This window comes from Cupressus sempervirens, chromosome 1, assembly GCF_028749045.1.
Source record: "Cupressus sempervirens isolate cs-2001-9-10 chromosome 1, ASM2874904v1, whole genome shotgun sequence".
In the NCBI taxonomy this organism is placed as follows: domain Eukaryota; kingdom Viridiplantae; phylum Streptophyta; class Pinopsida; order Cupressales; family Cupressaceae; genus Cupressus; species Cupressus sempervirens.
The window spans coordinates 882277836-882349924 of NC_143118.1; the positions used below are offsets into that span (position 1 = coordinate 882277836).

General features: G+C 34.0%; 2 protein-coding genes and 1 pseudogene across 2 annotated transcripts in view; 2 read left to right on the top strand and 1 right to left on the bottom strand.

The window, feature by feature from the left end:
- Positions 1-25881: 25881 nt before the first annotated feature.
- On the top strand, positions 25882-37499 carry LOC149580649 (3-dehydrosphinganine reductase TSC10A-like; annotated as a pseudogene).
- Positions 37500-60280: 22781 nt separating this feature from the next.
- LOC149580650 (uncharacterized) lies at positions 60281-63074 on the top strand. Its single transcript, XM_089805319.1, has 3 exons — positions 60281-60337; positions 60856-61003; positions 62737-63074. Exons 1-3 carry the CDS (start codon positions 60281-60283, stop codon positions 63072-63074), a joined length of 543 nt encoding a protein of 180 aa, XP_089661445.1.
- Positions 63075-65407: 2333 nt separating this feature from the next.
- Positions 65408-72089, bottom strand: part of LOC149580651 (uncharacterized) — a 25609-nt gene continuing 18927 nt past the window's right edge. The window contains exon 3 of the mRNA XM_089805328.1: positions 65408-65550. Coding sequence (XP_089661454.1) covers positions 65408-65550 — 143 coding nt within the window. The remainder of the gene's footprint in view (positions 65551-72089) is intronic.

Below are 72089 nucleotides of genomic sequence, written 5' to 3' on the forward strand. Positions count from 1 at the left end.
TTCAATAACCTCTCTCACTTTTTGAAGATCATACTCTGTTTTGATTTTGCAACGCCATCTCGGGTGATGCTAATGTAGACACCTAAATTTGATTACACTATTTTAGTAATCCTATTTAGTTATCTAAAAAGGCATTATTAATTAAATTTCTATTTAATTAATCCTTTGTCATCCCCTATTTGATTAATTTAATTAATCATCTATAGTCCTAATTGATAAATCAAATAATCTATTATTTATCAATTAAATCCTATTCTTCTATCTAATTCCAAAAATCCCCATTTATTAAATAAATCTATTTGATAAATGAAATCCTCAAATTCAAAAACCCCTAACCTATTTCTAATTCTCCATTTAGTCTAATCCACCCCATCCACCCATACTAACCAAGCTTAGCCACTAACTCACCCACCCTTATTAATGCCATCCACTTGCACATCTCTAACATCCCTAATCTAATCCTAAACCCAAGCCTAATCCACCCCCTAATGTTGTCACATTCCTTAAATAAGTTTAAGACTTTCCTAATCCAAACCAAAGTCTCCCCTCAAAAAAACCCAACCACTAAGTCATGAGTGCTCTTACAAAACATAAAGACTCTTACAAGCCCACTCATGACTCTTACATCCATCTTACACACTCTTCCCTCTTCCACACTCATTCCTCTTACATCCCTCTTACATACTCAACCCCACTCATCATGACTTTAACCAACCCTTAACCCTACCCTCTCACACTCATCCTCCTTGTGACAAGTGTCACCTTCCCATTGGTGCTAAACAAGCACAATCCATGTGCTCCCCTTTGAGTGCATCTTAGCCCTCCTTAAGCCTTCATCCATCCTTGCATCTAAGCCCTCCATCCCTCTACCCCTTAGCCTATAAATTGAATCCCATCCCAAGCCATTTCATCAACAATATTTGAGCTAAAGTTACCATTCTATTTTGAGAACCAAAGCCATCAACCATACCCTTATAATGCCAAATTGAGAGCTCACAAAGCTACCAATTTGCCATTACCCATCTCCATTGAAGCAGCTTTTGAGCATCTTGAGCATAAATCCACAGCAAAAGGACACATCTACAGAATCAAGAAAGCATGGAGTGTTTTCTCTTGTGAGGTTTGCACTTCTTATTTTCTTTCTTAGTCTAAGCATATATGTGAATTTAGTTTTTGGTTTGTGAATGTTTACTTCATTTGTTAATGTTCTTTGCATACTGATTCTGGTTCTACAGCTAAAACTTGTAGTGTTGGCCAGTACAAAGTTGTCAACTGCCAAATCTCTGTCACCTTTCATTGTGGGATCTAACTATCTACTCTATTAGCTCCAAGTGGCTGAGTAAACCCTATCCCCAACCTTGTCTCATCCCGTTCAATGCTCAAACATTCTCAGGAACGCTAAACTGGAACATCCCTAAGGGTCACTAAATGCCATAGAGCTATGATCTTTGATAGGGCATATCTCAGAGCTCGTACAAGGTATGGATGCAATTATAATTCCTATAGGACTATGTTGTAGATACCTACAATAACCTCTCTCATTTTTTAGAGATCATGCTCCATTTTGATTTTGTGATGCCATCTCGAGTGATGCTAAAACTTGTAGTGTTGGCTAGTACAAATTTGCCAATTGCCAAATCTCTCTCACCTTTCATCATGGGATCAAATTGTCTACTCCATTAGCTCCAAGTGGCAAAGTAAACCCTATCCCCCACCTTTTCCCATCCCATTTAGTGCTTGAAAATTTTGAGGCACGGCGAACTGAAATGTCCCTAAGGGTCACTAAATGTCATAGGGCTGCAATCTTTGATGGGGCATATCTTGGAGCTCTTGTTAGGTATGGATGCGACTCTAGTTCCTATAAGACTATGTTGTGGAGATCTACAATAACCTCTCTCACTTTTTAGAGATCATTCTCTATTTTGATTTTGCAATGCCATCTCAGGTGATGCTGAAACTTTTAGTGTTGGCTAGTACAAAGTTGCCTATTGCTAAATCTCTCTCACCTTTTGTCATGGGATCGAACTATCTACTCCATTAGCTCTAGGTGGTCAGGTAAACCCTATCCCCAACCTTGTATCATCTTGTTCAACACTCAAAAATTCTCAGGCATGCCAAACTAGAACGTCCCTAAGGTTCACTAAATGCCATAGAGTTACGATCTTTGATGGGGCATATCTCAAAGCTCATGTGAGGTATGGATGCGATTCTAGTTCCTATAGGACTGTGTTGTAGAGACCTACACTAACCTCTCTCATTTTTTGGAGATCAAACTCCATTTTGATTTTGTGACACCACCTCGGGTGATGCTAAAACTTGTAGTGTTGGCCAGTACAAAGTTGCCAACTACTAAATCTCTCCCACCTTTCATTGTGGGATCAAACTTTCTACTCCGTTACCTCTGAGTGGCTGGGTAAACCCTATCAAAATTAATAGTTTTAAGGTCAATGATTAATACAAATAGTGTACAACATTCATGGATATGTGAGCTTGGATATGTGTTGCAAGATGAGTATAGACCCTATGTCTACAATTGCAACACTTTATGTAATGATTTGAGTAAGTTACATATGTTTTAGTAAAGACTAGTTGTAGGCTAGTGATAGAGAAATATGTTAGGTATTGTTACTATATTTTGGTTATAACTTGTTGGTGACCTAGAATTAAGGTTTGGGAGCATAAATCATGGTAGAAGACTTGGAATAGTGCATGATTTGGGATTTGCAATTCATTTGGTTTGTGTTGTGATGATCACTAGCATGTGGCATATAGATTACTACTTCTAGGAGCTAAGGGGATGGTGTAGTGTATTGTTTGGATTGACAAGTGTTAATTGATAAGTAGGAATCCAATGAGTCCTGAGTGTTCTATTCATTCTCATGAGATATGGGTTCATGTGAACCGCTACTCATGTAACATGGGTCAATGAATTTGACTCAGAAACAACATAGTTGAATCTTGGTAGAAATATCACAATTTGACATGTTGTGGAATATATATGTTACTTATCAATTAACAAGCTTAAGGGGATTACTAATGAATGGTTCATAAGGCACAACACTTGATGAAGCTTCTACAAATGGAGTTGCAAGAAGAGTGGTTTTAACCATGGGGGAAACTTTTTAGTTAACCAAACTTGAGTTGGAGTAGTACTAGGATGGGTGACCTCCTAAGAAGTATTCATACTTCACCTCTCTAAGAATCAATTAGATTCAATGAGTGCTAAGTGTTCTATTCATTACCATGAGAGATTAGTTCGTGTAAACCACTACTCATGAAACATGGGTCAATGAATTTGTCTCAAATACTACACAGTTGAATTTTGATAGCAATATCACAATTTGACTTCTTGTAGAAATGTCTCCTACTTATCAATCAATGAGCTTAAGGGGAATTCTAATGAATGGTTCATAAGGCACAACACTTGGTGAAGGTTTTGCAAATTGTGTTGCAAGAAGAGTGGGTTTAACCATAGAGGAAACTTTATAGTTAAGTGTGCTCAAGTGAGAGTAGTACTGGGGTGGGTGACATCTTAGGAAGTCCATGTACGTCAACTCTATGAGAATAACCTAGATCCAATGAGTGCTAAGTGTTCTATTTACTCTCATGAGAGATGTGGGTTTTTGTGTCCCACTACTTGTGAAACATGGGATAATGAGATTGACTAAAAAATTACACACTTGAATTCCATTAGTAATATCACAATTTGACTTGTGAAAAAATATCTAAGCCTACTTATCAATAACACAATTTGCTAGACCATTTGACCTATCCTGGCATATACATAGATATCTAGTCTCCATGGTGATAGATTGATTGATTTATGAGGTGCACACATACATAAATAGGAAAATCTATGAGAAGAAGAAAATTATTTTTTAATAGGATTGACTAGCATGCCAAACAAACCTCCTAAACCATTCAATTATATCCTTTGTCTAGTTCATATTGAAACACACAAATATTACTAAGGAAATAATACCCCTTTTTGTTTTGTTTTGTTAATGGTGTTCCTCTTGTCATGATTTTGGATTGATAAGGGCTCAAGTCTATAGGGGGTTTGATTATTTCCTTGTCTCTTAAGTTTTGACAAGATTATCTTATGCATTTGATCTACTTTACGGAATTTGCACAAATGAGTTGGCATTACCATGTGACAACTCTACTGCATTATGGAATTTGTTAATTTGCATGCCTCAGGGTTTGAACCAGTAAGTGAAACTTTGGAATCTTCCTTCCTTTTTCCTAACCTTATCATTGGATGCATTGATTTGGTCTTTCTCACTAGATTTTTGGTACTTCCTTTGTTAAGGTGACCTAATTCGGGCACTTAGGCCTGTATAACAATCCAGTTTTGGAAGGCTTGTAAATGGATTTAGCACTTGCCCTTTTGGGGATATAAAAAAATCAATAAAGGGTACTTGTAATGCTAATTAGTTTCTGAGGTCTTTTGGAAGATATGGTACTTGTTTCCTAATTTGTCTTTGGAAGGGCTAGTAGCCTAGATGTTGGATTATGAGGACAGAGTTATGAAATTCATGTTTGGGTTGCTTTTTGGCCATGGTTCCTTGGTTCTAGTGTTGGGATGAACCCCTTAACATGCCGATCAACCTTATTTGTGAGAATCCACCATTCATGGGTGTGAAGCCAAATTTTCTAGTGTAAAGTTGTATGGATTAATGATGATCCCTTAGTGTTATTGTTGTGTCAAGGTGTATAAGTTTGGGTGTATAATCTATCTTGTTGGATTGACATCAGCATTGTGCTTATTGTACCCTAACCTCTGCATCATTCTACCTATAAAATTCTATCTTCTATAAGGTACAACATTGACCAATTGTGCATATAAGGAAATATATGCATTGGAATACATGTGAGTGCCCATTACAATTGGTATTCTATGATGGCAGATCTAACATATGGAATTAATGAAACCTTGAGAATCCTGTTAGGCTCTACATCATAACTAAACCTTGGAATTAATGTAATGTATTGTTTTCAGTTTTAGATTTGTTATATGTTTGTAATAATAATTTATGATAAATGTTTAGATGCATAACATAGAAGGCATGCTTTAAACATGAACAAGAAGATCATAAATCAATATGACAATGACATAAATTGCAAATGATAAATTTTTGGCTATATATAATAATTTATGTTTTAAATTGAAATTTTTTTTGACTCTTGAAGTATGATTATTTCTTATATATATATATATATATATATATATATATATATAATATTTAAAAAGTAAAATAGACTAGTAGTAAATTTAACTTGCTTGTAAGTTTTGTGGCCTATCTACACCTGAAGAATCAAAGGCATCACAAGTCTCAATTTCAATAACCATAATATTACAAGAAATGCATCCAGTAATCTAAGAAATCTAGAGAGTAATTCTTCCTTGTATCCCCCTGGCAGGGAACTTAAGAGATCACATAACTAATAAGGGTAAAAGTGGAATAAATGTTATTCTATTTTTAACACAAAATTGAAGCACATACATTTCATTTTCAATTCTTCTAACATTAAATATTTTGATATATCTCATTGATTAAATATATGAATATTCTATATTAACTCAACAACCAAAATCTTATAGGTTCCCAAACATCACTACTAGAAATGCATACATAAGTTCCCATAAGTAAAAACCATCATAAATATATGAAGAAGATTTCATTATAAATAATTGAATCCATTATTACAATTAGATAGCATAAAAATCACATAAGCATACCAAGGACAATCATCTTGATATACACATTCTTCTTTATTGCAACTAAGCATGTGTACATATACATATTACAAGGAGCAAGTAATCATTATATATCATGTTTTCATATGCTTTTAACATTTTTCTCCTCCAACATGATCTCTATACGAAATGGATACATAAGTATTATATCATAGTCATGATACAAAAATATGATGTTGCAACATCTAATCACACACAAAAAGGGATGCAAAATTGGAATGTGTGAAGAAAGATCATCCAAGGCTCTTGAAAAAATCTGGAAAAATACTCAATGGATAAAAGACTTTCCACCCAACCATGGAACCTTACTACTCCACTCCCCTAAGCTAGAAGATAACACAAGGCCCCACACCAAGTTCAAACATAAGCAAGGGGATAAAATAGCTATTTTAACACTGATAAAGTTTATTGCTGATCAATATTGTATCAAAAATTCAAACTGATTAGGTATTGAATTAAACTTGATAAACAAATGACAGAGAAGAAAAACTTTAAACATGAACAAGATCATAAATCATATGACAATGACATGTTGGAAATGATAAATTTATGCTTAAATAGTGATAAAGTTTATTGTTAATCAATATTCTCTCAAAGTTTCAAATTGATTAGGTATTGAATTTAATGTCATACATGAACAAACATATCATATATTAACCAATAATTTCATAAGTCTAATAATGTCATGCATCAAATAAATGTCATACATCAAATATAAAATGTCATATATACATCAAATGTATATTGAATAAGTTCACTGACATAAAATCCAACATATATGTCCACTGATGCCTATACATGTACATGTCTATCAACTATATCTTCTCCTTCCCACAAGAGGAAAGAAACAAATTAGTAGAGGCCTTTGGTCATCATGTGGAGGAAGACAATGATGATGATGGGGTCCTCCTCACATGCTTTCTTGTACTTTTATTGAGGCTCTTCTCTAACTCGAGCTGATACAAACAAAGTAGAAATGAATGAATAATTATTATACATTGAAATCAAATATATGCACACACAAAATTAATTATTTTCTTACTGCCATCATATAGTCGCTCTACAAGTCCACCTCAAACACTTGTGGATGATCAGGTGTGACAAGACCCTACAACAATTGAATCAATATAATCACTTATAAATAACATTAGAAATTTCAATACTAACTATTATAAACAACAACTAGAACCAAGAAAATTATTTCATACCTCAGTCAATGGTTGTGAACTAGCCATAGTTGTAGCCACTCCATGATCGATAGACTGCCAGAGATGAGGAAGAGTGTCTAATGTCATACAATACATGTTACATGTAACATGAAACATGAAACAAATATAATCAAATGAATTAAATTAACCTAAAAAAATGTACCTCTATGAAGCTCGTATGATGTCTATGCTTTGAGTCCATAGTAAATGTCGACGGTCTTGTAGAGAACTGATGCACATGCATAATTTTTTTGTCAATCCTTAATATAATTAATTAATAAATATATGTATTAATTTAAATGACTAAATCTATACATACCTTTGGACTCATGGATGGGGCAAAAAATGGGGTCAGGGGATCACCACTAGGCTTGCCAACACTCTGACCCTAAATTTTGAACAATGTCAATAGATGCTAATTAATTAATCATTCACTATACATATGAAATGTGATCAAATTAGTAAGTTATAATTGTAATTTAATTGTGTGTCAATGCCAAATGTGCCATTCAGGAACTGATCAGTGATGAGCCCATCATCTGCACCATCTCCAACATGAATGCCAAAGTGCATAAGGATCCGCATGATGTGCACATGTGATTGTGATGCACTGAAGGCTCCCTCTCAACTAATGGACTCATGCAATGGATGAGGATCTGTGACAAAGTATTAATGGTCCCTACAACACTGACCTCTAAATGTTCCTTCACAACTGAAGGAATAGTCACATGCTCACCCTATGGCTTGACCATAGGTGACCTAACTACATTACGGTCACGACATGCCCCCAGCCTCTCAAATAATGACCCACCACCTCTACCCTAGGAGTCTAATATATCAAAATATTGGGGATCCCCTCAAGGACAAACTCACAATACAATTTCTGTAAAAAATACACGGGGACCTCATGATTGTTGCAAGGAGGGGCATAAAAAACTATCTACCATCTATCTGAAAAATTATTTCTAATAGAGTCATGTATGCACCAATGGATGGGGAACTGTTTAGTACCCTCTCTAACAGTATTTTGTTCATTGAGTTTTCTAAATAATGCATATATTGTACCTTTTGGTATTTTTTTTTTTTTTAACATCTTGATATGACATTTTATTTTCATAAAATCTTTTTTGTTCATCCCTCTTAACCTACCAAACATCTAACTGACCACTAACAGAAGCTATCTAGGTCTTGATGGATTCAAGGGACGATGCCAATTGAGCTCTCATTGGATTGGTTTGTCCACATTCTTTCAACCGACCAATGAGTCCTTCTAATTTAGTTTTGGCTCTTTCTATTTCATTTATTATATTTTCTTGTGTGCCAAGTGGAGATCTTGCAATTGGTTCAAGCTACGAAATTTGTTGTTCTTCTTGTGGAGGGCTTGGGTTTTGATTTTCTTGAGGGTTTTGAGCTTCTTGGGGATTTTCCATTTCATTATAGATATTTCCTGATAAGAAATCAATTGAAATCTAAATAAATAAACAAATCTAAAGAAAAATTATAAAAACCCTAAAAAAAAATATAAAAAACCTACAAAACAATATAAAAAAACATATCAAACAATGCAAAAAGAAATTTAGATAACATACGGTGTGCTTGTGATCTCTAACTTCACCGGCTAGGAGGCATATTGGCAAGGTGGGTGGCAAAAAGTTTGATTTCTTGCTATTCACATACGTGCTGCTATGAGGAAAGGTAAGAAAAAGAAGTGAAAATGAATGGGTTGTGGGTATGCAGCCCATTTATAATATTTTTCTTTTTTAAAAGTGTGTACGAACTATTGAAAATTGAAAAAAAAAAAGAAAAGGGTGTCACCTTTTTGGCACCACAACTTGGTGCACATGCTCATATATGAGTAGTTTATTGTAGATCTGAGGGTTTTGGGTTTGTTGTTATTATGGGATGTTGGTAGATTTTAGGCATGTGAAATTGTTGGACAAAAGGGTTTTTTAGATGTTTCATTTAAATGAGTGTTTTTAGGGGGAGCTTGCAGAAATGACCTCTTAGGTAAAAACAAAACTCACCATTAGATCTAGGTTGATATTTTCATAAATTTTGATATATAATATGCCTTAGTTTGGCCATGTTCAGAGGAAATAAGAGTTTTTGAGTTTTAGCTTGTGATGGCCATCAAAATTAATCCTGTTGGAATTTTTGTCATAAAAAAATTGAAAAATTGTAGTGAAAATGGTAAAAAGACTATCTTAGTAAAATGGCCATAACTTTCTCTCAGGATATCAGATTTCAAAGTTCTTATAGGTGTTGGAAAGATAATTCAAAAAACTATACCTTAGTGTAGGTTTGGTTCTATGATTTTGATATTTTGTCAAGTTTTAAGAGCCTAAATGTCAATTTTTATCGAGAGCACAAATTAGGGCATAACTTGGGCATATAGAGTCAGATTTTAGACTTCAAGTAGTCAACAGAAAGCTCTTGGAGAGCTCTACACATTGGTTTAGATTTGGTATAGGTTTTCCATGATTTATTTGGTAATATATTAATCTGAACAATTTATGGTATGTATTTTAACTATGGCAAAATTGTGAGTTTATGGCATTGGAGATTTAAGATTTGATGTCATTGTATACTCTATTTATATTTTAGATTGGTCTCATGATGATATGGTTATCAATGTTTTATTTTGGATATGTATGATGATTTTTTGGGTCTCATGACGTTGGACCCGATGAAAGAGCTCAACAGGATGACTCTAGATTGGGTTAGACTCTTGGATCTCCCCCTTGAGTTTTGGGATGAGAGGATCCTAAAATCTATTGGGAACTCCTTTGAACATTTTGTTGTGGTAGACATGGTTACCCTACAAAAGTCTAGGATGGTGTTCACAAGATTCAGTGTGAATGTTATTGTGGGCACTTCCTTACCCACATCTATTATTCTTAGCTTGAAATGGGGTAAGAAAGTGCAACCCATTATCTATGAAAATGCAGGGTTGTTTTTCCAGAAATGCTCATCATTTGGACACTTGGTTATGGATTACAATAAGAATAATAAGTTGGTTGAGGGGGAGTTAGCAGGGGAGAAGGAAGTTGTGCTTGTTCCTTTGGTAATGAGAGAAGAGGGAGTTGGGTCCTTGGATAAAGAGGAAGGAGAGTTGGAAGGGAAGGAAAACATAGTTACTTCACCTAGAAAGGAGTTAGATGTGAAGGTAGCTAGCCAACAAGGAGAGGTGGAGAGTAATAGGATAGAAGAGAAGACAACCCAACAAGGTGAAGAGGAGATTTTTATGGCAAAGGCCTTGGAGAAGACCCATGCACTGGATGGGCTTTTGGGGGGGTGGGTAGAGGAAGGAGAGATTGAAGAGGATACTTTCCCCTTCCTATAGAGAATTGAGGATCTCCTTAGCACCCTTTCAAAAAACATGGTGATTGAGGAGGTATTTGGGGATGGGGTGGATAAAGTGGATATAGGTAAAACTTTGGAGAGAGGAAAAGAAAGTGCTTGGAAGAGGTGGAGGTAGCTAGCATACTTTGTTGGAGTGAAGATGTTCCCTTAATATCTAAGAAGGTGGAACCGCTAGCCATATTAGAAAATAAGAAAGGGAAATGTCAAACCCAAAGAAGGAAAATAAGAGTATCAAAGAAATTTGAGGTGGAAATAGAGTAAAAAATGGATGTGGGGAAACTTGGGAAACAGAGAAGAAGAACAAAGAAGATGGTAAAGGAGGTGGCTAGTGGCAGGAAACCTACCTTGGAGTCCTTGAAAAAATGTAGAAAATGATTGTTCTATCCTAGAATATGAGGGGGTTGAATAGCTCGGAAAAATAGTTTTCCCTCAAGCAATGGTTGTCTAACCTAAAAATTGATATCCTTCTAATCTAGGAAGTTAAAATGACTAAGTCTAATTTGGATGGTATTGCTAGTTATATTTGGCATGTTGTTAATTTTTGTTATAGTGAAGCAAAGGGTGTGTTAGGAGGTGTGGCTACTTTCTGGAACCCATGTGCTAGTAAAGGTAGTTTAATACATTGCTCTAGAAACTATCTAATTACTAAACATAAGAATGATGATAGGATATAGAATATTGTTAATGTGTATGCTCCTAATTCTAGACAAAGAAGGTGCTACCTATGGAAGGAGTTGTTTTTCTTTCTCTATTGCAACAGAAATACCTTTTGTATGGGAGATTTCAAATATCCTTTGTAATCGTCGGAGAAGGTTGGAGGAACGGTGAATTTTAATGATAGTGTGAAGGATTTGGCTGAATTCATTAATAAAAATGACTTAATGGATATGGAAATGAATGGAGTGAAGTTCACCTAGTTGAATAATAGGAAGGGATTTGACCCAAACTCGATAGACTTTTGGTTTTAGCTGGTTGGGAGGGTTTGACTTCCTCCTCTCTCATGAGATTACCCAAGATAGTCTCAGATCATGGTCACATCCATTTTAATTGGAAAGAAGTTTCCCAAGGGGGAAAAAGAAAATTTAGATATGAAATAATGTGGCAATCCTATCTTGATTTTAGTACTAGGGTGGCAGAGTGATGGGGGATTTGTGTGGAAGGAACTGTGATGTAAAGACTTTTTGCTAAACTGGAAAATGTTAAAAGGAATGTGAGACCTTAGTAGAATTTTTTTTTTGGGGATATATTCAAAAGTAAAGTGGAGGTGGAAGAGAAGTTATAAGAGCTCCAAAAAGCTATGGGAAAAGGCTTAGCCTTGGAAAATATGATTCTAGAAGAGGACAATTGTAGAAATGTTTGGAAGGATACAATGATTAGAGAGGAGACCTTCTGGAAGCAAAGATCTAGGGTGTTATGTCTCAAGGTGGGGGATAGGAATACTACTTTTTTCATAGATTGAATTCAATACATGAAAAGAGAAATATGATTAACATTGTCAAAGATGATAATAATGTGAAACTCACTAAAATTGAAGAAATAGGTAACTGGGCTACTACTTACTTTAAGAACTCTTATATGGAGGAACAAAGAAATATCAAGGAGGAGGACAAAATATGGTTGATTAATTCCATGCCCACTATAATCTAAACCAAGGAGAATGAGGAACTAACTTAATTGGTCATTGAGGAAGAAGTCTATAGAGCTGTATTCTTTATGAAAGCCTACAAATCCCTGGGCCTTGATGGTTTCCCTCTATCTTTCTTCCAACATTTTTTGGATGTGGTTAAATTGGATCTACTTTGAGCTGCTCATGACTTTTTTAGAACCGAGAAGCTTCTCAAGCAAATCAATAAAATATTTATTGCCTTGATCCTGAAGGTCAAAGATCTTGAGACCCTCTCTGACTTCAGGCCGGTTAGCCTTTGTAACACTACTTATAAGATCTTTTCTAAAATTTTGGTTAACAAGTTAAAACCAATGCTACATAAATTCATAGGGAAAACCCATAATGGGTTTACTTTGGGGTACCAAATCCTTGATGCGACCATAACCATTTGTGATGTACTTCACTCTATGGAGAAGAGTGGTAATCTAGGTATAGCTTTGAAACTTAACATCTCTAAAGCTTATGATAGGATCAATTGGACCTTCTTGTATGAAGTTATGGTTAAAATTAGATTTAGTCAAAAGGTTATAAGGATGGTTAAATCTATGATTGAAACTATTAATGCTGGTGAATGGTTCACCTTGGGGAAACTTTGGTGGGGAAAGGGGTCCAAGATAGGGTGACCCTATCTCTCCCTACTTTTTTATAATGGTTGATGAAGCAATGGGAAGGGAATTCCTGAGAAAGATGGAAGGGGGGGGGGGGTGATCAAAGGTATTAATCCTACATTCATGCTTCCGCTGAAGGTGATTCAACAGTTTGTGGATGACACCTTCCTAAGTGGGGAATCCTTTGTGGGAAAAGCTAGAGCATGGAAATTTGTCCTGGAGGTTTATGTAGTCAATGAGGAATATAAAATTAATTTGGATAAAAGTAAGGTGTTCTTCTTCAACACTCTTGATATTCAGTGGAGAATATTAAATATTTTGGGTTGTAATACTACTGTGTTACCTAACATGTATTTGTGTCTTCCTTTGATAGTGAAATATGTAAGCAACAACTTTTGGAATACTATCTTGGAAAAAATGGAAAAGAAGTTGATTGGTGGAAAGGTAAAACTCTGAGTAGTGTGGGTAAGCTACAAGTTCTAATTTCATCCCTCCAAGGATTACCTATGTATTTCATGTCGTTGTTCAAAATTACTTAGTGTATGGGGGACAAATTGGAGAAAATGCAACGTAACTTTCTTTGGTCAACAGGAAGTGAGAAGAATAGATTAATCTTGGTTAGCTATGAAACAATATGCAAACTTAAGAGTAGAGGTGGCTTGGGCATTAGAAGGATTTCAAATTTGAATAATGTGCTTTTCACTAAGGTGGGGTGGAACCTAATGAAGGAGGAGGAAAATTGGTGTAAAATTCTAAAATCCAAGTATCTAGGGAATTTGAAATTCTCTCACTGCACCTAGAGAAATGATCTTCCTATGGGATCTAAGATTTGGGGAAATGTTGTGAGAAATAGAACTCTCTTGAAAGAAGTGTGAAGTGGTTGGTGGGTAAAAGTAATCAGATTAATTTTTGGGAGGATCTGTGGTTTATTGATAAGCCTCTAGTGAGAACGAAGTATGGGCCCCTTCGGGATCACCTTTAGGAACAGATGGGAAATAGGGTGGTTGAGTTTATTGGCCCAAGGAGGAAGTGGAAAAAGGTTGAATTGCAACAAAATGATTCAGATGGTGGGGAGTTTCTTCAAGAGTTAAATAGCCTACTTGAAGGGTACAGAATCCCAAGAGTGGACCAGAATGATGTGTTCATTTGGGAGGCTACTTTGATAAGAGAATTCTCTATTAAATTTACTTACAATTTAATGTTTGATAAAACCTTAGAGCCTAATTACTGGGGGTATATATGGTTTAATCATTTAATCCCAAAGATTAATATTTTTTGTTGGACAACCACTCATGGTAAAATACTCACTATTGATAACCTAATGAAAAGGGGATTTCAGTTATCCAATAGATTCTATTTATGCAAGAAAATGGAGGAGAAAATTATCCATTTGTTCCTTCATTGTAATTATGCTTTGAATGTTTGGTGTAGCCTATTACAAAAGCTAGAGGTGAATTGGGTCTTTAATAAGGAATTTGAGCAATTTGTTGAGAGTTGGCATGGTACTTTTGCCCACCCCCTCCTTGTTAGTATGTGGAAGATTATTCCCCCCAATATTTGCTAGGGTATTTTGAAGGAGAGAAATAATAGGGCATTTAGGAACAAAGAAAGAAGTGAGGAGGTGGTTGTGGACAAGGTTTTCAAACTCTTGGTTGAGAACATGAAGTGCGGCAGGTGGAGGAAATTGACGTTCCCTCCTAATCAACTAGATATCAGAATTACCAGGGATGGAGTTTGGAGGAGGGGGTAATGCAGACTGATAATTCCAATTTGATGGCTAGGAGATGGACATGATGGAAACCCCTGATGGAGAACTAGGTAAAGCTCAACTTTGATGGTGCTGCTAGAAAGGAGGGATTGACAAGGGGAGGTATAGTAAGATATAATAGGGGTAGAATACTATTGGCTTATACAGGATAATTGGCATTAGTGTCCAGCAATATTGAGAAAGTGATGGCTCTTTATTGGGGGCTAAAACTGGTGATTAGTGTGGGATGGGAAAACATGGTAATTGAAGGTGACACCAAAATCATTATAGAGACTATTAAAGGTATCATGGAGGAAGGGTGGGCTATTAAACATGTTGTTCAAGATATCAGACGCTTATTAGTTATCTTAAAAAGATTTGAATTGAATCATATTTTTTCGAAGGGAAATAGGGTAGTAGATGGAATGGTGGCTTTAGGCCTAAATGTGAAGGGACTAAGATGTTGGAGGGAATTTAATGCCTTGCAAAATTTGGTAAGATATTTATTGGAAAAAGAAATTAAGCATGATGAAATCTAGCTAGAGGATAATTTTTGTCAGATTGTGGTGACTGATCAGGAAAGTACTATACATACTTCATAAATAGTGGGGGCCGTGGCCGACATGTTATAACCTTAAAGCGGTTTAATACTTGTATAAAAGGGCTTAGGGTTGGGTATTTTTTTATTATGTTGTGGGGTAAAAGCACAAACCTGTGTCACCTTTTATAAAGAAATGTGATATCAGAATGTGACAGTTCAACATTAATGACAAAAAAAATGGTATTTGTGTTTAAAATATGAAGATGATGTAAATTAATGAAATGTGTAGAATTGTATGAATTTTATGCCTATAATTTTTATAATTTTTTTGACTAAGAATTTATTCATTTTATTTTATTTTGAAGTCCCTTTTTTAACTGTAAAAAATATAGGATGTAGTTCCCGTCAAACAAGTATGTGCAAATCACCTTTTTTTGTTCTAAATTGAAAATATTTTATAGATGACATGTATAGCTAGTGCACAAAAAAAGAAATAATTATTTTTGATGTATATTTTCTTTGTTATAAGTACTCAAGTTTGACCTTGTCAGAATCCAACTGTTTTTTCCTCCCGTCAAAACTTCCCTATCAAATCTATACCTTCTTGAAAATAAATTACATATTCGTGAAGAGGACTCTCTCCTCTAGTGATAAATATATATATTTTTTTATTTTTTTGATATGATTTACTATTTTTTATCATTTTTTAAGAGAGCATCTTTTGAAATGTTGAAATATGGACTTATAATATTTTGATATTATAACATATTATAACTAATCAAAACACTCAAAAATTTATATAATGATGATATTGAATCTGAAATCTATAAAAGGGTATTTTTAGTTTTTTTTTAAATTGAGTTTTGATAGAGAAATGAGATTTGACCAAAATAGGTTTTTGTATCACAAATGGTGACACAGATCTACGCTTTTACCCTGTGATGCAAAATTGGTTCTTGCGGCGGTATTGAGCTGTAAGGGATTACAGATTGTAATCAGGTTATAATCACTGGATTGTAATAAGATCAGACTTGCTATTTGGTGGACGTAGCCCAGGGATTGGGTGAACCACGTTAAATCTTTGTGCCGTGTGTTCATTTTTGTGTGATCTATTATTTTTCATTTATTGGTTATATTTGAATGTAGTTTTTATTTATGTCCGTGGTTTATCCTAACAAGTGGTATCAAAGCGAGGTTGTCTTTCAGTTATCCTTTGTAAGAAATTCTCACGGTAAAGTGGGAGTCTCACGATTGAGTGGGAGTGATGGCAGATGAGGGTAAGCTGAGGGTTGACAGGTTTAATGGGCAGAACTTCTAGTTAGGCCCCGTTTGGTTGCTGGAAGATGAGGGCCAAAACCGGGTTATCAAAGGCAAAACCAGGTTTTGCAAAAAAACTTTGGTGTTTGGTTGGTTAAAATTATAACCTGGTTTTCAATTTCATCTTCCAATTTTGGTCAAAAATTGGAAGAAGTTTCTTCCAACAAAAAGGTGGAATTCGAAATTAAAACCAGGTTTTGAATTTTATGACAGTTTTTTTAATAATATTGTGGGGTCCATAGTATATTCATCTTCCATGTCAACCAAATAGACTATTGGCTTTCCAAACCACAAAACCAGGTTTTCAAAAACCTGGTTATAAGATAACCTGGTTATGTCAAAAAATCATCTTCCCCAACCAAACGGGGCCTTATGGAAGATGCAAATGGAAAAATATCAATATCAGAAGGATTTATGGAAGCCATTGGAAGGCAAAGCCAAGAATCAGGGAACTATGTCAAAGGCTGAATGGGATCTCTTGGACAGAAAGGCACTCGAAAGCATTCGGTTATGCTTGGCACCATCGGTGGCATTTAATATTACAAAAGCAAAGACGATAGAAGATTTGATGAAAACCCTAGCGACACTATATGAAAAGCCCTCTACTTCAAACAATGTATTTCTAATGAAGTGTTTATTTAATATGAAAATGGCAGAAGGTGGATCTGTTGCAGATCATTTAAATGAGTTTAATACTATTACTAGTCAATTATCTTCTGTGGGTATCAATTTTGATGAAGAAATTAGGGCTCTCTTGATTTTGTGTTCTTTGCCTGAAAGCTGGAATGGCTTGGTAATGGCGGTGAGTAATTCTGTTCTTGGATCTAGTACCCTAAAATATGATGATGTGATCGGTGTTATTTTAAGTGAGGAAACTCGTAGAAAATCCTTAGGTGGATCTACATCAGGAAGTTCTTTAAATGCGCAAAGCAAGGGCAAAATGACTAAAAGAGGAAGTAACTCTGGAAATCATGGGAAATCAAAAGGAAAGTCAAAGGGGAGGAGGTCTCAATCGAGAGGACCAAATGATTGCTGGTACTGTGGGAAACCAGGGCACAAAAAGAAAGATTTCTGGAATCAAAAGAAAAATGAAGGAGATAAACTAGATGGAGACAAGGAGGCAAATGTGGTAAGTAACAATCCGAAGAGGATGCTTTGCTTCTATCTTTAGAGAGTGTTGATGATTCAAGGGTTCTAGATTCTGGTGCTTCATTTCATGCTACACCTCATAGAGGTTATTTCATTGATTATGTCCAAGGGGATTTTGGGCTTGTTTATTTGGGGGACAATGAACCCTGTCAGATTGTTGGAAAGGGAAAAATTAAGATTAAGTTGTAGAATGGGAATCATTGGCTACTACATGAGGTAAGACATGTTCCAAAACTAAGTAGGAATTTAATTTCAGCAGGGCAACTCGGTGATGAGGGTTGTGTAGTTACTTTTAATGATAAAAATTGGAAGGTTTCAAAAGGTTCCCTTGTAGTAGCAAAAGGTGTGAAAGTAGGCACCTTATATCTTTGTACAGGTCATATTGTTCCTTCTACTTTGATTGTTTCAGAGAAAAATGAATGTTCAGGAACAATTGCTGCACTTGAGCAGGGAGAACAAATAGCTGTTGTAGATTTTGATACAACATTGTGGCACAATAGACTTGGGCACATAAGTGAGAAAGGTATGAAAGTACTTCATTCAAAGAAAGTTTTACCAAGTCTGAAATGTGTGAATATGGATTTCTATGAAAGTTGTGTGTATGGAAAATAAAAGAGAGTGAGTTTTGTAAAGATTGGGAAGGAAAACAAAAAGGAGAAATTAGAGCTTGTGCATATAGATGTATGGGGACCAGCTCAAGTATCTTCCCTTGGTGGCTCTCATTATTATGTTACATTTATTGATGACACAACTAGAAAAGTATGGGTTTATTTCCTTAGACAGTTATCTGATGTATTCCAAACTTTTAAGAAATGGAAATGCTTGGTTGAAAATGAGACTGGTAAGAAATTAAAATGTCTCAGATCTGATAATGGTGGTGAGTATTGCAGTCATGAATTTGAAGATTATTGCTCCACTAATGGTATTTTTAGACAAAAAACTATTCCAAGGACTCCAGAAGAAAATGGAGTGGCTGAACGCATGAATAGGACTATAATGGAGCGTGCAAGGAGCATGAGGTTGCATGCTGGGTTGCCCTTACACATATGGGCGGAGGCTATCAATACTATAGTATATTTGATTAATAGAGGTCCCTCTACTCCTTTGGGCTCTGGTATTCCAGAGGAAGCATGGATTGGTAAGAAGGTGAGTTATTCTTTTCTCAAGACCTTCGGTTGTGAAGCTTTTGCTCATATAGACTCTGAAAATAGAACCAAGCTAGAAGCTAAATCAAAGAAATGTGTCTTTGTTGGATATGGCATTAATGAATTTGGTTATAGGCTTTGGGATTTTGAAAATTTAACAATTGTTAGAAGTCAAAATGTCATATTCAATGAGAAAGTTTTGTACAAAGATCTGTTACAGAAACATGAGAAGAAAGAAGATGATTATGTAGTGCTGGATGATACTCCAAAAGCTGATGTTCCAGCCATTCCTCATGATGTGCAACAACTGCAAAAACAAATACCACACACACCAGTGAATGTTAGGTGGTCAACAAGGAAAATTAGACCTCCACAAAGTTTTTCTCCCTCTTTGTATTCTATTTTACTTTCTGATGCTGGTGAACCTAAAAGTTATGATGAAGTTGTGTAGGTGGATACTAAGATTCAGTGGGAGTCTTCAATGAAAGATGAAATGGACTCTTTGCTAAAAAATAAGACATGGGATTTGTGCAAGTTGCCTGTAGGTTAAATGGCTTTACAAAATAAGTGGGTTTATAGGTTGAAAGAAGAGGAAGGAGGTAAGAAAATATTTAAGGCCAGGTTAGTTGTAAAAGGATTTGCATAGAAAAAAGGAATTGATTTTGATGAGATATTTTCTCCTGTTGTTAAAATGTCTTCTATTCATATTGTTTTAAGTCTTGTGGCTACTGAAGATTTGCATTTAGAGCAGATGGATGTTAAAACAACATTTCTTCATGGTGATTTGGATGAAGAAATATATATGGCTCAGCCACAGGGTTTTGAGGTCAAAGGTAAGGAGAACTTAGTGTGCAAATTGAAGAAAAGTTTATATGGCTTGAAGCAAGCACCTCAGATTACTGTGTTTATGCATGAGCATGGATATAACAAGTGTCATTCAGATTACTGTGTTTATTTTAAGAGGTTGGATGATGATAGCTACATTATTTTATGTTTATATGTTGATGATATGCTTGTAGCTAGGTCTAACATGGATCATATTAAGGGGCTGAAACCTCAGTTTTATGCATGAGCATGGATATAACAAGTGTCATTCAGATTACTGTGTTTATTTTAAGAGGTTGGATGATGATAGCTACATTATTTTATGTTTATATGTTGATGATATGCTTGTAGCTAGGTCTAACATGGATCATATTAAGGGGCTGAAATGCCAATTAGCACATGCATTTGCTATGAAGGATTTGGGGGCAGCAAAAAAAATCCTTGGTATGAAGATTTGCAGAGATAGGAAGAACAAAACATTGATGCTATCTCAAGCTGATTATATTGAGAAGGTGTTGCAACTCTTCTCTATGGAGAATGCTAAAGCTGTCAGCACACCTTTACCTAGTCATTTGAAATTGACTAAGGAAATGTGTCCCAAGACATAGGAAGAGAAGGATAAGATGTCCAAGGTACCCTATGCTTCAGCTATAGGAAGCTTGATGTATGCTATGGTATGCACTAGGCCAGATATTGCACATGCAGTGGGAGTCATTAGCAGGTATATGAGTCATCCAGGATTTGAGCATTGGAATGCTGTCAAGTGGATTCTCAGATATTTGAGAGGAACATCCAATAAGTGTTTACACTTTGGGGGCTCTACTACTGATTTACAGGGTTATGTTGACTCAGATTTGGCTAGGGATATTGATACCAGGTAGAGTACTACAAGTTATGTCTTTACTATTGGTCGGGCAGTCGTGAGCTAGGTTTCTAGGTTACAGAAGATTAATGCTCTATCCACTACAGTGACAGAGTATGTTGCTACTACAGAGGTAGCCAAGGAGATGACATGGCTTCAGTTCTTCTTGGAAGAATTGGGACATCCTCAGAAGGATAATTATTTTTTCACAGATAGTCAGAGTGCCATTCATCTTGCTAAGAATTTAGCTCTGCATTCTAAGACCAAACACATATAGTTGCAGTACCATTTCATTCAGTCAGTTTTGGAGGATGGACAATTAAAGCTGGAGAAGATACATACCAATGAAAATCCAGTAGATATGTTGACAAAGGTTGTAACAAGGGAGAATCTGAACTCCTCTTTAGCTTCGGTTGGTCTTTTAGACTGAACATGAATAAAAGAACAATAGAGTCCAGGGTGGTTTGATCTAGTGGGAGACCCATGTGGTAGTGGTATTGCTATAGGATTAGTCTCCAAGTGGGAGATTGTTGTTTAGTGTGGAGCCTGATCAATCCCCAAGTGGGAGATTGTTAGATTGTGGTGACTGATCAGGAAAGTACTGTACATACTTCATAAATAGTAGGGTTCAGGGCATTGCCCCAAAAAAAAATTTTTGGGCCGTGGCCGACATGGTAGCCGACATATTATGGCCGACATATGGCTGACATGTTATAACCTTAAAGCGGTTTAATACTTGTATAAAAGGGCTTAGGGTTGGGTATTTTTTTATTATGTTGTGATGTGAAATTGGTTCTTGTGGTGGTATTGAGCTGTAAGGGATTACGGATTGTAATCAGGTTGTAATCACTGGATTGTAATAAGATCAGACTTGCTATTTGGTGAATGTAGCCTAGGGATTGGGTGAACCACATTAAAACTTGGTGCCTTGTGTTCATTTCTGTGTGATCTATTATTTTTTAGTTATTGGTTATATTTGCATGTAGTTTTTATTTCTGTCTGTGGTTTATCCTAACAATTTTAAATTTTTGTGACGTGTTGCTAAGTAAGTGGATAGGACAAAATCATTATGGATAGATGACAAGGGGTGGTGGAAAAGGTACTTGTGGCAATAAATTCACATGGCCCAAAAAAGAAAAAAAATTCAAGTTTGAAATGAAAGGTTTTTTAATGATTTTTTTGTGTGTCCTTGTACACTAGGATGAGTAAAAGTTCAAATTTTAAATGGTTTGAGAGTATTGGGAATGATGGAAAAGATTGGAGAAGAGATAGAGGTAGTTGAAATGTGACATTTAAGTCTAGATGGGACATGACTATTATTAATAATAAAGGCCTTAATGTTTTCTTAAAGGTTATTATTTTTATGCCAAAGTGTGACTTCATTCTTAGTAAAATTTTCTTTTGGGTTTGGGAGAAGAAGAGAGTTTTAGGGGAAATTACAGAGATGGGAGGTGATTTTTTGCAAATTGAGCCATCCATGATTGAGGAGAATGCTAGGAATCTATTAGTGTGGTACATGCTGAATGAAGGTGACTTCATCTTATTTATAGAGGCATTGAATGGGCACGATGAAAATTGCTCCTTGCAATTTATCAATTCCTAGGAGGATAGAAGAGTCACAATTAATGGCATCTCATTTCATATCTCTAAGGAAGTCATCTCTCTGGTGACAAGTCTTGCTATGAGAGGAAGGAAAAGTCAAAAACTGACAAGGGTGGTTCATGAAGTGAGTTTGCAGTGCTTCTTCTTGGAAGGAGAGGAACCTAGTCAACACAAAGGAGGATTTATGTAGGAGAAACTCCCAAAGCCATGGAATGAGGTTTAACTGATGCTGATGAAGTACCTAACTTTGGAAGGGAGGTATGGAGTCTGTCATTACTATCTTTTCCCTCTCCTAAACCATTTTTGCCACTATGATTTTATTTCCATTCCTTTCTTTCTATTACATGATTTAGAGGATACAATTATGGATATTAAAGAAAAAATGAAGAAGGGTATTAATTTTACCATTCTGCATCAACGGTTGATGTTTTGGCTGTATCAATTTCACCTTGCTTTGGTTCCCCCTAGGATTAATGAGATTGGTATTCCTAGTCACCCCAACCCCTAGCCCCAACAAGTTCCCCTTAGAATCATGGGCCCTAGAGCACCTACACCATAGCCTTCACCTAGTGGGTCCCCTATTAAGTTGAAGCCCACCCCCTCAAGAAGAAAAGGGAAGTTGGATAAAGGGAAGGAGAAGGAACTGGAGGACTCAAATGATGAGTGGAGAGGTGGTAGGAGGAGGTCTAGGAGGATTGCAAAATTAGATGCTAAAAGAAAATTGTGATTTGGGGCCTTGCAGGAAGAGGAGTCAGCTTTGGAGGAGGGTCATCCTAAGAAAATGATCAAAGAGAAGGCCTCAAATTTTGGGGAGGGGAACATGGAGGAGGAGGAATTGGAAATTTTTGATTCCTTACAGTCTAGCTCGGGAGGTAGGAGTAAGGAGAAGAAAGATATGATGCATGTTTTGGGCACCATTGGGTTGGGTTGTGTGGGCTTAACCTAGTACCGATTTCCTGAAACTATGGATAGGGTGCCCTCCCCCATTACGATTTCCTCTCCTGTTAGGGTTTCTTCCAAAGAAAATGTTAACCCCCTAATTATGTAGGATGTTACTAAGTAGTAGGTGGATGGCTACTATTGTGACAAATATGAGGTCACCGTGGAGGTCCAGAAGATGACTGGTAATGAAATGTGGGAAAGAATTTATACACTAGAGGAAAGAATGTGTCTCTTGATGAAATTTATTGTCAAGGTGACACATGTTACTACTACCATACTTCACCTACTTAAAGACTAGGAGCAGGATTTTCCTAAGGAGGACTCCAAGATGCTGTTTGACTTTCTTGTAGAAGATTGGGCTAATATCCTCCTGGGGAGGAAGGAGGCCAAGAAGCCTTAGATCCACTTCCTTCTTGTTTTTTATGTTGTCTTTCTACTAGTTGTCAAAATTTGCTAGGTTTAAGGTAGGTGTACCTTTGTTTTTATGTTTCCTTTCCTTTTTTAGTTCTAGCATAGGCAATAGTCATGTTATGCCTGCAGATACTTTGTTAGATATGATTTTGAATATTATTTTTTTTGTTATAAGTACTAGGGGGTAATTTTGCTTTGTGGTTATCTTCTAGTAGTTCACTAGTTTGACTATTTTAAGGGCCAACCCCCTATTTTTTGGCTACTTTTAATTCAAAAACTAATAAATGATAATTTAATACATGAAACAATCATAGGAAACATAATGTGTTCCCTCTTTATTAACATCCATGGAGGAAGGTTATTGTTGATAACAAAGATAGGCCACGCCAAGTAAATAGATCTCATCTCTCCAAATGGATTGACATCATCTTTTACCAATGAAAGCCTAAGATTTTGTTGTTCATCTCTAAAGTGTGGCCACTTTTTCTCTATGTTCATAAATACAAAACCATCCACAAGTATTTGAATAATGTCATCTCAATTTCTATTGCACTCATGGTAATCCATAAATTATCTCAAGCTATTGCACCATAATAATCATTGCAAGCATGGAATAATGGTGACGTAATGAAGAACCTTGCAAGACATCTTTTTTGGTAGTTTAATTTGGTCAATATCTACTCTTTTCACATTTAGGGAATTCTATTGCAAATTCATGTTTGTTATGGTAAATAATATGATCATTAGGACAAGCATGTATTTCTTAATAATCCTTTCCAATATCTTTCATAGTGGCACATGATTCACAGTATGAGTGAGGGAGAATATTTGATGTTGGTAAAAAAAACTCATCCATCAATCTATAGCATAAAATATGTTGTTGATATAAAACATATTAATGGTGCATGTTTCACCCTTTATTGACTATAATGACATATATGAAATTTTTTTAGCATACATGACATTTTGATGTCGGATAAATCATTCATAACCTTCAAATTCACCAACAAAATACGACAAAGAAAAGACTTTTTTGCGAGCCTTCATAAAGGGTCATGTTTTCCTTCTCAAGTAGAGTAATGTCATGGATGACATCAACGTCATCTTGATCATCATCATTAGTTGAGCTAGTACCAAATGTTTCATGGATCAACACAGTCATACCATCATATTCAATTGTATTTTCTAGTGCATGATCATCATCTTCCATGGTATCATGATCTTCGTCTTCAATAATAGTGCAAAAAGGTGGGTCTTACTTTTGGGCAAAAAGTGGAAGTCTTTTTCCTTTTTTTGAATTTTTTTGTCAATTGATGTCAAAATTTGAGGCATTTAGAGATTGACTACAAAAACTTTCAGAAATAAAAATTGTAGTGTTTAGAATCTACTTTTTGAATATGTAATTTATTTGTGTACCCATATGATAGATTTTGTTTTGGTATGGATATTTAAAAACCACTTTTCCAAAATGCATGTTTTAGGAACATACGACTCTCGTGTATGGACCCTATAATTTCAAACAAACAAATAATTTTTTTAAAATCCTTTTAAAGGATGTTACCTTACACACCAAAGATTGATGATAATATTTTTCCTTAATTTTTTATTGAATCGTTTTATTATTATTACTTTTTTGGTTATAAAGGTAAATTTTAAAACCTCTCGTGTACAGACACCATAATTTGATCAAAATTTCACTATTTTCAATTTTTATTTTTTTAACTTTAAAATAATTGTATATAGATTGATGACATATAAATTAATTTAAGAAAAATCATAAAATAAAAAAGTTATTAAAGTTTTAGTGAACCTCGCTATTTACATTTAGGTACCACCTTTGATTAAAAAATAATGCAAAAATAGTAAATAAACTCATAACACTCTAAAATTTATATTTTTGAAATTAGGACAGTGATAACTCTAATGAATTTTTGTTTTGTAAAAAAAATTGATTGGGAAGACCCTCTAAAAATTATGGCAAGGTGTGAATTTGTCAATTCAATGCCTTAGCCAAATCTTGAGAGGTCAAGGCATAGGCTTGGTCTCACCAAGCCCGTTTCTAAAAGAGTATGATATCAATCCACAAACTTCTGTTGAATTGAGACCCAACGTGTTCTTTCAATTAACTTAATCTTGTTAAAATTTCGAAACTTCTAACCTTTATTCATTCTTCCAAATGTCTATTCGAGATGATTCCCCCTGTGGTTAATTGTAAATCAAAGATAACACCACTTTCAACAAAGAGGGCGATTTCCAATTTCGAGTAGCAGTGGATCTTACAACATTTATCACAATCATTGAATTTCGTTTGATATCTAGTTTTGTTAACTTAAATTCTAAGCATAGGGATGATCTTGTTGGTAAGGACTTGAATTCCACCATATTATTGGTATCCTCAGCTAGAGGTAGTGCTAACCTTACTATAATCCATCTGTTGCTAGAGTGGACGATGCATCCAACACCTGATGGACCGAGGTTTCCTTGGGAGACCCCATCAAAGTTTGACTTTATGAACCATTGGTTGGCTGAGACCGACTACAACTTTTTCTATCCCTACAACGTACTTTCCCTTCTTTGCCAATAAACTAGGGGACAATGAGTTAGAACCAATTTTTACATATAAGATCATCACATATGATGTAAAACATTGGAGAAGAATGTTAAACTAGATTCAATTCATAGTTTCTATGAGATATCATCACTCCTTTTGTAAGCAAACCATCACAAGCACCAAATGGGGTTTGGTTGTCCATCACCATGGCTGCAATCACTAGAGGGAAAGCATGTTCTGATAACAGGTGGGGCAAGTGGAATCGGGCTTGCAATTGCCAAAGAGGCTCTCTCTAAAGGATCATTCATCATTGTTTTAGCCAAAAGCTCCACTAAACTAGAGAAGGCAGAGAAAAATCTTGCCAAAGTTGGTGGTACCAAGAATAAACTATTAACCAAGGTTTTATCTCATTTCTTCATTTTAAGCTTATGTGAAAACCCAGAAATCTTGATGTCTGATCTGATTTTAAATTTCTGAATAGATTGCAGATGTGGGTGTTTATGAAATTTTGGCAAAGGCAATAAGGGAGTCTTTTGAATGGAGGGCTGTTGATGTGCTGGTTTGCAATGTAGGTGTGGCAAAAACTACACATCTGGGTGAGGGCAAGATTGAAGATATGCATGCCATCATTCAGACTAACTTGACAGGGGTTGTCAATACTCTTCATGTTGGGATTCCTTTGATGAAGCAGAGGTCAAATCCCCAAACAACCATGTCAATCATTCTCATGAATTCACTATCAGTAATGGTATGGTATTGCTAATACTAACTGTTTGCTTTATCCCTTTTTAAAATCTTATGTTTTACAATAATGTTTTCTTGGGTTGTGCTATTCTTTTGCAGTATCCTTTATATGGAAATTTTGTGTATGGTGCAACCAATATTAAAAGGACTTATACTTAAACGATATATTTTAAACCCCAAGAGACAAAAATAGAACACGAAAACTCGATTTCAAGAGAAACTGATAGAATTAAAAATGCAACAGCATAGGGTTGAAGAATGCCCAAAAGGGTATCCAAAACCACTCTCAAAAAGATCGGATCACAAAGAAAAGTGCCCGCTTAGGTTTTTACAAAAATTCGTGCGACACTTCTTACTAAGAGAGGGCAACACTTCTCCTTAAGGCGTGCGACACTCTTCCAGTATTGTATGACATTTCTCAAGAAGGCGTGCGACACTTTACAGTCTCGCACGATATTTCTCAAGAAGGCATGTGACACTTTTCCAGTGTCGTACAACATTTCTGAAGAAGGCGTGTGACACTTTACAATGGCGTACGACATAGTTTGTATGGGCGTGTGATACATTTTTATGTCGCACAATGCTAAACAAATGTCACCCATAGAAACATGAAAACACTCCCGGAAGAAAAAAGGACCAAAATGGAGCAAAGAACCTCCACACCAGGGAGTACCGGATCCACAAAGGCTCGAGGAATGAACACTCGAGTGCAAGAACGACACAGAATGAAGAACATCAAACCATCTAAACTACAGCAGCAAGGAACACACTAAATATAAATAGTGCAGAGAACAAAAGAAACATTGCAATGTACATAAATACATCTTAGAAACAAAACAACCAAACTAAGTACGCGGTTCCTCCCAACCGTCAATAGCATCATAAGACCATTGTGGGTCCTAGCCATCCCCCGTGCGTAACAGCCCAAGCCACTGAGCAAATCATCAGTACTGTCATAATAGGGACATCACTACTAAAACATGCACAATAACAACATAAGAAAATCTAACATGCTAGTGATAACGCATAAGATAATCCTACAGTAGATAACATCACCTATCACATGCTAATAGCAGTAAGCAATAGATATACTACTAAAACAAATCACATCATCTAATCATATGCTAAACATCATAATAAGGGAATATGTCAAATAAAATAACATCATCTAAACATGATATACAAGCATCCCAATAAAAGCATAAATCACAAGAAAGCATACTCCGGAACCTGAAGTACCAAGTGAAAACATCTAGCAATGATCGCACTAGGACAAAAGATCATCTCTGTACACCGATCCCTAGTAGTGGTGAAGGTAGCTACGCCTCCCAACCACATGGCACTCGTAGGTCCACACCCGCTATGCTGATGGAGATAATGATCCAACCAAAAACACACAAAAGAACATCCATGGCTAACACTCATGCCAAACAGTATGATGGCTACAACCAAGAACCTAAGATAATGCAAGGAGTATAGGTCCTGGTTAGACACTCAATAGGCTACTATGTAGGGGCTAACATCTTGGAGATTCGCTTGGCATCAAAAGCCCAAGCTCAGATCATGTGTCCTCAAACTTAAATGGGTGCTCACACATTGTGTCCTCGAACTTAATCGGGTGCTCACACATTATGTCCTCAAACTTAATCGGGTGCTCACACATTTTACTTATCTTAAGTTTTATTAACAATCACAAATTTTATTTAGTTATCACTTGCTTAAAACTTCTTATCCTCTGTCAACCTCCAGTGCCATGAACACCGAGCTGCAAGAGAGAAGCCCCCTCCAGATGCTACCCTACCCTACCCATGCTCATCCTACAACAAGTGCCCGTGGGCATGCATACTCCCATCCTAACCCCAATGATCATAAGTTTTGGCAAATTCACAAAAGATCGGGCCTCGCAAGTCACCCAACAAATGTACGTGCATGTACTCGTGTGTGGCGCACCACCATCATGAAGATCATAACACAAGGACAGGAATGAGAACACAATGCAAAAAAAACACCCAATTGAAAGCAACATGGGAAGGACAGATTCTACACGAATCCCAAAGCCAATAAAATCATACATCATGAAATCACTCAACCGACCTCAATCTGAGAGTATGGATTCTACACGAATCCCAATGATGTAACAAGACCAAACATCATGAACTCACTCAACCGGCCTCAATCCGAGAGTATGGATTCTACACGAATCGTAGTGTTCATGAAACAAAAGCAAAGGTTTAAATGAAATTATAACAGGAAACAAATCACTCAACCAAACACAAAGTCGGGAGTACGGATGCAACATGCATCCCAATGCAACATAAAAGTGCAATAGTATTCTAACTGATATCCAAATGGATCATCCAGGTCCACGACCCACATTGTGCCAAGAAAACTCGAGAAAACAAGGTGGCATGCAAAACGAGGTAAAAACCCCAAAAATTTGGAAAACTTCAAAATTAAAACCCATTTGGCCCTTGGGTTCAAAAACCCCAAAAATCCAAAAATAAATGGAATCGGACACCATATGCAAAAACGGCCAGCATAACGGCGTAAAATTCCAAACCGTCATCCCAACAAATAGGAAAATGTTCATACCTACCCAACCCGGTAGAACTAACATACAGAAATGGAGGGGAACACTAGTTCTCAGCCTGCAAACAAACGGCTACCAAAAATAGAAGCTAAAATGGAGCAGAAAGAAAAAAATAGGAAAGCCCTACCTCACAGCCAAAAGGGCAAAATGAAAATCCGAACAATAAAATAAAATGCCCGCAGAAGTGGCTGAAAATTGTGGCAATCCAAAGTTTCCCCGAACTGGATCCAATGAGCTCAACCTCGCGACGATCCCACGCCCATAGCTCCCACAACGAACAAAATAGTAAATCCTCATAAAGAGGATTTTGGGTTTTACTCTCCAACTTTCCAATTTGAAAGTGAGAAGTGAGGAATTAAATTCCTCTTTGGATACTTATTCACTTTTCGGGTGAATAATCGATTAGGGCATTTAACTAGCCAATCTAGTTAAACCCCGAATCGACCCAAATGAAAATAGGCTATTCCTATAAATAGGAATTCATCTATGGCAAAGCTGCCAGAAATTAAAATAAATCAATTAAAAAGCCCAAAAACCCAAAAACACAGAAATCACCTTAAACAACTTTCGCGACAATGCGAACCTCTAAATGCATAGACACGCTTACTAGTCTAATCACATAATGCAATGAGTTCGGATTTAATAATCATCAAAAGGTTTAAATTAAAAATTTTAATAAAGGATACATCAACCATACAAGGATGACATTGGTAAAATATGAAAGGTTGAATCACTAACTCCATGTGCCACTTCTAGGGATATAAATCCTGCACACTAAACAACACGATCAAGTACAATTGCATATAATAACATAGCCAAAGAAATAAATGCATTAAATCACCTAATTTAACCATTTATTTAATTATATTAAAATAATCTATTTACATCACTCACGTTCACATAAAGCATAACAATGTAGGAATGAAGTAAATAACCATAGCATTAAATCCATCACATAACAAAATCAGAGGTATGTCCAAATACCAGATAACTAGATATCATCATAAAACACACTGTCATCTCAAAATGGCATTATCATGCAATATGATTAACTGAACAACATAGTAGTCTAATATCTATGATACTGGAATCAAAGAGTAACATTTGACCCTCAGGTCATCTCAAATGTAAAACATAACATGAGTAACAAATATTTCTCTAATTAGAAATATAACAAGGTAAATGTCCACAACACATAACCAAATAATCTCACATGAACAATCCATTTAATTACTTACGCATTTAATAATGATTTTTTACTCTGCATTAAAAAGGCATTTAAAATACAAAAACAACCATAGTCATAAACATGACTAACCATTGCTACAGGAACCTAGTCTAGTGTAGCATGGTAAAAAGTACACAATGCAATCTCTGCACACATCTCAGGGTAATCATGGAACAACCTCATGATACCACATCAATCCTGGAAACCACTGGCACAAACCTCAGTGAACCAAAAATCACATCATAATCTCAAAGATCAATCAAAAGCATAAACAAAGCAACTAATACAAAAACATAAATCCAAACACCTCAGTGGTGTAGACCACTCAGGGTCACAATCATGATCCATCACAACAAAAGATCATCAAGGTCACATCCATCAGGATGACTTACAAAAGTCAAATGGGAGAGGCACTACATCACTTCTAGTGATCTACTCTATTAGGAGTATGAAGGACTATTAAGTCTACCTTGTGAAAGGATTTTACAATACAATATAGCATGTGCTTTGTTAAGAGATTCAACGAAGAACTGTTAGGTCTACTTGGTCAAAGGATTTGACTAATGCACTTGTTAGAATGAATCAGTAGGTTGATCTTTTCTTTGCATCATTATTTTCTGGTGTAAATCCTTTGAAGCTTGTAATCATGTAACTGTGATAGATAAGTCTCTACTTTTCTCTTTATATTGCTATGAAGCTTGTGTACACAGTATAAATGCATATTAATGAAACTTTAATGTAGAATGCAAATAGACTTACAACGAACTAGACTAAACCAAAGAAATTTTTATCAAAATGTAAATTTTATGAGTGTCTCATGTTTCCCTAGCTACAACTGCTAAGAAAGCTCTCAGACTAGCATCTTAATGACAATTCTAGAATGGGAGTATGCTTAGAATGTAGATCTACAAGAATGCATACAAGATCTATGACTAGAATGTAGATTATATGAAGATAACAACCTTTAGAATGCCATGACAATGAACATACAATGAGCTAATATGTAATAAATGATGCTAAATGACATAAAGACAATTCTAAAATGCTATGAATTTTCTAGAATGATAATGCTAAAATGATAACTCAGAGTGTGCCTATAGTGCAAATGCCTAAAACTTGGGTCCTTCAGCTCTTGGATTTCCCTCCTATTTATAGGATTTCAGAAGGGGTTGGGGTAAGAATCAAGATTTTTACCTTTGATTGGTGTATGAAAGTGAAACTAAAAATATCTCATAAGAGACCAGGAGGAAGAATCCAATAGACTTGATTTTGAGGATAAATGGGGATATTTCTAATTCTTTTAAATGAAAAGGGGAGATTTTCTCTTTTGTGCGGATAGTTGGTTTAATAAATATTTATTTATTTCCAACACTTTGTCTTTTTCTTCCCCCCTTTTTGAATTTCATTTTATGAATTTGAGTTGTTTTTCTCCTCTTTTAAAGTTGATTTAGGTCTTGTCGATTTGATAGATAATTAATGGCCTGATGTGATTTTGATTTGAAAGTTTGTTGTGTACTTCTAATTTTCTCCTCAATTTGCACTAATTGATCAGAATTGTATTATTCAAGTCTTCCAATTTTTTGGTGTCTATAAATGCCCCTCTTTGAGCTAATATGCAAAGCATATTAGTTCAAAGACTATCTTGATTTTTTGATTTTAGGTCAAATTATGATGATTGAAATGATGTCTAATCGATGACATTTTGATGTTTCAAGGTTGATACTATTGATGACTTGATGTTCAATCATCGATGGTTTTATGTCATGATTGTCATTGATTCTGCTGATTGATGTTGCGATGTTTTTACTTGGATACCCTTGTTTTGGTTAATTCAATGTTTGAAATTTTGGTTGGGGTAGAAAGTTTTTTATTTTATTTTTCAGAAAAATATGATGCCCCAGCTTGGATATCCTGGTTTTATATGGATATATTGCACCCTTAGAAATGAAATTGGAAAAAAAATAAAATTGTGAAAAATAGGAGGTTCCAATTTTATTTCTAAAATATTGGGTAATTGACGGATAAAGGTGGTCAAGTTGATCTAGTGCAATACCCAATTTGCAAAAGGGAGCAAAAAGAGTCCAATGTTGGGCAAATAGGGTGAAAAGGTGATATAAATGCCCCTTAGGAGGGTTAAATAGGTCAACAAGCATTTTACCCTTGTCATTTTCACTCTCTCATTTGACATTTGGCATGTTGGAGCTCTGGGCTAGTGAGGATGGTGGCCTTTGTGAGAGCATAGACTCAAGAGGGATCATAGGTACAAGCATCTAGTGGACTACGATGCCTCAATAGGTCATTGAGATCCTCCATTTTTGAGATTTTTGCATTTGTACCTATTTTTTTAGAATTTTGCACAAATTTTTATGGTAAATGTGGTAGCTTGGATCTTTTAGCACATTTACCTTGTCTTTTAGCACTTTAAAAATCTTTTAGTGCATTTGAATGATCTTTTAGTGCATTCGTAGGATGAAACAATGCATTCAAAAACCTAGTTTTGAGGCCAATTAGTGCATATAGGGAAAATGTAACACATTTAGTTGTTCTAGTAGCGCATATACATATTTTAGTGCATCCGACTGGTCTTATAGCACATGTGTCTGATATTTCAATGCATTTGTGTAGAATAGTGCTTCCACCCAGTAGAATAATGCATATGATCATTTTAATAGTTCATAGACATATGATAGCACATATGATGTGGAAAAGAGCACCGCTGAATGTTAAAGTAGCACATCTGCATGTTTTAACGCATTTAATTAATTTGGTAGTGCATATGTCCTAGGAAATAGCACAAATGATTATTGAAGTGTGAAAACTGAGTGTAGGGCCTTAGTTGAGCATAAGATAATGCAAAAGGCTAGCTTCTAGGGTTGTCAACCAAGGATCATCAGAATGAGCGAACCATAGGGATCAAGTATTCTGAAGTGATGTTGTAGGATTAGTATAGATAATAGATAGGGAAAAAGTGATGTCCCAGCTTAGGATATAGAGTGGGGAAAATAAACTAGTCTAACTCAGGATAGAGAGGGATGATTAATAGGTCCAAGATAGAACCAATAGCTAAGTAGCTAGAGTTAGATAATAGATTTATGTATGATGATCATGTGGGATGAAAACTAATGTTGTTTTTTGTTTGATAAAAAATAGATACATGGGCGAAAACTCATGGTACGAGGACTATATCCGTGGCCTTTAGAGGCAGTAGGCTAATTATCGAGTGCAAACTACTAGGTGATAGACATATGTGGGTTTACTCATTTACTATAGATGCCTTAGTTCTGAGTGAACAGGGGGCTATTGATAGCTATGGCTGAGTGGTGGCACTCAGACCACAATACCTTTCATTTGATGATGGGGGAGATGATAGTGACTCTCAAGGATGTATACTAGATATTTGGGATCCCAACAGTAGGGGATTTGGTGTATTATGGTCAAACTGTCGATGGTACTACTTTTTGACACTTCTTTGGGGATGACAGCATATCATGGTTTTAGATGCTACAATATGAGGCATTTCATATAGTTTTGGCTAGTTTGATAGGAGGATTTTGTTTCTAGATTGACAATGGTGAGGATGGCCAGTTGGATGGGGCTGATTGATACAGGATATGCTTGATTAGCCATAGAGATTTGCATGAGGCAGTTACATTTTAGCCCATTTATATCATGATTTACATCAGGTTGTGTATTCAAGAGCCTCATTGCTATTAGCAGGGTTGAATTTTCTATAGGTATGGACATGGGAGCATTTATGAATTATGCATCTGGTGTGTGTGCAATAGTGGTTGTAGGGTATGCCATACATGTATACTTATTCTGGTGTGATCATGCAACCTCATTTGGGTAAGAAAAAGTATTAGCAGTGGATTTCGGATGACATTGATGAGGTTGTGTGAAGACCTTACCAATTCACAAAACCATAGGCTGAGGATGATGATGAGATGGTGTATTTCTTTTGTCTAAGGTATTTGTTTGGTTGGATACTTGCAGTGATAGAGAGGTTTTGTTTTAGGTAGGTGGTGAGACAGTTTGGTTGGTGGCAGGGCATGCCACAAGGGTCAGCACATTATGCTCAGGTGCATTTAGAGAGAGTGGTGTGGGGTCTAACTTTGGAGTATGAGGCTTTTCTGGAGCCCTTTATTCATATGATAGACACACCACAGCCATGGGCATTGTGGAATGGGGTGGAAAATGAAGGGATGGAGGGGATTATGCATGGTGGTTTTGGGAGCATCCCTTCCCTAGATACACATATTTGGCTGAGCCTATTCTAGGGATTGATGAGCCATTGAGTGGGGGAGAGACGAGTATGATGAGGGTGGTCTAGGGAGAGGCCAAGGGAGATGGCATGCCAGAGTCTAGTAGTTGAGAGGTGTGGTCAGAGTACGAGCAAGGTGTGGCTAAGTAGGCATGTTACTATCTCAGAGGGGTGTGGCATGAGGTCTAGTGCAGGGACTAGTAGGTACAAGGAGGTTTGGAGGGATCCAAGGCTATGGTGGTGCGATGGTGAGAGGAGGGATGGTTGGTGGGGTAAGATTTGGGCAGTGAGACAAAGGTGTTGAACAGGGTGGGGGAGAGCAAGTGAGTGCCAGGTTGCCTAAGGATGTGCAATTTTTATGGTGATAGAGGCCACGAGTGCAAATGCACCTATTGGGGATCTATAGTACACAAAGCCATAGGTACAACAAGTGCCACTAGATGTGTAACTGCCACCAGAGAAGCCAAGGGATCAACTAATTTGGAGGCTAGGACGAGTGTCATGGAGGCTCATATGGGTGAGGTGCTAAGTACATTACAGGCATTTATAGTAGCAGTAACATTGAGGCCACCACTACCACCATTGAGGACAAATGGGGGTATTGACTAGTTAGATAGTCGATGTTGCACCAACGACAAATGCAACAGGGCAAGTGCCTTGAGAGGATATGAGTGCCCCCAGTGAGTAGGGACCATTGGATTAGGCACCTGCATATGGATGAGTCGATATTATGTGTTGTGATTGCATTCCTAATTATGTATGATTATTCTTTTGATGTGCATTTGATACTCACTTGGTTGATCCTTGGATGTTCATGTGGATAGATATTGTGATTTACTGATGTTCATGCTGTTTTGATCTATTGGATGTTCTCATTGATGCAATTTATCTAATATTCATGTGGATTTCGGCCTATGGATGTATTGTTTGATTGTTGTTTTTTCTTTAGGAGATATCTGAGCTTATTGATGTTTAGATGTGTGCACTTGTTATATCATGGACTCATGTATGCATGTGATGGTTTGATCTGACGGATATGGTAGTAGTAGATGTTGATGTATATATATGTGAATGATTAATGTAACATGAAATATGGATAATGATTAAACTAAATGACATGGAAATAATGATGTAATGAGAAGATGATGTGATAATATGAGTGTAATGACATGAAATGAAAGTGGGATTGGACTTACTATTGCGAAAGAGGCTCTCTCTCAAGGAGCATTCATCACAATTGTAGACATAAGCTCCACTAATTTGGAGAAGGGAGAACAATATCTTGTCAAAGTTGGTGATAAAAACAAAAGTTTAACCAAGGTTGCAGATGTGGGTTTCTATGAAACATTGGCAAAGGCAATAAATGAGTCCTTTGAATGGAGGGTTGTTGATGTCTTGATCTGCAATGTAGGTGTGGCAAAAGATGCATTTCTAGATGAGTGTAGGATTGAAGATGTTCATAACATTATTCCAACCAACTCAACAAGGGTTGTCAATACTGTGCATGTTGGGATTCCATTGATGAAGAAGAGGAGTCCCCAAACACCCATGTACATTGTTCTCATGAATTCTTTGGAAGGAATGGTATGTTATCAATGTTTCTTTTAATAAATTATCCTTGTTAATTGAATGTCTTAGTTATGTGAAGTTAGCTTATAGATTATGCACCATCTAGTTAATAAATTAATCTATAAAAAAATTGTTGTTTTGATAATGTTATATCTTTTTTACAGTACCTTTGGTATGCTAATTTAGTATATAGTGCAACCAAATATTATTTAAAGGGACTTGGAGAAAATCTAAAGCTTGAATTGATACCTTATAACATTCAAATTAGTACAATCTTTCTAGGATTTGTGGAAACCCCTTTGCTTGATCATTTTAAGTAATCTAATTTAGCTTAATAAGATTAAACTTTATAAATTTTAAATTATATAAAAATAGAGAAGCTTTTGTTATCTAGATTATGTTTGACTTATAAGATTTATGTATATTTAATTCATAATTATAAATATTATATTTTCAATTCTATTAGTGAATACAATATTTGTCATATTACTAGGAAGATTTCAACTATGTAGTTTTTGAATCAAATTCATTGACCTAAGTTTTAGTTTTGTCAACCTATATTTCATGAGAATAAATTAGAGATTTGCACTCATTTCATTAGGTCATATACTTAGAGAGGTGAAGTATCGAGACTTCGAGGTCACCCATCTCAATATTGCTCCAATTCAAATGGGCCCCCTTTCTTGCAGAGTTTAACCAAGCATAAAACTTTATAGTTAAGCACGCATGAGCTAGAGTAGTACTAGAATGAGTGAGCTTGGAGAGTCCGATGAGAGATGGATTTTATTTTAATATTTAATTGTTCAACATGTTCAACATGAACATTTAAGATAAACATTATATATATAACTTAAAAAAAAAAAAAATTCTATAACAATTATTTCAATAGTTTTTAAACAACTACTTTTATTTTTTATACTAACAGTTGAAAAGTTCCCACTTGAATATTTTTACAAACATTTTTAAAAAATAAATTTGTACATATATTTCTTTGAGGTTTTAGAAAAGTATCTTAAACATGCTAGCAGTCAAATGATTATCTAATTGAAAACTAGTGTTCAATCATCTTTTATCATGTTCATTAATGTATTCTTAAGTCATTATTACCTAATTTTGTTCCTATATTTCTAATTTATATAGGTGGCTTGGAAGATGATAGAAATATCTTATAGATTGTTAAGGCCACAACTTTCTATAATCGAAGAAAAGTAGAGAAACCAAACTATGTTGCAAAATGAACATTAGAAGAAATAAAGAATGAAACATTTCTTTTCACGAGAAAATTCATTAGCCTTTCATTATTGACATTATCTCATGGACCTATACCTAGAGACTCATTTGGAAGGGCTTTGGTTGAATTGATATTATATATTCCTCTAAGACTCTTTGACTTTTTCACCTCTACTTAAACTTATAATACTATAAAATATATCTATAATAAGAGATTTTAGAAGGATTTACTCACAAAAGACAAATCTCATATTTATATATTTATTAATGTAAGAAAAATATTGTTATTTTTTAAATTTATAAATAATTTCAATGGTGAAATTATATATTATGGACTTTTAAAAAAAAATTAGTATCATTTTAATTCTCTTTGTTGGAGGAGTTCTCTAAAGGAAAATAATACTCATGGGATGCCATAATTCTAAATGATGTATCTAAGTAGGATGTCTAAGGTTCTATAGACCAAAAAATTGTAATAATGATCTAACATATAAATGATCGGTCTAAGTAGCCCAATATAAACCCTCATGGTCAAATTGGTCAAATAGTCCATGGTAGAATAGGATTTGATGTTTCTAAGGACTTTGAATATTTTAGACTCATAATGCATCTATTGGACACGTTTACAAAATGTTTCGATGCAATATAAAAAATAGTACAAAATGTTGTCACAATTGATAATATTTTGTCAATAGTTCAGCTTTTTACAAAACCAAGTAACTACCCATCTTCAATGGTTGAGAGTTTCAAATTTAGCTTGGATGAGCTGGTGTCAATCTATATAAGGTCCTTTTGATCAAATTTGAGAAAAGATGTATGTATTGGATGAAATTTTAGTTGAAAGCAATAAATAATTACTTCCCCTATTTTAAATTGATTAATTGTGACTCATTTTAATATTTTCAAAATATCACTTTGGTTGCATGAGAACCAAGATATGAATTTAATAGAATACTTCATGAATCCTTAGATTTTTCAACACCACTTATTCTAAGAATTGTTTTGTGACTTAATGTACCTTGGATTAGAAGTAATGTTTCATAATATTCTATTCATTTTGCTCAAGTTCTTTTTGGTCAATTGATAATTGCATCTATACTTTTTTACATCTTACTTTTAATGTTTCTTAAATTATAATATTTTAACAAAGTCTTTAATCTTATATTCCAATAATAAAATACTATTCCACAAAAAATGAGAATCATTACTCTAATGTTTCAGCCATATTTTCCATCTTGTGTGAAAAATATTTCTCAAATAAATGTTCTCCAACAATATTCATAACGTTTTTATACAATATCTTTAAAAAATTGCACAAATTGAAGAAAAAACTTTCACCTCTTCCAATGTAGATTACTCTTGTTTTCCACAACTTTCCTCTTTTATAACAAATATCTCCAAGGTTCTCTCTATCCCTTTTCTCTCATTCAAATTGATAATATTACACATATAAAAATAGAAAATAAATATCATGATGATCTTTAAAAAAAAAGATAGAGACTCAACATTGTAATATGCTTATTAATTACTACTAAGGGCCTGTTTGGCAATGGGAATACAAGTGGAATAGGCATATGTATATTCTCAAAATTTTGAATTCACTATCTGGATGCACCAAATTGGAATTGGAATAGGAAAAAAATTGGAATTCGTATTCCAATTTTGGCCCAAAAATAAGGATTTTCTATTCTACCTAAATAGGTGGAATAATAATATGTATTCCTAATCCAATTTTTTTAATTTTAGACAACATAAATTTTTGAGTCCATGTATTCTGCATCAAATTCTAGGTGACCCAAACAAGAATATGAATACATAACCTCATTTTCTATTCAAGAATAAGTATTCCATAATAGGTATTCCTATTCCCATTTTTATATTCCCGCAACCAAACAGGCCCTAAGATTTTATTTATACATTTTCAAATTAAATTAAATTAAATTACAGAAAGCTACCCTGATATAACTGATTATTATCTTTCAATGAATGTGACATAATCCTTCAGCCTAATTATTTGATGACATTTTTTTGGTGAACAATATCTCAAAATCTACTAATTATATGGCATGATGTTGATAGTGTTCATTCACACCCAACATGATATTTTTATAAAAATCCTCATACAACTTGGAGTTTTATGCCTTGTTCAATGCAATTTTAAAAAATTCAATTCCTTCCTTACCTAAGTTATTCTTGACAATTTCCATTACTTTGACAATTTCCATTAATTTTCTCTATGATAGAGTCTCCCTAGAGCCATAAATGTGAAGGTACTCATTAAGAAAAAATATATACATGTGTGATTTACTACCTCTCAAGATGGACTATAATTGTAACCTTTTCATGAAAAACTCCTACACTTAATAAACATGTTCATCTAGTTCATGTATGAAGTAGAAAGACTATAATAGATCACAACCTCAATGAATATATTGACCTAACTAAAGAGGGCACCCACTACGCTTGCATTATGAATAAATAAACAACAAGCGCAAGCATGTCTTCACTTTCTTAGTTTAGACCTATATGTATCAACATATTAAACTAGACAATATTTAAGAATAACCTCTTTAAAGCCCATTGTCTTATGGCTTGGAATGACTTGTTAATGTATTCTTCAAATTGTAGTTATTTAAGTAAAACCACATTGTTTCATAGCTTGAAAAATATTGTTAAATTAGTCTTAAAGTTGTTGAAAAAATTTATATGCGAGGGAGATTAAGATTAATCTATATTCCTACCATGGACAAAGTAGTTTTGCATAGTGGATTATAGCTTCAATGAAGGAACAAATATAAAGGATGATGGTGCCCACTACAATGAGAGAGTTCTTACCTCAACAGATACACAATAGCTCTATTAGGTATTATCAATAAGTTCCTCCCTTTTTAAATTCTATTTTATTTTTGAAAAGAAAGTGTGTACTTATATACAAATTCTAAGTGATGGATTATTTTTCAATATTTTTTTTTTCCCTTTATATGTGACTTAGATGTTCATAGATATTTTTAAACTTCGTGATAGTAACAATTCATTTTGTAAGATTTATTATACATAGAAGAACAATATGTTTTTATCATTTTATAGAGTTGCTTTATACCTACTTTGCCCCAAAAATAATGCACTACAACCATCTAAAAAATTATTGATACTTATGCAAATATGTTGTATAATAGTGCACTATGAATGCCAATAAAGATACACAACTCCTCTAAGTACAACTTAAAAATTCAAATTATTAGAATATAAAAAAATAACTCTAAGTACATATAAAATTTGTTATAGTATTTTTAAGGTATCATTTTTTTAGTTTTTAAAAAATAATAATTAAAATATTAAAAGAATAGTAGTAAATGATAATTGAAACAATTGGTACCCTATTGGGATCCATTCTCTAATAAGGTTCAAATCATCACAAGTGTAATGCATATTCTGAATAGACATAATTTTTTAATGGAAAGGAAATAAACAACTCTTTATGAAATTGTTGGTATATTAACATTTTATAATCTTCATGAATCTATCAACCCAAGTAAAGAGAGAGGAGCTCCAACCTCCATTAGATATAATAACTTTGCATGGAACTATGCCACCAAGGTCTCTATGTTCCATTCCAATGAAGATGAGATTGGGCTTTTCAACAAAGATGATGCTTTTATCCCCCTATCCCTCCCCAAATGCCCCCTCCCTACCCTTAATTTGGGGAAGACCCCATTCGACCCTATTGACTAGATGTAAGATGACACAGAGATAAAGAGGCTAAGGGTAGAGGTGGATAATCTAAAGAAGATGGTGTCAGAGATAGATATGAGGTTCAATATGCTGGTAGACTTCACTGTGAAAGTCATGCATGCTACCACTACTACACTCCAACTCTTATAGTAGGAGAAGGAAAAGGGTACAATAGTTGAGGAGGCTGACAAATTTTGGAGGCTATATAGGTTTCTTGTGGATGAGGTTTTACTATCAAAATGAACCCTTGCGAGGAGAACAAAGAATGAGGGTTCAACTTCATTTTGAGAGTTTTCTTTTCCTTTTTCTTATATGGTTTATTATTTTAGTACTATCTTCTATTTTTATAGGTGGTTAGATAGATGCATGTTGATAGTACTCTACTTTTTATATTGAATATGGGTGACTAGCGGATAATTTTTTTGGTCAATGGTTTGTTCCTTTGGGCCAATAACCCATTTTTTATTGCTTCTTAATATAAAAAATAATTTAAGGAAATCTTAATAATAAATGGCACCCAAAAAAGTATTTGCAAGATAAACTTGGGTGGTGGCCCTCTTACAATGCAACACATAAAGACCATTGACATATCAACAATCTAAGGTAATATTACTAAAACAATACACACAAAGTGTCTAGAAAATGTGGGGTTAGCCTCCCTCAAAGCACAAAGAATAAAAATTAAGGTTTTCAAAACATGATGCGACACAAAACCAACGTGGGAATGGAATTAGTAAGATAGCATAAAAGTTTACTATAATAAAATCAAAGAATCAAAGATGTTTTTGAATTTTAACAACCATAATATAATAGGAATTAGTAAGATAGCATAAAAGTTTACTATAATATAATAAAAAAATCAAAGATGTTTTTAAATGTTAACAACCATATATTTAAAATGGACTATAATATATTATCATAGGATCAAAATATTAATTAGGAAAAATTAAAGTTGAAGAAAAAAAAAACTATTACAAAATTAAAAATAATTTCATATATGCAAATATTTTTCAATGGTTTTCCTCATGAGTTAACATTGAAAATAGTGAGAGTATGTCAAATATGAGGAAAGTCTCTTTACTATTTGGAAAGTGCAACTAATAAATAAACACAAACTCTTATCATGATCATGAAATATGATCCAGACAATCTTGATGCAAATAGAAACTTACAAATTGAAATTAAAAAACAAAGCAATAATTCAACTAAGTTTTTTAAAAGAGAAATTAGTATTCTATGGCTTAAGATCAGATAAATCAAACTTACAAAATAATATATTGTCAATGCTCTAGACTTTATTTTCCATGCACATTTTTATTAGATAATAATAAAATATTAATTAAAAACATATTCTCTTAAAATAAAAGGAACAAATAACAACAAACATTTTTCCACTTTCCATACCCTTAAAAGAAAAATATTTTAAATCTCAAACCTGAAGAAACACAAGGACTGCTTCATTGCAAAACCTATGGGGGGATTTAAAAAGGCATTAAACTAATTTTTTTTAAAAAACTAAAAATTTCAATTTATAAATCATATTGAAAATGTAAAAAAATGTTGGAATTTTGAATTATTTTGTCAGAAGTTGAGTTCCCCAAGTCTCCTCTAACACAGCAGCTCCAATAGAGATATTTCATGCGGTAGGTAAGTTTGAATTTGAAAATGAGAGGGAATTTTTTTGTGTGGTCTACAAGAGACAAAAGGGGGAATGTTTGTTCATTCTAATAGATTCCAAACATTCTGAGTGATTCGAAAGTCTTCAGCAGAGCAGCAACAAAAAAAGGAGCTTCGAAGTGTAGCAGCATGGGTAAATGATTTTTTGAGTTTTGTGAAAGTGAATGTTTGTCCTATATGAGCAATGATTGCTCCAAGTGTATTGTATGCAACCTTACATTACTGTAAGCTTGTTTAGTATTTAGATATTTTGATTTATGGGTTTGTAGTTTTACTCTCTAGATTTGTAATAGTTTGATTTGGTTAATAGAAAGAAAGAAGAAAACTTGTCCATCTCAAACATATTGTGTTTCTGATCTTTTGTCCATTCATATTTTCTATTGTGCATGTTAGTAGTTTTGGAAAAACTAAGAAGAAATCTTTGTCTCTGTTTATGCATTTTATAGAATGTTGTTATTTCGCCTTGCACAAGTCAACTTTTTTTTTTCGCCAAGTAACTTGGTTCCTATTGACCAAGAAACTTGACCTTTACCTCTATCAAGCTCCTTGTTTGAAGTAGCTTGATGGTCTTTTGTTGGCTTCCTTCCCATTGTTTTATTGTATTTCACATGGTATCAAAGTCATTAGGCCCCACATCCTTGTGAATTTGGAAATTTTTTGGGTGTTGAATTTTTTTGTATAGGAGACATGGTCGGAGATGAAGGAAAGACTTCGTAGAAGCCATTGTCCTTTAATGGAAAAAATTATGAGACCTGGGAAAAGAAGATGAGAACCATTATGGTTGCAAATGACTTGTTAGAATTTGTGGTTAATAGGTTCAATGATGTAATCCACCCAAAACAATATGTCGCCCTCACTAATAATCAAAAGACTCAATTGAAGGAGTCAAGAAGGAAGGATACAAAAGAATTAAGCTTTATTGAGGTAGCCATGACAAAGGCAATTTTTCCCAAGATAACAACAACTAATTATTCAATGGAAGCATAGGATATCCTTGAGATGAATTTCAAAGGGACTGATCAAGTCTGTGTAGTGAAGCTATAAATGATTTGAAGGGAGTTTGAGAACCTTCAAATGAAGGATAATGAATCTATTGTAGACTTTAGCTCAAGCATCTCTAGTTCGATAAACCAGCTGAAGTCAAATGGAGAAGATTATGCAGAGAAGATAATAATGGAAAAGATACTAAGAAGTGTGCCTCCAAAGTATGATAATCTTGTGATGACCATTGAAGAGAGAAATGACCTCACTACTTTGACAATGGATGAGTTGATGGGTATTCTCCAAAACCATGAGCACTGGGTCAATAGATTGACAACATCTTCCCAACAACAAGCTCTTAAATCTTAGTCCAATGTAAGAGGTAGGGGAGAGGAAGAAATGACTCTAATAGAGGTTCTAGAGGTAGAGGTCATGGAAACTTCAAACAAAGAAATGCTGGAGGAGAAATCTCAAGAGGAGCAGGTAACTTAGAGGGAGCAAAGGAATCTCAAAATAGCTCTAGAGGAGTTAAGAAAAAATATAACTCCAATAAGAGCAATGTGGAGTGTTATTGCTGCAAAAAATTTGTGTATTATGCAAGTGAATGCTAGAAAAAGAAACGTGACTAGTCAAGGTAGAGTGCAAATGTAACTGATGTGAATGTGGGTGAAGCAAACAATCCCACAACCTTCATCATGTGCAACATTGGTGAAGAAGTAAGTCCTAAGGTGTGGTATTTGGATAGTGGTTGCAGCAACCACATGAGTGGTAATAAAAACATATTTTCATTTATTAATAAGAATTTCAAATTAGAAATCAAAATGGGAAAGAATGGAACCATTCCTATTGTGGCTAAAGGATCTATTATGGTCATCACCAAGCAAGGTGAGAAGAGAGAGATTCAAAATATTTATTTTTCCCCTAGTATGAAGCACAATTTGATGAGTGTTGGACAGCTCATTTAAAATGGTTACAAGATGGTGATGGAAAATGACAAGTGTGTCATTCATGAGAAAGATGGGAGAAAGAAGATTGTTGCAGTAGTCCAAATGACAAGGAACTAGATGTTCCTCTTAAGGATAGAGGCATGTTTCTCTTCTCAAGTTGTTGCACCTCACAAGTATGCATGTACAATAGTACATCATAAATCATCTCTAAAGAGTGTGATTGAAGACCCCAATAAGCTATGGAATTTATGATATGGACATCTTGGTTATGCTGGTTTAAATTTATTGTCCAAAAAAATAATGGTAGATGGTTTACCTAATATTGTAGAGTCTTGTGACAAGTGTGAAACTTGTATTTTGGGTTAGCAACATAGGCTTCCCTTTAATTCTAGTAACTCTAGAAGGGCAAGGGCACCGTTAGAGTTGGTGCATACTAATTTAGTTAGCCCTATGAATACTAGTTCTATTGGGGGAGTACTTATTTTATGACATTCATAGATGATTTCAGCCATAGGATATGAGTGTATTTTTTGAAAAAAAATCTAATAGATTTGATAAATTTTTAGAGTTTAAAGCCCAGGCTAAAAAAGAATGTGGACATTATATAAAAGTCCTAAGGTCAAATAGAAAGGGGGAGTATTTCTCCAATTCTTAATAAAAAAATTCATTAAAAATGGCATCAAGAAGGATGTTACAACCAGCTATACTCTGCTGTAAAATGAAGTGACTAAGAGGAAGAATAGGGCCATTGTTGAGATGGCAAGGAGTATGATGAAAGAAAAGAGACTCCCAACTGAATATTGGGGAGAGGTTGTAGAAACAAAAATATATTTGATAAATAGGTGTCCAACAAAGGTGCGATATGTGTAGGATCATGGTCAACCGAACTATGCTCTTAAATGGCAATAAAGAATCAACAAATTAGGGCTATGTCAACTTGACATGCAATTTTCTACTTGTTATTAAATTTATTTCAAAAAGTTGAGAAAAAATAAACTCTAGGAAATTGAATTTAGTTTCTAAAATATTAGGCCTTATCTAAAAAAACAAAAATTGATTTGTCAAAATTTTGGATTTAAGTGTAGTAGTACAAAAATTGACAGACAAAAATAAGAAGTAGACGCATGTCTAACCACCTTAATCAAAATCAATTGATAATATTTTTTAATAATATTCTAGATATAATAAGTAGAATCATGCCTAGATGTGACAAATATTTTTTGGTATTTTTATTCTAAATAAATAAATAATTATTAATTTTCTACTTTAGTATTTTTCCAATAAAAAAACTCTCATGTTTGACCACCTTAACTAATTCAAAACTCTACAAAATTTATTTTTTCTTTTTTCTTTTCCTTATATTAGAAGAAAAATAGAATGTGATTCATATTTTGGATTTCAAAAATTTTGTACCATTTAAAAATTATAGTTGTTTTTCAGGTAGTATGTCAATCAACATTTTATACATAACTCTATTAGAAAATAAATAATAATTACTTACTGAATTCATAATCTGACAAACCTTACATTTATGGAAAGCTAAGAACATTTTTAAGAAACCCTTTTCATTTCATCAAATTTAGGTGAAGAAAAAGTCATTAGCTACATGTTTGAAGTAAAAAAACACACAAAAACATGTCAAAAACACATTTTCAGGACATTTGTAAAGTTTACCATATAGAGTTGGTATTGAAAGATATAGTAGGCCTTATAAAGGTATTCATTTTTTTCATTTACTATCACAATGGTTGGGAAAAAAGTTAGAATAGATTTTGAAATGCTTTGAGGCATTTCAGAACTACATATTTTTTAGATCGCCACTTTTTAGCACAGTGTGATCCTGCACATGCCTAGTAGTTTGTGACAAGATTCCTCTTAAGGCATGGGCAAGACATAGATGGATGGTTGAGCACTTGCGGGTGTTTAGGTGTATAGCATATGCACAAGTGCCAAAGGAGCAAAGGAAAAAGTTGGATGAGGGTATGTGTAGGATCGTGTTGGGCCTAACTATGGCCTTAAGTGGCAATGAAAAATTAGGACATCAATGTTAGTCAACTTGATGTAACATATTGAACTAGTTATGAACCTTATATAAAAAATATGTAATAATAGAATCTCTAGTGAAATGAACATAGTTTCTAAAATACTAGGCCTTTTCTAATAAATAAATAATTTAATAGGTCAAAATTTAGTTTTTTAATGCAAAAGTATCAAAAATTCTAGGAAAAAATAAGTATGTCTATGTCTGACCACCTCAATCATAATCAAATGATAATATTATTTTTTAAGATTCTAGATAGAAGAAGTAGAATCATATGTAGATGTGATGCATACATTTTTGTAATTTTATTCCAAGTAAATAATTAATTTTTAATTTTCTACTACAACACTTTCTAAAATAAAAAAAACTCTCATGTCTAATCACCTTAACTAATTCAAAAATATATACAATTAATTTTATGTTTTTTTTTGGGCATGTGCAGGATCATGGTGTGCTAAAAAGTGGCTATTTGAAAATGTGTAGTTCTAAAATGCCTCAAAGAATTTCAAACTTTATTTCAACTATTTTCCCACCCATCCTAATACTAAACCAAAAAATTAATATCTTTATAAGGCCTAGTATATCTTTGGATACCAACCCTACATGATCCTCTTCAAAAACATCTTGAAAATGTGATTTTTGCCTGTTCTTATTTGTTTTTTACTTCAGAGATGTATCTGATGACTTTTCTTTCACCTAAAATTGATGAAATGAAAAAGGTTTCAAAAGAATGTTCTTAGCTTTCCATAAAAGTAATGTCTTTCAACTTACAATTTTAGTAAGTAATTATTACTTATTTTCTAATGGAGTTATGTATAAAGTGTTGATTGACATACTAATTGAAAAACAACTATACCTTTCAAATGGTACAACATTTTTGAAATCCAAAAGATGCATCACATTCTATGCTTCTTCTAATATAAGGAAAAATAAAGAAAAATTAAATTTTGTAGATTTTTGAATTAGTTAAGGTGATTAGACACAAGAATTTTTTATTCCAAAAATACTATAGTAAAAAATTCATAATTAATTATTTATTTAGAATAAGAATACCCAAAAATATGCGTCACATATGGACATGAGTCTACTTCTTATATCTAGAATCTTATTAAAAAATATTATCATTGATTTTGATTAAGGTGGTGAAACATATGTCTTCTTCTTATTTTTATCCTAAACGTTTTGTACTATTTCATTAAAATTCAAATTTTTGACCAATCAATTATTTTATTTTATTTTTTTAGATTAGTAGTTTAGGAACTAAATTTAATTTCCTAGAGATTCTTTTTTTTCAACTTTTTGATAGAAAGTTCATAACAAGTTGAAAATTTCACATCAAGTTAGCATAACCGTAATTTGTTGGTTTTTCATTGCCACTTAAGGGCATAGTTTGGTTAACCATGATCTTGCACATACCATTTTTCTCATAGTAGAAAAATCATAAAATGTGACACATCTTTTGGATTTTGAAAACATTATACTGTTTGAAAATTATAACATTTTTCAATTAGTATGTAAATTAACACTTTATATGTAACTCCATTAGAAAATAAGTAATAATTACTTATAGAACTCACATTTTGACAGAAAATATATCAATGGAAAGATGATAATTTCCTAGAAAAATTCTTTTCATTTCATCAAATTTGTATGAGAAGTGATTTTTTTTCATATTGCCACTTTTGACCCATCATGATCCTGCACATACCCATGACAAGGGCATGAAGTGTATCTTCACTGATTATAGTTCAAAATCAAAGGCATACAGATTGTATGATCTTGTCACCAAGAATATCATCATCTCAAGAGATGTAGAGTTCATTTAAAACTAGTCATGGGATGGCTTAGGGGATAAATTAGTAAGCACTTCAAGTAAAGTGACAATAATTGATGAAGAAGATGAAGTTGGTGATTAGCAGGATGAAGCAGAAGAAAATATAGACAACTCCAAACAATTTAGGATTGCTCCTAATTGAAATAGGAAAAAAGGCAAGCAACCATAGACAACAAGAGATTCAACTCGAGGTAGCTGTAGACAACTCTAGATTGGTGTGCAATAGGTACAAAATAGTAGCAATAAGAGTAGTGAAATCCACTCTCACCTCTCTATTGCCAAGAAAGACCAATAGTCTAAAGGAGATATACCAAGATGAAAGGTATGATGAAGATTTTGATGACAGTGTTAACTTTACATTATTTTCTCATAGTGATCCAACTTATTTTTAGGAAGCTACGAAAGAAAAGAAATAGTGTAAAGTCATGGAAGAGGAAATATATGCAATAGAAAAAAATAAGACATGAGAGATAACTGCTTTGCCTCCCAAGAAACAAGTTATTGGAGTTAAATGAGTCTATAAGATCAAATGTAATACTGATGGAAAAATAGATAGCATAAGGTATGATTGGTGATCAAAGAGTACAAAAAATAGTATGGTAGAGATTATGATGAGACTTATGCCCTGGTTGCAAGAATGGAAACTACGCATGTTGTCATTGCAATTGAAGTAGAGCATAAATGGAAGGCGTTTCAAATGGATGTGAAGTTTTTCTTCTTGAATGGAGTATTGAAAGAAGAGGTGTATGTGGAGCAGCCATCTAGTTATTAAGATCCAAGGGAAGAACACAAGGTGTAAAGGCTAAAAAGAGCTCTTTATGGGCCAAAACAAGCTCCACGGGCATGGTATAGTAGGATTGACTCATATTTGATGAGCAATGGCTTTAGCAAAAGTGACAGTGAGACCACTCTCTAGATCAAGGCATCTAATAGTAAAAACAAATGTTGTCTTGTATGTAGATGATTTAGTTTTTACTAGAAATGATAACATTCTAATTGATGATTTGAAATAAGCCATGAAGAGTGAGTTTGAAATGACAGATTTAGGTCTGATCAATGAGATTTCCACAATCCATGCATAAGAGTTCTGGTTTCTGGGTTAGATTGTGTGCAGTTTTTTAATGATTAAAAAAACTGCACACAATCTAACCCAGAAACCAGAACTCTTAGATTTAGGTCTCTTAAAGTATTTTATAGGCATAGAAGTAAAAAAAATGAATGATGAAATCTTAAATATCTCTCAAGAAAATATGCAAATAAAATCTTGGAGAGATTTAAAATGCAAAATAGTAAGGCAGCCCCAACACCAACAAGCGTAGATCTAAAGTTTACTAAGGAGGATTGCAGTAACAATGTGAATCCAACATTGCATAAAAGTATGGTTAGAAGCTTAATGTATTTGAAACCAAATTGGCCATATATGATACATGCAGTAAATTTGATTTATAGATTTATAGAAACTCCAAAGGATTCCCATTGGCAAGAAAGAAAGAGGATCCTGAGGTATAGGAATGGCACCAAAGGATTTTGTATTTTGTATATTGCTAAAAATAAGTTTGGCTAGTTGGTTATACAGATAGTGATTGGGCTAGAAGTTTGGATGATCGAAAGAGCTCTTCCAGTTATGTATTTCATATGGCTTTGGGTGTAATTTCATGGGCATCCAAGAAGAAATCAATTATTTCTCAATCTACAACAGAAGCTGAATACATAGTAGCAAATGCAGTAGCATGTCAAGCTATTTGGCTAAGAAGAATCTTGGTAGATTTGAAGGAAAAATAAGAGGATGGAACCATAATCTATTGCGATAACATTTCCTCAATAGCATTAACAAAGAATCCAATCTTTCATGGAAGAAGAAAGCACATTGAGATAAGATATCATTTCATTAGAGAGATGGATGAGAATGGTGAAATTAAGATGTAGTATTGTAAGTTTAAGCAATAGCTAGTAGACATATTAACTAAGCCATTAGGCATAGAAACTTTTGTGCGCCTAAGAAGATGTCTAGGCATAGTTGATTTGGATCAGCAATGCTCCTTGTATTGTTGACTCGAGACAAAGAGGAGGTGTTTGAATCTTAAGTTATTTTGTTTTTCTGAATTTAAAAGTTAGCTGTATAATTCAACCATTCACAAATAATTAAGGAAAAGTGTGCATTTTAGGGATCTTCTATATGTACAAGGGTGAAATGATGATCATTTGAAAACGTTGTTTGATACAAATTATTTATGAATGGTTCAATTATACAACTACCTCAATAATTGCTAATATTTATGCACATGTTCTAAGAGGCATGCACCATAAGTTCTAATAAAAATGTACAACTCCACCAAATATAGTTCAAAAATTGTAAATACTAAACTTCAAGTAGGTGGCTATTAGTACATTTGAAATTTATTAACAAAAAATAATCTATGTTAGGTTAGATGTATGCTGCCCCATTTCTTTATAGCTTAAAAATTGTTCTCCAACTATTCATATTGTTGTTTTAAGAATTTGATGCATAGGTTAGATTAAGAAAAAATAAATCTCGAGATCAAAATCCCTAGTACTAATAATAAATATGTATATTTCTTTGGTGTGAAAAGTAGTTTTGTTTATTTGATTATAGTCTTAGTGAACAAACTAACATAAAAGTGGTGTCCACTCTAACAACATATCTAATTTTGTACATTTTATGGGATCTTTAATATGTATAAGGGTAAATTGATGATCATTTGAAAGTTTTGCTTGGTACAAACTATTTATGAATGGTTCAATATACAACTAGTTCCATAGTTGCCAATATTTATGCACATGTTCAAACATGCATGCACTATACCTTCCAATAAAAATGTACAACTACACCAACTATGGTTCAAAAATTCTAATTACTAAAAATTCAAGTAGGTGGCTATTAGTAAATTTGAAATTTATTAATAAACTTATTAGCAATCTTTTTTTTAATTATTTCTTTAAAATTAACAATTGAAAAATTGAGTGAACAAAGATAAACATTTAATTGAAATAATTGATATTGTGAAATAATTGGAATAATTGATATTCTTAATGTATTCACATTAGTTCTCTAATAAAGCTCAAAACACCATGACTACAATGCATGTTTTGAATAGACATTTTCTTTTCCATTCTTGCTCATCTCAATATTAAAACAACTTATTTAAATAGTCTTTAGAACTATTTCTAGGTTAGATTAGGTGAATATTTTTGTATTAAAGAAATATAATCCAAAATATTGATACAATCAAATCTAAATATCTTATAGATTGTACAAATCTACCCACTCTTCTTTATTACAAGGAGAAGAAATTAAATTCCCCATCTACAATAGAAATAAATAATCCTTCATGAAATCTAACCATCACAAAGTCAGTATACTAACATTTTATATTCTTAATGAAAGTATCAACCCAAGTAAAGAGAGAGGAGTTCCCACCTGCAGAAGATATAAATAACTCTGTAGTCTATTGAAGTAAATCACCAAAGCCTCATCTTTTCATTCTTTGTTCCATTCCAATGAAGATGAGATCACCATGGTTGCAATCTATTAATGGGAAGCATGTTCTGATAATAGGTGGATAAAGTGGGTTTGGACTTGCTCTCTCTCAAGAGGCATTCATCACTCTTTTAAAAATAGTGAGAATACATTGTGTGAGGATTCTCATGAATTAAAATTGAAAATAGTCAGAATACATTGTGTCAAATATGAGAGAATATACTACTTTTTTCTTGATGAATAGTCCTTTACTATTAATAAATTAATATACTTGTTACATATTAACAAAAAAGGGGGTGGGGGATATGAGATCACCCCATGAGAGTTCACACAATCATAGCTGGAATCAACAACTATTCATCAAAAAAAATATTAAGAAACCCCTCAAGCTGCCAAAGTAGAACCAACTGAGGGGAGGTTCATCTTGATCATTAAAACCCCAGTCATCCTTGGGGTTAGCAAGTGGACTAGTAACAATCCAACTATCAGTAGCATCATCGAGAACCTTGTCTTTATCTTTATCCTCTACCTATGGTGGAGAGATAGCCAAGTTCAATTAGAAAGGTTGTTTGCAAAGAAACAATAGGAGGAGCACTAGAAGGGTGAGCCACCAAACTTAGGGACCAGCTAGAACCATGTTGAGGTGGAGAAGTTGAGTAAAGACACTTCCAACCACCATCACCACCACTAGGAGAGTGGTGACGGGGAGCCTAAGAGTGTGGCATGTGCAAGTGGTGAGAAGAGGAGTTGCACCCTCAACAGCAGCCCCTGGGCAGAGTATGGTTAGCTGAGGCACCAAGAGACACTCTGGCTACTATACAAGTTGTGTTACCCCCAATGATTGAATAGCTCTTGAAGGTGGGCCACCTCCAGAGCCACTTTGTTAGCTTGGACTAGAATCTGCATCATGACATTATTAAAAATGCATGCTCTAGTGTACATAGCAACATTGATATCAAGAAAGTTGTGAGAACAAAATTCCCATCCTTCCATAAAGTAAACAAAATATCCATCCTAAAGGTATGCTAGATCTGGGTAATTTCCTAGATATCTTGGGGGAATCACTCAACACAACCATATGCCAAGAAAAGGGTTTTGGCCTAAAAGGCTTAAAGAAATCATGTATCCAGTGCTAGTAATTTTGAGCATGCCTACAAAACCAAAAAATATGCAGAAATAATTTTGATTTCCCATAAAAAGGATAGCAAGGATTAGGAACCCCAATATGCTTGAGCTATGACCCATGGAGCAGCCCTTGAAAAAGTAGGCACCAAGAAAAATAAGTAATCTTGGGCTTAGAGATAACACTCCAAATAGTATCAAAACACATCCTCCATTGATAGAGAGAAGACTACAAATGTCATTGCTAGTTGAATGTATCCACCATGGCAAGATGAAGAGAAAGACATCGATATCCTAAGCATGGCTTATAATTGGTGAAGGGTGTTGCAAGATACCACTTCTAGTACTTCCACCAAGGTCGAATAGACTGAATTTCCACCTTGTGAATTAAACGATATGAAATTGTAGAGAGTAGAAGATCAATAGTCTATCAATCTTGACAAGAAAGATGGAACTAGACTTGAATATCCTCCCAAGATTTGAGACTCATAGAGACCCTGGAAAAGAGGTCTTTAGGAGTCTTGATGCCACGTTTGAAAAAAAATACAAAGGACTAGCACCTTGATTCTTGGTCAGAGGAATGCCTTGAATGGAAATCAACAGGGACCACCAAAGGTTCTACTGATTCAGATAGAGCCCATCATGAAACTCATCAAAAACCTAGTAAAGCCAAGGCTTGACAGCTTCCCAAGCCTTCCATATGATCTTGATAACAAACAAGCCCTAGATGTGAATAGGTTCCCACATGATAAGAAGGATTTGAAAGCCAATCCCTTTCCATGCAGGCCTATTGATATGAAATCAAGAAGTAATGTAGTGCCAAACAAAGACTTTCCAAGCTTCATCACCAGTGATAGCACAAATGATCCACTTAAAGCACATAGAGAAAGCTATTGTTTCTGGGTGGAAAGAAGGCCAAGACCTCCAGACTCTTTGGGGAAACAATGAAAATCCCAGGCAACTCAATGAAAGCCATGGTGATTAGAACTAGATGCCCAAAGAAAGTCATGGAGTAAGTGTTCCAACTTAAGGTAAGAGGCTTTGGAAGGAGCACAACATGAGGAGTAATAAATATGGGTAGCCACCAGCACCTTTGAACAAATCTAAAATTTCCCCACAAGAGAAAGGGGTTTAGTAAGCTACTAGTCAAGCTTCTTTTCAATTTTCATGAGCACAACATTCCATAAGTCCACTGGTGAAGCTTGGAAAGTAAAGGGAATGCCTAGAAAGCAAAAAATCTCCCTATGAGTAACCCATTTTCAGTCGAATTGAGCAAGCCAAGGTGGGGTCGGAAGAAAAGACTGCCTATAATAGAGTGTCTTGTGCCATTAAAATTTGAACCAAAAGCTTGAAAAAAGGTGTCCAAGCATTGCAAAGCATTAGCAATGTTCTCCTCATCTTCCAAAAGAGTGAGAAAATAATCATCAACAAAATTCCCATTCACAAGCTGGAAAGAAGATTCAGGAAAGGAAATGCCATGAACCAAACTAGAGGAAATAGAGTGGGCTAATAAGTAACCAAACCCTATAGTAGCAAGAACATACAAAACCAGAGCTAGAGGGAAACCCTAACTTATGGATCGAAAGAGCCTGAAGGCTTTAAATTGAGAATTTTTAATGGTAATACAAGTCGAAGAATCTCCTAAGAGCATCTCCACAGACTAAAGAAAGTTAGGACTAGACCCCAAAGCCTAAAGCATAGCCAAAATAAAGGGTCATTCAATGCAATCATAAGCTTTGGAAAAGTCAATTTTCAAAAACTAAGTCTACCGATTGGATTTGTGAGCCTATTCCATGCCTTCCCAAACAACAATGATGTTGTCAAGAATATACCTGGACTTAATAAATCTAGTTTTCTCTAGCCTCGCAGTTAAAGGAAGGAGATGAAGAATCTTAAGAGATATTGCCTTAGCAATGATCTTGTATGACACATTCAGCAAGGTGATAGGTCACCAGTTATAGTTATTCTCAGGGTGACTGGCTTTAGGTATGAATCTAGTGTTTCCTTTGTTAATAATGGCTCCTACTCTCTTAGTATGGTAAGCTTCTAGATAGACTTTGTGTAAGTCTGGACTTATAGACTCCTAGAGGTGTTTGTAAAATTCACAAGGGAACCCATCACACCTAGGGGACTTGTCATCTGCCATAGAAAAGATAGCCTCTTTGAGGTCCCTAATGGTGAGAATTTATTCACAAAATTCCCGTTGCTCGACTGTTAGGTGGTTTAGAGAAACAAAAATACACTTTCTGAGAGCTTCTTCATGAGCAACTGAATTTCCCTATGAAGAAAAAAATTCATTATGATGCACAAAAGCTTTCAAGATATATGGGAGATTGGAGAGAATAGTATTGCCCTACTTAATCTTTGAAATCCCAACTTTGGTATGACAAGATCTAAGAACCTAGAAGAATTCTTTAGAAACTTTATCACCAACCTCTAACCAATGGATGCAAGCTTTGATTTAGGCCCTTTGAGTAGCATAGTTATCCACAATTAGCTTATCATGGTGAAGCTTGACAAGTTGGATTTGTAGGTCAACATCAAACGGGTTAAGGGTACGAGCTTCAAAGGCTTTCTTGTGGGCCTTGGTATTAGTTTCATAAGACCTTTTTTTTGAAAACTACCAACTACCTCCCATAGATGAGAAGAAATCTAGTAGTTTTGGTAATAGCATCAGTCCACCATTGAATCTAGCTAGATTTAGAATGAGGACATGGCTCTAAATTCTAGACATGTAGGATGTGAGCAATAATGGAAGAATGCATTAGCATCAACATGTTGAGGAAAAGCTATGTTTTGATAGCTCTTTGGACAACTGTTTTCCAAAAAAAAAGAAAAATAAATGGGATAGTGGTTTGACAGCATCACATTCAATAGAGGAATGATAGGTAATTCTCGATCCTTAGAAAAGGCAAGAAAAGATTGTGTAGTAATTATCACATGATTGAGACATTTTAATATATGGTCAAAGCCAACTCAAAAATTAGACCAAGTGTACCAGATCCCACTCTGTTGGTGGTGGTTAGTATTGGGATCAAGTAGGCCCAATTTATTGCAAATGTAGTAGCATGCTTCCCTTTCCCTAGTTGTCTAGTGCAAAGGAAAAAAATGACATCTTTGTTAGAAGTCAACTCAACCATATTAAAATCATCTCACATCACCCAAATTATGCAGGAGGCAAGTTGTCAGCCATCCAACACCAAAGTTGAAATCTTTCCACAACATCATTGGAAGAATAAAAATTAACTACACCAAAAGAATGATTATTGAGAGAAAGAAAAAACCAAATAATTCTGTGTGTGGGGTCAGAACCATGTGAAATAATAACAGAATGAAGGAGAGGTGATAGGAGAGTAACTACACCACCTCTACTAGTTCATACTAAGATGGAAACATAATGTCATCTGATCAAATGACGTGACATGCAGAAGAGAGCATGAAACCAAATATTTTAACCTCTTGCATACCAAGAAAATCTAAATTGCCAAGCCTATGATGGGTATCCCTGACATAGTACTTTCTTGAGAGGTCTGTGAGACCTCATACATTCTATGATAAAAAAATTCATGAAAACTCTTTCATATCTTCTTTGTCCTCGAGAGAGGAGTATCTATTTTGTAGAAAAGTAGAAAGTGGGGTAAAACCACAAGGAAATTCTCCTAAAATGATAGCATGTTGCTTCTCTACTAGTTTCTCAGCACATCCGAGAGGACTGTGAGAATTTCACACATTTTGTGTCATAGTGGAAGATGCGAGAAGAAAAGTGCGAACCACAACAAGAGTGGTGGCCCTCACAATCACCTTGATCCCTTATGAAACAACAAGGTGTGAAACCTATGAATCAACAGGATTTGACTATGGTGAAACTGTCATCGAGCCTATAATGGTTGCAGTTTGCACTCCTATTTGTATAGGAGGAACAAAAACTACAACAAAATACATCTTATTAGGAGTTGAAGAAGCCTTGCCTTTGCACCCAATAGTGGTTCATTCTTCCTTTTGTTTGCATTCTACTAGTTTAGTGGGAGCATCCTTGGGCAAGGGTTTAACCCTAGGTAATACCAAAGGGCAATCTCTAATCTTGTGTTCAGTTGACTGACACCTATAATAGGTGTTGGGTAGGTTCAAATACAACACCTTTCAAGAGAAAGTGTGAGAACCAACTTAAATATCTACAAAATCCTTGAGATCCTTGAAGGGCAAGCATTAAAAGACTTCTCGTGTTCCTTAGTAACAACTTTGCCAAGAGTGTTGGCAATGGACTCAATAAAAGACCACCAAGAGAAGGGTAGACTAGGGAACTCAACCCAAATAGGCACCCTAAGCTTTTTGTCATAACAGATTATAAAGTCTCACAACCATCGTTGGAACACAAGGAGGTAGGAATGAATTGACCAAGGGCCATTGATAAAAACTGCATTAGCCTTGGACAGGTTAGTGAAGAAGAATGAAAAAACCATTTGGTAAGGTTTTGCACAACGTCAAGGTGGACTCCACGAGGAATCCAACTCTTGTTAATGCATTCTCAGAGCATGGCTTCAAGAGGAGTTCTATCCACAAAATACCTTATCAAAATATGTTGTTCTAACCATTCACATGTAGAGTTAAATTCTTGCAGAGGAAGGATAATATTAGGATTACCTCGTGAAAAACCTTCGGGATGAACTTGCGAGGATGTTTGTTCAATGGAGGCACCATGGTTTTTGAAGCAGCAATGTGAACACCAGTATCAACTACTAGGTTGCAGCTGGCCGAAGCCATTATAAACTAGCCCTAAAAAATTTCCCACACTAAATATGGTATGACAGATGGAGAACACAGAAGGAAAGCTCAGACAGAGAGTCATATGCAAGGAAACTCAAGTGATGCATGAAACCATAGCAGAGTAAATATTCTCCAAATTCAAGTATCATAATTTACTACTTTGAAAAATGCAACCAATGAATAAATACACACTCTCATCTTGATCATGAAATATGATCCAAGCCATCAATGCAAATAGAAACTTACAAAATAAAATTCAGAAACAAGCAATAATTCAATTGAGTTTATAAAAGGAAGAATTACTATTCTAATGAAATTATAAAAAGAGATTTTACTATTCTATGACTTAAGATCAGATAAATCAAACTTATAGAATAATATTAAAAATTTAGAAAATACTAATTACAAACATATTCAGAAAAAATAATTACAAATATTTTTCCACTTTCCATAGTCGTACCCTTAAAAGAAGAGACAATATCCGTCCTAATTAACATTTTTAATTTGCATCCCTGTCATCTTCGACAGTTAATACTTTAAATCTCAATTATATAGTGAAAAGACCATAAAGAATTCAATTCATAAAGGACTAGATTTTATTGAAAAGCAAAATGTTCAGAATAAAAGTTAAAATATTTTATCTTTTCTCAAGAACTAATATTTACAAATTTATAATACCAAAATATCAAGAAAGTGCTCAATTTTTAAAAAAAAAATATTAAATGTTATTTAAAACTATATTTTTAGTTGTATAGTTTGAGAAAAAAGATTTGTTGGGAGATTAAAAAGATTTGTTGATAAGTAGCAGTTGCATATTTTCAGCTCGTCCATATTTTCAATGCTTATTTATGATCTTTACAAAAATAGAAAAATATTCTAAACTATCCTTCCCATATAATAAAATTGGGACACTTCAGCTACTTCAAATTAATTAGAATTTCCTCTTAAGCATGGATATGGAACATTGGGTAAGTAACAGAATATACTACATAAAATATATGAAATTGAATTTGTAAAATATAAACTATAATAAAAATAACTACATCACTTTTAAATATTCCATTTTTAAATAATTTTTATTTCAAAATATATCACTTTCATAATTTTTACAATTAATAAGTCTAATATTTAAAAATCATGTACCAAAAATCACTCAAGTATTCTCTAAATTAACTTTAAGAAAATAGCAATTATAGAACATACTTTTATATTTTAATTTAAAAGATAACTTACAATAAAATAAAATTTTGAAATATTATACAATCTTAATTTTAATTTAAAAATCAAATTTATATTTTTTTATAAAATAATGTATATTATTATTGATTTTTTATTTTTTTAAATTTTTATTAAAATTTAATCAAAGTTATTTTTATAAACTACATTTTTATAAATAATTTAATTCATATTATAGATTCTGTATGACCACTGATATGTGCTATTGAGCTAGATTATGAATCACGAACAGCTAGAATGACATGGTCCGTGAAACCGAAAAAAACACTCCAAATAATTTTGCATGGTACTCTGTAAAGAGATTGTAAAACTGACGTGATATAAAAAGTTCCTACCAGTGCAATAAATATGTGTCTGTTATTGTACCTTTTTCTTCCCAATTTCTATATTTAAAAAAATAAATAATGCTTAGAACAAAAAGAATGTTTCACAAGTTGATTATAAAAATAGTCATCTAAACATTAGAGTTGTGAATTTTGTTCATTAGCCAATTAATTAAGGCAGAGTTTAATAAAAATATTAGTTCCTTGCCTAATATACAGGCATGGACTAACCAAAAAAAAAAAGTTCATTGTTTTATAGCTTAAAAAAATTGTTCAATTATTCTTATTATTGTTTTAAGAATTTGATGTATCAAAGAAATTAATAAAAAATAAAATCTTGAGATAATAAACTTAGTGCTAATAATAATTATTTATATTTCTTTGGTGTATGAAGTAGTTTTGTTTAATAGATTATTATAGTCTTAATGAACAAACCAAATTAAGGAAAAGTGTGCATTTTAGGGATCTTTGATATGTACAAGGGTGAAATGGTGATCATTTGAAAAAGTTGTTTGATATGAATTATTTATGACAATAATTGCCAATATTTATGCACATGTTCTAAGAGGCATGCACCATAAGTTCTAATAAAAATGTATAGCTCAACCAAATACAGTTCAAAAATTCTAAATACTAAACTTCAAGTAGGTGACTATTAGTACATTTGAAATTTATTAATAAAACAATATATATATTAGATTAGATGTATGCTACCCCATTGCTTTATAGCTTAAAAACCATTGTCTAACCATTCCTATTGTTGTTTTAAGAATTTGATGCATAAGTGAGATTAAGAAAAAATAAATGTTGAAGTCCAAAATCTTATTACTAATACTAATAATAAACAATTATAGTTCTTTGGTGTATGAAGTACTTTTGTTTAATTGATTATAGTCGTAATGAACGAACTAACATAAAAGTGGTGTCCACTCGAACGACAGATCTAATTTAGAAATAATTGAACTCCCCACCTGCAACATAAACAATGCTTTATGGAATCTAACCATCTCAAAGTCGGTGTGTTAAACATTTTATGGTCTTGCTGAACGTATCAATCCTAGTTACGTGAATTTAACTTATAGATTATGCCTCATATGTGGGCATGCTATACAATTGTATCAGTTTCATAGGAAGAAAAAGTTTCTGGTGAAAATTGACAACTTTCCTAGTTTCTGAATTCCTATTATAGATATTTGATATTTCTGAATGTCTTCTGTATAAATTTTATTTATAAAATAAAAGTATGTTAGTAGTAAGTCATTGTATTTTTCCTCTACTTTTATGGATTTTCGTTCTAGAAAATCAATTTATTATCTATTACACCATCTAATTAATATACTAATTTTTGTTCTTTTGGTTATATTTTATCTTTTTGATAGTATCCTTTGTATGCTCATGCTGTATATTCTGCAACTAAATATGCCCTAAAGGGACTTGGAGAAACTCTCAAGATTGAAATGATGCCTTATAACATCCGAATTAGTATAGTCTTTCCAGGGTTTGTGGAAACCCTTTTTCTTGACAACTGTAAGTAACCTCATTTCATCTTAACAAGATTTAACAATAATTCTATTATCTTGTAAATTTTGAATTAAATATAAATAGAGAAGTTTTTGCTATCATCTTCATTTACTTTTCTAGATTATGTTTGATTTCTAAGATTTGTGTGTATATAATTGATGATTATAGGTATTATTCTAGACTCCATATTAGTGAATATAATATTTTTGATAGTGTATATAATTGACGATTATAAGTATTAGTCTAGACTCTATATCAATGAATATAATGTTTTTCTTATTGCTATCATGAATAAAGTGTGTAGTTTTTGAATCAAAATCATTGACTTATGTTTCATAAATAGTGGCTCACAAGAACCTATCTTTCATGAGAATGGATGAAACACTTAGCACTCATTGCATCTAGATGATTCTCAGAAAGGTGTAGCGCCTAGACTTCTAGGAAGGTCACCTATCTTAATATTAATCTAAGAACCTACTACAAAGTTTCCATCATGCTTCACTTTTTGTACTCATCACCTAGAAGTAATGAGCGCTAAGTGTTCCATTCTTTCTAGTGAGAGATGGGTCCTTGTGAACCACTACTTAGATCAATGAATTTGATTCAGAAACTACATAGTTGACTCCTCATATAATATAACATTTTTTGTGTTAAATATCTTGTAGTACTCATCAACATAATATTTGTTTTAGCATTTAATTGTGTAAAATGTTTAACATCAACATTTAAGATAAAAATTATATGTTTTTTAATCTATTATTTAATCATAATGATGAGTTATATGACTGATAATAATTAGCACAAAAAATATTCTATAGCCAAAATTCCAATAGTTTTTTAACAACTACTTTTATTTTCTGATCACATTACTTCACCAAAAAAAATTAAGTATGTTAGATTGCAAGATAAAGATCTCAATCTAAATCTTTATCTAAATGAAATAATATATCAATATCTAAAAAGATCCCGCTTAACATTTTTAGAAACATTTTGTAATTATTTGTACATATGTTTCTTTGAGGTTTTAGAAAAGTATATTAAACATGCTAGCACTCAAACGAACATCTAATCTAAAAGGCAGTGTTCAATCAATTTTTCATCTTCATTAATGCATCCTTCAAGTCATCATTATTAGTCCCGCCTATATAGGCAGAGACTTATGTTTTCAACTCATTTTCTAGAATTAGTTTGAATGCATTCTAAAATATTAAATTATATTTATAATGTTTTTGAGTTATGTTATTTTAATTTTAATTTTTTTAAAGCTTTTTCTTTTTCCTAATTGGCTGGTGGTATTTTTGGTAGTGGTTTTTATCTTATTTTATTTTTATTTTTTAAATACTCTGTCTTTTTCTAGAATTGGCTGGTTATATTTTGGCTAGTATTTTTTTCCTTTTAGATAATATAGAGATAAAGATTAATATTATGTTTCAATAAAAATATTTAATATAAAATCTTCCTTTAAAAAAGATTAACCTCCACAAAATATAAGTATTAAGAGTATATATATATATATATATATATATATATATATGTCATATTTTTAAAATATGTTATTCAAAGTTTTAAAGAACTTATTTTATAGATTGTGATATTATTAATAATTTTTTTTTACAAGTATGAAAATGTGTTATGCAATTTTTTTTCAACTCTTAACTCTCTTTTTTTAACAATAGGCAGGACTCCTGCTATATCATAGGTCTTGTCTAAATTTTTTTCTATATTTTGAATGTATATAGGTGGCTTGGAAGATGACAAAAATATCTTGCAGATTGTCAAGGCCACAACTTTCTATAATCGAAGCAAAATAGAGAAACCTAAGCATGTTGAAAAATATACATTGGAAGCGATAAAGAATGGAACATTTCTCTTTACAAGAGGATTCATTAGTCTTGCATTGTTGACATTATCTCATGGACTTGTCCCTACAAACTCATTTGGAAGGGCATTGGTTGAGTTGATATTATATATACCTATGAGACTCATTACCTTTTTCTACCCTAGTTATGTTTATTATGCTATTAAATATATAAATAATAAGAAATTTTACAAATTTACTCAAGAAAGAAAAAGCTAAATCTCAAATTTATATAAATAATTTCAATGGTGAAATTCATATATTATCCATATTTAAAAAAAAATTAGTATCATTTTGATTATCTTTGGTGCAGGAGCACCTTGAAGACAAACAACACTCATGGGATGCCATGAGTCTAAATGGTGAATCTAGGTTTTAGTAGGATTTCTAAAGTCTTATAGACCCAATATAATGTAATAATGATCCAACATGTAAGATCATTGGCATGAGTAATCCAATATAAGCCCTCCCAGTCAAACTAGTCAACCCATCCATGGTATAGTAGGATTAGATGTCTATTGAACATTTTTACAAAAGGTTTTGGTGCAATATAAAAATGAAAAAGTTGTTGAAATTGACCAATTGTTTCTTAACAACAATTTGTCAGTAATGCAACTTTTCACAAAACTAACCAACTACCCATTTCCAATAGTTGAAGCTTTCAAATTATAGTTAGTTGAGTTGGTGTAAATTTACATAAGCCCCTTTGGATCAAATCCAAATAAAGATGTATGTTTTGGATGAAATTGAAGTTGAAAGAAAGAAATAATTTGCTGGTTTTCTGCAACTTTGAGTGTTCTTCACTTGTGTTAAATTGATTCATTGTGTACATTGAATTACTATAATCACAAATACCCAATCCTATAAATGCCAAGTGTAGTTTTTCATTATAAAGTTGATGGAACTTTTTCTTAAATATCAAGAGAGCTTGCATTTATATACAAGTCACATTGGATACTAATAGGCAGTCTTCTTGCATGTGCAAGAGTTTCAGTGAGTGAGCATGGAAGCACTAGCATACATGTTAGCATGGAGTGGTCAATATAGCTTTGTTCATCTATTTTTCCATGTAGTAGTAGGTGAAGAAAGAGGTTCCTTCATGTATAAAAATCCTCATTGAGGGAGGAGAAAATTATGGTTCATGCCCTTTTGAAGGAAGTCACAATTTGATTACTACCCTAATCAATGCTTAGGAATGATATCGATGGTAAGAATGTGATGTTGCCAAAATTGTAAGTCAAATGACTCCAATCCCATTGCTCATTTGATCATGATATTTAAATTATAATTTCCTAAATGAAAGATTCAAGGTGGTGTTACCAATGTTTCTAATTAAATATATATTTTTGTCATGCAATGTTGTTGGTGTAAATACATATTCATTATTTACACTTACTTAAGTTTACTTAGGTTAATGCATTATTTTGTTATTTTATTTTATGAGACACTTAGGAGTTTGCGCACCTTTTTTGATTTGTTATGTTGACAACACAAGAGTATGCAACTCTATTTTGGCACATGGTGTCTACAACATTGATTTGCATGTCATACCCTTGTAGGCTTATCCTCTCATCATTGCACTTACTTCCGTGCTTAATGGAGGATAACCCATATCTGGAAAACATGTGCCTGGTTGTATGACTTATCATGATGCTAATTTTGAGGTATTCTAGATGTATCTCAAAGGCCTTTATATACAGGGACTCCTAGTGTACTTAACAATGCATATTGAATGAATATATTGTCATTCTGATCATACTCTCTCTTTTTGGTCTACAATTGTGCTTGTGTTTGAGTTCTTAGTTCCTTGGTGAATTTTTCCCTTAGAAAAATTCTTACATGGTATCAGAGCTTGGAGATTTTCTCATCACGTAGCTATTTGAGACCATTTGTTGCTTCAACACCTTAGCCCAAATTTGGAGTACTGTAGAAATTGGGAGTGTCCAAAGTGAAATTTGACCTTGCCATTGCATCCAAAATGTTGAATTAGTGAAGATCGACTATAAACTTGGCTACCTTGGCCCAAAGTCAACCGTGAGGAATTTTTTTTTTCAAATCGACACCTAAAGTCCCCAATTTGCAGTTTGGGTATGGTCATTTGCAGATCTATTTGAATTATTTTTTGGGTCAGGCACCCAACAAAGAAACTTTTTTAGCAAAATCGAGTAGTGATACCTCGACTTTTCCATTTGGAGGTATATTTTATTAATTGCAAGTGAGCATTTAAATTGGTGAGTCTACACACATATCTGCAGTCGTATTGCACAATAAACCAATGACCATACCACATTTGCAGTGGGCAATATATTCCAGCATAACCACCTTTTTTGGCCAGGCAGCAACCAATTTTGGTAACTGAGCCTCATATTCCACCTCTGACTGTGGCTTTGTTGTTTGAAGTCTTCATTGCTTTGTTTTTAAACACCTTCGAGTTCAAACCAACAGTGCATGTGGGATATATATATCCCACACCACCAATGGCTTGAGCTTCTCTAGCAAGTAGACTTTCGGTGAACAGAATCATCTTCTCCCAGTGGCATTTGCTCCTATTTTCAGCTAATGGAAGTATCTTCTTCGATACCACTTTTTGAATTTCTTGGCACATTCTCCTCCTGGCGACTGTGTAGTGAAGGAACAACCCATAGGCACCACATGACATCACTTCCACTCAGCCATGCGACATCCTCCAACTTATCTGTGCTCCAATAGCCAATTAAATGCTACCATGTGTCACACTTAGCCCTGACATGTAGGTACCCCATGGACGAATCAATTCTTACCACCTACGTAGTCAACGTACAAACTGCTCAGCCAACAACTGCCTACCACATGTCTATTATTTGACATGTCATATAGACATGCAGTTCGAGTGACATCAGTAGATGACTAAGTGAACAAGTAGCTGCCACATCACCTGCCATGCAAGATTTGACATGTCAATTCCATACAGGACACATGTCATATCCATACAAATCCATATGCCCAGTTAGTTTGACATGTCAACATTTCACTATGTTAAATTTGATGGTCGTTTGACCATCAAAACTAGGCAATTTATAACTTCTACGACGACCATTTGACCATCAAATTTAAGCTCGTAATTTTTCTTCCAAACCCCTCTCTAGATTGCTTTTCGATTTGGTAGCCTAACTTTGTGAGCCCATAACTTGGACGTCCAGACTCTGATTTAGGTGCAATTTTTTTTGAAATTAGGTAGAATTTCCTAAACCTTCCACTGATATGTTATTTTCTAGTTTTGGTGAAAGGATTTTTTAGAAATTGCATTTTTTGGTGACTGTACCTACATAATCCTGCATTTTGCAACTTCAAATGCTCCATATGGGCACATCTGGTCATTTTTTCAGGTTTCATTTTTTTGAAAGTGCATTAATTTTTGTCTACTTCCAAGATCTATAGTTAGATTCTAGGTTTGTGTAGAAAAAATTCTCACTTTCAGAACTAGGGCTTTTTCTGCATTGTAAAGCTTTGATTACTTTTTAGAATTGTTGTACATTTGAGCTACAATGCTTAGTGACAGATTTGAGCCTCAAAAGGTAGTTGTAAAAGAAAAATTAGAACATCCACTTTGTTCATTTTTGACAAGTGGCCCATTGTACATGCACTACTTATAAAGTGCCAAAAGCATCTTTTTTGGGGGGGTCTTTGATTGAGTGAAATGGTGGGGTGTGTATTGTGTTCTTGTGTCTCTCTTTTGTGCTCTTTTCATTTTTTGCATCATGGGTTTTAAATGTCTACCTCTAATTTCATGCAATTATTCTACATGGAAAGATATTGCATGGAGTAGATTAATGGAAAAAGGATATAGTCTTTATGCTAATGGTACAATTACCAAACCTACTGATGCTAAAGAACTCATTAATTGGCAAGCTCAAGACTAACAAGCTTTAGGAGTTATTAGGAATTATGTTCATAGAGATTTCTTGTTTCACATTGCTAGTTGTACAAAATCCAAAGCAGCTTGGGACAAACTTAAATCATTGTATGGTAAGGTGGATGAAGAAAAGGGATTTTAGATTGAGGATGATCTACTTCTCTTAGATCCAAAGAACTTTGACACAATTCAAGATTACATCAACAAAGCCAATGAGTATAGGGCACTTCTTAAAGATTGTGGAAATCCCATGAAGGATGAAAAGTTGATTCATCACATCTTGAAGAGGCTACCTTCAGAGAATGCTTCCTTTGTTTCAAGTTTCAATACTCATAGGTTGACCATGGGATCTACTTACCAAAAGCCTTCATTTGATGCATTCCCAAAGATGTTGATTGTTGAACAATCTCACTTGATGGATTTAGGACTTATCAAGTCATCAAAGACTAAAGCCTTGGTGGCTAGTGATGAGCACCAATCAAGTCAAGGAGGGAAAAGCAACAACAAAAAGAAGTAGTGGAAACATAAAACAAAATCTAAGACACAAAAATCCTCCTCACAAAAAGGCAGTTTGTCTTCCAACAAGAAGGGAAGTAATGAAAAGAAGGACAAACTATTTTGTGCATATTGCAAAAAGCCAAATCATGATGAGCATCATTGCAAAACTAAAAGAATTGATGAGTTGGAAAACCTACTCAAGAGGAACAAGATTCAAGTGCCAGGTACTTCCAAGGATTCTACTCCAACCTCTTCAAAGGGTAAAGGGCAAGCACTTATGGTAAACACAAGTTCTTCTTCGGAATGGATACTTGACTCGGGTGCCTCTTACCAAATGGGTTCTTCAAAGGGAGACTTTTCTTCATTGAAGTAGTCAAAGGTACCACACATCTTCATGGGAGATGATACTAAAATGGAAGTTGAAGGGAAAGAACATGTGGAAATGGAAAATGGAGAATTCAAAGATGTTCTCTACATTCCATACCTTAGCTCCAATCTCCTCTTAGTTTACCAAATTACTCACCTTGGAGATGGTTATAAAGTTGAGTTCCTTCCAGATTCAGTGATGGTGCATAGTCTTAGAATGATTCATTGGTTGTAGTGGGGGAAGTCAATGATGACAAGAGTCTTTATTTCTTCTCCCATTATGTGCCTAAGTCTCCTTCTCAAGCCTTGTTGACTCACTCTACTTCAGAAATCACATTATGGCATGAGTAGTTTGGTCACCTTGACTTGAACCACTTTCTTCATCAACTTTGCTCAAAACATATAGTCAAAGGTCTACCTAACATCAAATTTTCTAAGGGAGAATGTTCATCATGTTTAGTGAATATGAATCTCAAGGAGAAGTATGGTAAAGGGAAGTCTTCTAGAGCTCCAGTTATTCTACAGTTGGTTCACATGGTTTTACCAGGATCCTTTGCAGTGACTTCAATCAGCCAAGGCTACTACATCCTCACATTTGTTGATGACATTTCATGATTCACTTGGGTCTACTTCCTTCATCATAAGAATGAAGTGGTTCATAAGCTTCAAGAATTTAATACTCATGTTGAACAAAAATCCAAGAAAGCCATCAAGGTACTATAGGTGGACAATGAGAACAAATATGCAGACAGAAGACTTAAAGACTTTTGTAGACTTGTGGGAATTGATCTTTAGAATCCACCAAAATTTAGTCTACAAAAGATAGATGTTGTAGCTATGAGGATTAGGACTCTCAAAACCATGGCAAGTTGCATGATAAAAGCCAAGTCTCTTGATCCTACATTAGAAGTTGAAGCCATTAGTAGTGCTACTCACATACTTAATAGGTTTCCTCATAATGCCTTAGATGACAAGACTCCTTTTGAGGCATGGCACATTAGAAAGCTAGTTTTTAGTCACCTTAGAGTCTTTAGTTGTCCAACATGGTAAAACCTATCTTCAAGGGGTTGCAAGGCACTGACACCTAGGCCTTGTACTTTCATTGGGTATGAAGACAATGTGAAGGCATAAAGACTTATGGATCCAGAGACTCATGAGATTTTTGTGGAGAAGGATGTGCACTTTGAGGAAAGTTCACCAAGATTATCCTCTAATCCTCTCCACACTTCATACACAGTGGAAACTAATAGTGACACCAACAATAGTGCTTCAACAGATTTAGACACATGGGGTTCTATCGACAATTGCAGTCAGAGGTCACATCATCAATCCAGTGCACATGCTTATATTACCATAGTGAAAGGTCTAGCACAACATGGTACATCTTGTCTTCTAACTCCAACTTCAGTTGATTTGGGAGATAGTCTTGATGACTTACATCTTCTCATTGATGAAGGTGATCCTTCTATAGTTGTTGCGAGGGCTCACTCTAATCCTCATGTCCATTCTCTACATGATCAATCTTCACAGGTTGGTGTGATTGTGGATCCTTATGAACAATAGTTGTTGGAGGTCTCTTTGTTAGTTGAGGAGATAGATGGTTCATTAGAATAGGTTCAACAAACATCCTTTCCAGATCTCCATTTGTTCTTTTTAGCTCAATTCGAAGGGGTCAGCATTAGCATCAGCTCAGGGATACTTGAGTAGGTTTTAGGGCCACCATACATCTTTTGGATTGTACCTTTTTCTCTATTTCTTCCAAAGGAGAGAAATGTCATTCAACATTCTTGGACCAGCTTCTTCCTTGGAGTGGCTTTCACTTGTCAGCATTCTTCATTTGGCGGGTACTACCTTGTCTCTCTTCCTCTTCTTTCTTATGGTGGGGACTTTTTCCTCTTATGAGGTTTTGTCTCTCTCCTTCTTTGCTTTTGTATATACTAGATGTATGTCATAATGGGGGGGGGGGATCTTGATTAATCCATCCATCCATGCATCCCTTTTATCTCTCTTTTTGGGGGAGGGTTTTTCCTATGTGTTTTTACCTCTTTCTCCACTTTATGAGAGATTGCATCTCATTATGTACATGGGTACCTAACATGGCATAGTAGATGGGACCCATTATGCTCTTCATCCTAGTTTTCATAAGCTTAAGGGAATTCCCCTAAGTTGAACTTAAGGGGGGGGTGTGTTGGTGTAAATACCTATTCACTATTTACACTTACTTATGTTTACTTAGGTTAATGTACTATTTTTTTTATTTTGCATTATTTTTTATTTTATTTTATGAGACACTTAGGAGTTTGCACACCTTTTTTGAGTTGTCATGTTGACAACACAAGAGTATGAAACTCTATTTTAGCACATGGTGTCTACAACACTGATTTTCATGTCACACCCTTGTAGGCTTGTCCTCTCATCATCACACTTACTTTCATGCTTAATTGAGGATAACCCATATCTAGTGGACATGTGCCTGGTTGTATGACTTATCATGATACTGATTTTGAGGCATTCTAGATGTATCTCAGAGGCTTATATATATATATATATATATATATATATATATATATATATATATATATATATATATATATATATATATATATATATATATATATATATATATATATATATATATATATATATATATATATATATAGGCACTCCTAGTGTACTTAAGAATGCATATTGAATGAATATATCATCATTCTGATCATACTCTCTCTTTCTGGTCTATAGTTGTGCTTGTGTTTGAGTTCTTAGTTCCTAGGTAAATTTTTCCCTTAGGAAAATTCTTATAGATGTCCCCTTGACACATTATCTCTTATTAATAATGACATTCATATCTCTCAAACATGGAAGTAATTTTGAGGTAAAATTAACTTACACAATTATGTGAACAATTTCTAACAAGAGATGGAAAGTTGTTATACCCACTGGGGAATCCTTGGAACACAAGATTAAAACATGCACTAAGTAATATTTTTTAATAGAAGTTACCTACTACAATGCAAAGCAACCAAGTGCAATAAATAAGCATCAACACAAGATCATAATCTCAAGAAACATAGCATAACAAGCTATTTAAAGAACAAGTGGAAGTCTTTCTAACACTTCAAAAAATTCCCAATATAACCAAGTACCCATAATGGATAATACACACATCTCCAAGAATAATACAAGAGTACATATAAAATCTACAATTCACAAGAGGGAGATACTATACTATCTAACACAAGAAAGATGTTTTTTTTAAAAGTCCAAAATAAATATTCCTAACATGGTCAAACATATCACTTCAATCCTAAATATTCATAGAATAATTCAAAAAATGGCAATAATCTACAAAAGACCATGTAAAAGCCAAGGAATCAAAGTACAAGTCCAAGGAAAACCACACTAAACATTAAAGCTAAAACTTGAAATCTGGCTAAGCCCAAATTCCTAAAATCTTAAACTCCTAAAATCTGACTAATTACTTTGATGACTTTTAGAATTTGGAATCTTTATCTAACTTCTAGCTAGAATGCCTCTCAAGTGAATTGTTACATATATAAAATATATTTTAAGTATACGATAGAACAATATGCCAAAATATATTTTATATATGTAAAAAGAACTTGAAATAGATCTGGAAACCAACTTGAACCCCTAAGGACCAACTCAAGTAACTTAAAACATCATTCATCATCTAATAAATGAAGACAACAAAGGATGATCACATGTGAAAAACACTACATAGATGCCTAATTACAGACGCCAATCTTTAGATATGAAAAAATCAGATGATGAATAGATTGGAGAACATAAAAATGATATAGTCTAGTAAGGTCAAAGATGAAAAATCATAGGTGTAGATAACAAAATGTAAATGCCAATCTATGCAAACAAAAATATGCTGAAATGCATCTAAATTCTCAGGTCAGATGCAACATAGATGACATTTCCTTAAGTAGAGATGACAAAAAAGAAACTTATGATAAAAATGCATAAAGTAAAAGCTAGAACTAAGAGGAAGCAAGGAATAACTGAATATTAACAACCTCCACACTAGGGAGTATTAGATACACACAAATTGAGGCAATAATCACTCAAGCATGAAGAAGAAGAAAGAGAACCAACCTTAACTATTCTCCAAGGACCCGAGACAAGCAAGGAACAACTAAATATTAACAACCTCCTCACTAGCGAGTATTAGATACACACAAATTGAGGCAATAATCACTTGAGCATGAAGAAGAAGAAAGAAAACCAACCTTTAATATTCTCTAAGGATGTTAGACAAGCAAGGATCAACTAAATATTAACAACCTCCACACTAGGGAGTATTAGATACACACAAATTGAGGCAATAATCACTTGAGCACCAAGAAGAAGAAAAAGAAATAACCTTAACTATTCTCCAAGGATGTGGTCTCAAACCACATCTAAAATCCAAAGAAAAACCAAAGAATCTTATAATAGACTAGAATTCAATG

Excerpts from the sequence above, each read along its gene's own strand:
- LOC149580650 (XM_089805319.1), top strand. The coding sequence starts at position 60,281 with ATGTTGAAGTCCAAAATCTTATTACTAATACTAATAATAAACAATTAT. Across the intron at positions 60,338-60,855 it reads TAAACAATTATAGTTCTTTG|TATCCTTTGTATGCTCATGC; the intron begins GTGTATGAAGTA and ends TCTTTTTGATAG. Across the intron at positions 61,004-62,736 it reads AACCCTTTTTCTTGACAACT|GTGGCTTGGAAGATGACAAA; the intron begins GTAAGTAACCTC and ends GAATGTATATAG.